The 72089-nt window shown below is 43.1% G+C and overlaps 2 protein-coding genes and 2 long non-coding RNA genes across 8 annotated transcripts in view; 2 read left to right on the plus strand and 2 right to left on the minus strand.

The window, feature by feature from the left end:
* Positions 1 to 6929: 6929 nt before the first annotated feature.
* On the minus strand, positions 6930 to 36289 carry LOC104914178. Of its 5 annotated transcripts, XR_002121386.2 has the most exons (13): positions 35433 to 36289; positions 34008 to 34060; positions 22564 to 22678; positions 18942 to 19077; positions 17403 to 17525; positions 15340 to 15421; positions 12873 to 13011; positions 12459 to 12568; positions 11700 to 11845; positions 9228 to 9916; positions 8364 to 8520; positions 7230 to 7346; positions 6930 to 7039 (listed from the first exon to the last, which is right to left on the minus strand). It is a non-coding gene; the product is annotated as an uncharacterized LOC104914178 (long non-coding RNA). The 5 variants fall into 5 exon arrangements; XR_002121387.2 differs by lacking the exon at positions 18942 to 19077 and having other exon boundaries at positions 35483 to 36287; XR_002121385.2 differs by lacking the exon at positions 18942 to 19077 and having other exon boundaries at positions 35433 to 36287.
* LOC109370884 lies at positions 7003 to 8288 on the plus strand. Its single transcript, XR_002121392.1, has 2 exons — positions 7003 to 7066; positions 7990 to 8288. It is a non-coding gene; the product is annotated as an uncharacterized LOC109370884 (long non-coding RNA).
* On the plus strand, positions 36283 to 41301 carry LOC100543851 (guanylin-like). Its single transcript, XM_003212332.4, has 3 exons — positions 36283 to 36488; positions 39263 to 39452; positions 40190 to 41301. Exons 1-3 carry the CDS (start codon positions 36414 to 36416, stop codon positions 40255 to 40257), a joined length of 333 nt encoding a protein of 110 aa, XP_003212380.1. The 5' UTR covers positions 36283 to 36413; the 3' UTR covers positions 40258 to 41301.
* Positions 41302 to 69765: 28464 nt separating this feature from the next.
* LACTBL1 (lactamase beta like 1) overlaps positions 69766 to 72089 on the minus strand; it is a 13349-nt gene continuing 11025 nt past the window's right edge. The window contains exon 7 of the mRNA XM_010722899.3: positions 69766 to 70744. Coding sequence (XP_010721201.1) covers positions 69766 to 70744 — 979 coding nt within the window. The remainder of the gene's footprint in view (positions 70745 to 72089) is intronic.

The following is a 72089-nucleotide window of genomic DNA, read 5'->3' on the forward strand; positions in this document are numbered from 1 at the left end:
ACGTTTTTCTAATACAAAACCTCTGCAGGAAAATTTCAGATTTTTTTTTTTTTGACAGTGGAAAATCACAAAATCACAACTAAGGTTGGAAAAGACCACTAAGATCATCTAGTCCAATCATCAAAAAACATCAAAAGATTCATTTTAACTGCTATGCCATAGGACATCACCAGGTAATACCTTTCAAAAGCATGTTTTGGGGACATCTGCTTATTTGAATGCACAGAAGTTATATCCTGAAGGCTTGTTTATTAGCCCACTACTCTGACAGGCTTCTTTTGAATGACAAAGGCGTTGTAATAGGTGTGACACAAATAAAGCAGTAAAATAAAACCAAGCACCAGGACAGAGGGGTGTTGGAAAATTCCAGCAGCAAACCAACATTTTTGGCTGTAGTAGACCTTGTAATTGCAGAAAATGCAGGCAGAAAATAGGAGTTATTAACTACTTCTCTAACACTTCCAAGCTTCCATCACATCACCACTCACATAAGCAGTATTATGAGGGTGGTGAGGCACTGGAGCAGGTTGCCCAGAGAAGTTGTGGGTGCCCCATTCCTGGCAGTGCCCAAGGAGGTTGGATGAGATCCTGGGCAGCTTGATCTGATGGGAGGCACCCAGCCCATGGCAGGGGGTTGGAACTGGATGACCTTCAAGGTCTCTGCCAACCAAAGCCTTTCTATGATTCTATGACCATGCAGTATTACAACCATTTTTCTACCTGTGTAAGTTAATGATATTCCATGCCAGCTGTGTACTCTGCATACACACTGGCACTTGCTCAATAACAAACATGCTCATATGCCTGCCTCCGTACCTATAAAGACAGAAATGTGGTCACCAGGGTATAGGCACAATGTCAAAGATGTGCAAGTTCCTTTCACTTATCAAAAGATTTTGTCAAGGCTAATGACCTGCCCTGTTTTCCCCATAAAATGATTTTGCATTTCCAAGCTTACTTAGTCACATCAACCCTCTTGGCTTGTAGGAAATATCAAGTATTGAAGTGTGGCTGCTGCTGGTAGAGGCTCCTGCTGTAAGTGCCAAGTTAGGAGTGCTAGGAGCGGCTTGGGCTTTCAAAGCTTCAGACAGCTTCATTAGCCAAACAAAGGCCACACGTCTAGAGCAGTACAAAGAGCCAAGGGTGTGATGTAGAAGAGCTCTAGCCTGAGAATGAAGGCAACCGTTCTTCATTATGTTATTCTACATGTGACCCTGTGGGAATGGGCTGTTGTTCAAGGAGATGTGATAATAAGCTCTCCAAGGATGCTGGCTCTGTGATGTCCAAAACATAGATATTTGTGATTCTCCCTCAAAGCCCTCAAGACTTTCCCTTCCAGGCTTTATTCCAGAAGCTCAGATAGACACTTAGAAAGACTGCAACGCACCAGATTTCCTCATACAGTTTCTTACACCACAGTTATTCAATCATTAGATGCTGCTATAAGGCACAACTGATGCCTTTTCATCCTCAGTGGCCCAAAGCCGTGCCCCAGAGGGCTCTTCATCCAAGAGATTTGCTATTATTTATTGAGGATACTCCCTGAAATCCATGGTTTATGCCATACAATTCCACTGCTGAGTGGTTAGAAAAGTTTCTTCTGAACTTAGCCACTGAAATCTCTCCCCACGCAAACAGCCTCCCCAGAGAAGAAAGAGATTTATTTCCTGCCTGTCCCACTTGGAATCTTTTCCCAATGAACTTCAATGCTAATAACTCTAAAACCCAGCAAGTGAGCTATTTCTGTTCCTCTTCCCACCACTACCAGTATAAATATCACCCTGAGTCCTGGGGGCTAAATGCCTTCTTAAAAGAATGCTCCCTTTGAACTAGAGAATTGAATTATCCAGAAATCACAAGAAATCTGGCAGTGGGTGAGGATTTCACACGCAAATCTCAGGCTGACGTACACAATGTTTTTCTGTGTCTCAGGCTTGTTGTTGGGCGGGTGAACCGAGTTCCCAAGCTTCAGATGAACAGGTGGAGGCTCTTCTGTGCCAACAAAGACTTCTGAGCTGAGCTGAACTGCACTGCAGCAGAGGGAGTGGGTTCCTCTCCTGGACATGGTGCCAGCCTGCTGTTAGGACTAAGCAGTCCTAAAGGAACGTGTGGTCTCTCCTACCACAACAGACAAGTTAGCAGTTGCTCTCTTGTGACCTTCCTGTTAGCATTCTTGACTCCAATCCAAACACCTGTATCTCCATGAAATTGCTTCCAGATTACCATTAACTCATCTCTAGCCTCATTTTCCTTTTTCCTCTTTTTCTCCTCGATTGTGAGGCCTTACCCACTTGGCTGCTTCATTACAGGTGACCTTCAGCACAGGCTTTGTTTGGAAAGTGATTTAGAACCAAATTACCCATCTATTTCTTTCACCTCCTCCCTCTTACTGAATGCAGCAATAGCAGCACCGGAGAGGACGTCTGAAATAGCACATTTTGAACACATTACAGAAAGGGAGATAGAACAGAATGCCATCCTCCACCACAGTTCAAAATGAAGGGGCTAAACTGCTCTTGGAGAAATGACAAAACAACTGCACAATTTATTCTAAGGATACAGGGGAGTCTGATTTAGATCAGGTGGAAATATCTCTTAAGGAACTGGGGATTGTGCTAAGAACAGAGACTGCAGGACAACACGGGGGTAGGGAGCAGAATAGAAGGGGGATGGCAAAATAAACCTTGTTGCTCTGGTTAAATCTCACTGGAGCCAGCAAGCAGAGCAGGTTTCTCTGATTCACACTAAATCAAAGAACAGTTATATGTCTGCTTGGTACAAACTGAAGAAATACAGGTTACCATTCAAATCACAAAGACAAGGGCTGAGTATGAGCTACAACACAAAGCTGTGAGCTATACCATAGGCTCATGGCTAGAGGGGCATTTCTGTACATGTGTGAAAGAGAAAGGAGAAGATGAAGAAATAACTAGAGCTGGAACAGATCACCAGGAACAGTCAGAACAAGCAAGAGAAATCTAAAAAAAAAAAAAGTCAAAAAGAGAGAAAAGATGCTGGTAAAAAGTGTGATTATAGAGCCCTCCACATCCTAAGTGGCACTAAGAGCTAGAGAGAGTTAAAAGCAGAGTAAATGGGGAAGCAGTGGTGGAGTCCCTGATTTTGTGGAGGAAGGATTGTTCAACCATTACAGCATAACATGTAGAGGGTATATAAGAAGCAGACACTTATACAAAAGAATGTCGAAATCAAACACCTCGAAAACTGGACCCACTCAAGAGAATCTGATTCTCTTTCTTTTTTTGGTGATGGCATATCCATCAGCCAATATTTTCTGAGCAGAATCACAGAATCATTGGGGTTGGAAGGGACCTCCAGAGATCATCGAAACCAACCCCCTGCCAAAGCAGGTTCCCTACACCAGGTTGCACAAATAGGTCCAGGCAGGTCTTGAATATCTCCAGAGAAGGAGGCTCCACCACCTCCCTGGGCAGCCTGTTCCGTCACCTCACCTAAAGAAGTTCTTGTGCACATTTGTGCAGAACTTCCTATGCTGCAGTTTCTGGCTGTTTCCCCTCGTCCTGTCTCCATACACTGCTGAAAAGAGTCTGGCCTCACCACTCTGCCCCCCACATCACAGATATTGATAGACCTGGATCAGGTCCCCTCTCAGTCTTCTTTTCTGAAGGCTAAACAGACCCAGTTCACTCAGCCTTTCTTCATAGGGGAGATGCTCCAGGCCCTTCGCCATCTTTGTGGCCCTCCGCTGGACTCTTTCCAAGAGATCCCTGTCTTTTTTGTACTGGGGAGCCCAGAACTGGACACAGTACTCCAGATGAGGCCTTACCAGGGCAGAGTAGAGGGGGAGGATCACCTCCCTCGACCTGCTGGACACGCTCTTTTTAATGCACCCCAGGGCACTTACAGAGGAGCATAGCTGAGATGCTAGTGCCCATGCTGCAGAATTCCTAAATTCTCTTGGACCAGTGAACTTAGGAACAGCTTAGAGCTCTGCAGAATTCTCAGCCTGGGGAATTAAAGCCATCTGTAAGTCAGACGTATGACCTGCTGTACGACAAAGGGAATCTATGTGATTCTTAATCCATGTAGGAAGGGAAGGTATAGACACGCTGAACTACTTTGGAGAATTAAATCAGTAGCAAACTGTTGCGCACAACCATTTAAGCACAGTGACTTACCAGATGATAAGAATTTAATTTACTAACAGAAAACATAAGAGGAAAGTCAAGACTAAGCAAAGCAGTAACAGAGAAGCCCAGTAATGAGATGCTCACGTAGGAGGTGATTGGCTGGTCCACGTGTTAAAAAGCAGCACAAAGTGGCTACAGGAAAACAGCGGGAAGAGATTAAGTGCTGACACTGAAATGCTATTTCCAGCTGACATTTATCTCTGCCTTGGAATTCCCAGTCGGAGGGGAGGTGACAACAAACGGGAGAAATTTACACTGGCCACTTTATGCAAATCTAACCTTTCTGCACCTGCCAGGTGGGAAGCATTTATTTACTCTCTGGCTGTCTGGCTAAATTGGCAGAAGCTCCAAATCTGAACAGAATACAGAGAAGGTCAAAGGAATGTGGCTCATGACTGTAATTTCAGGACCTGCTACAGGCAGTGCAGTTTTAATGTGGCAGCTGACAGATATACACTCTAGGCAAATGAACTGGCAGAAGACAAATGCACGTGCCAGTGTATTCTTTCACATGAGGATTTCAGTGTCCTCTGACGGGTACACTCAGATGCTATCCTGTGTCACACTCCTTTCCTGTGTCTTGCTCATTAAGGACATCAGCAAAAACCTCTCTAGTTCAAGTATGAAGAGTGATTAATTCTGGACCAGGCAGATCTGAGTTCAGTCTCCTTGGTCACAAGGATTTTCCAGGATGCAAAGATCTGAAAATGAGCAGTAACTGTGAGATGTCCCAGTCTAGGGGTGAATTAGTCACAGTCTTAAATAGAAGGATAACATTTAAATGTACACTATCAAAATAACATGTTTATACTGCAGTCTAGCAAGCAAAAACATAAATTCCTGCCATTCCTGAATAAGACTGTCTCTTTTTCTGGCATGCTAAATATTATCTCTTTGCAATATATAGCCATGCTCAGCTTTTTACATTAGAAAGTCTATTTTTGTCCATGTAAATAAAATACAGCCATCTCTTGGGTAGGAAGCAGCACAAGAGCCCTGGTTCCTGGTATAGAAGATCAGGGAAATAACAAAGACCAATTTGTCTGGCTAAAAGCATAGAAGACAACTTCAGATAGGCTGCAGGTACCTTTGCATGACACTGAAACACAGTCATGACACGGGAAATTAAAGCTAAACCCTAAAAGTAAAACTACTGGAAGACAGGAATTGACTTCTGAAAAAACAAAACATCTTGTGCCATCTTGCTCCTCTGGGATCTCCAGGGCTTATAGAAGATGAAATAATGCAAAGTTCACAGTAAATACCACTGAAATCGTTGATTCCTCAGCTGATACACCTGTCTCTGTGCAACGTTAGGACCAAAGCAAATGGCATCACATTTGAGGGTCTCATGCAGGCAAAATGGACACATTTCCAATGCTGTGTCCTGCAGACTTCAGGTTTCTTTCAGCATATCATCGAGCCCAGTTTTGCTTAGCATGCAAGAACTGAAAACAGCCTGAGGTTGTCTGGTTGCAGGGCATGCCAGGGGCGTATTCCTGAACTGGGCATGCCCTCACGTTGCCCCTGCCCTACATCTCCATCTGGCTGCTTTTGTGCAAGAAAAGGGAAAAAAAGAAAAAGATTTATGAAGGGTCAGGAAAGAAAAAAAGCCAAAGAAAGAAAAATCCCTTAGGATAAAAAAGATGAGAAATTCAAGGCAGTTTTAAAGCAGTTAGTGAAGGCAGGAGCCCAAGCTGACCTGAAGTCAGAGCAGTGAGAAAGTAAATGGACTTTTAAGGACTTCAGCTGAGATTTTCAAAGTCTTTTTGACAACTTGGATGTTCGTTTCCACTCGTTTCATTGGACACCCGCCAACAAAATCCTGTGGGCTGCTCTCATTCCGGAGGTCTGAATTCTGACAAAGTGCACCTAGACTACGTTTTATTTTTTACCCTTTTTTATAGGGATCTGTATAAAGAATCAGGGAAAACAGCAACCATTTCCTTCAACAACAAAGATTCTGAAGGGCCCAGAGATACAGGTTACAGAAGAATCACTGCAGGTTAAAAAAGAGTTACAAACAGACTCCAGAACAGCAGAACGGCTCCTGACATTCACAGCCACGTGGCTCTTTTGCTTCCCCTGCTTTTTACTATAATGGATGCTTGAATAACAGCCACATGGGTTGTTCCCTTTCCTGAAAGAAACAGCAACAGTAGAAACCAGCTTTTTCTGCTTTACAATCCTCATGAGCTCCACATTAAGATGACTTGGGGCTTCAGTTCTGTGAGACTATTGACTGCCCAGCAGGTAAAGAAAGCAATAAGTGGCAACCAGTTGATAGCAGCAGGGAGCTCCAATAAGTTTTGTAATCAATACAAAGTATAGCTGAGACAGCTCCAAACACTAAGGCAAGGAAGCCCAATTTAATGTGCTTATAACCTTTCTCATTTCTTTTTGCTCATTTTTTAATTCCCCATTCCTTTCAGTAGCATTCAAGAACTAATTTCTCCATGGACACAACAAGCTCGTGCTTCATTCACCATTATCTTATGAATGCCTTGTAAATTGATTTACCTGCATGGCAAAGGGGAACTGCTCTGGATCTCCAGGATAGAGCTCAACAGAAAGTAATTTAATTTGGTTGTTGTTGTTATTGGGTCTAAAGTGAGCATAAATGAGTGAAAAAGAAATGAAAAAGATCAGGCACTTCTAGCTTTCTGACAATGGCCAAAGACTGAACGAAGGAAGATGCAAGACCTTTCCAAGTGCTCCTACTGGATCCAGGTTTCATTTTCTGCTCTCCTGAGAGTGCCAAGGACCCTTCAGACATTCCACCAGGGCTGTTGTTGCATGGACACAAACTCAGAGTTCTGAGCTCTGTCACAATGTTTGTGTTTGAGCTCCAAGGAACATGGGAAGAGGATCTGCAAGGAGACAGTTGTGAAGGACAGGTAAGCAACGGTATATCTAGATGTTATAAAGGCTTTGTAGCATTCTTGCACAGACAAAATAGAATGCTGTAAGGATCAACTTACAGACAACTTTTCCCACAGCACAGTACAAAAATTATCATGCAATTACAGAAAGATATGTGTTGTGTGCTCCATCTCCTACCTGAAATCCACTGGGATATCTGCAGGTTCTTTTGCACATCGTTCTCCCCCTTTTCCAGTGAGTCAGTTGCAGAACCTTTCACCTCTGCAGCAACTTCTGCTTCCCAGTGCGATTACTCTGGAAGAAAAATCAGCATCAAATTAATTCTTTGGAGAAAGTGGAAACAGAATTTTTCTGCATCAGGAGTGTTTTCCTTTTTCTTTACTAGCTGGGATGGGAAATGGAAGAGATGCTATTTAATTCTTTCAAAACTTTTCCAATGCTTTGATAAACAAAAAAATAATTTCAACCTGAAAAATGTCAAATATAAAAAGCTAGTAATTATTCTGGATGGCCAGACAGAACAGTCATACTAGAGAGTCAGGAAAATTCCATTATTTGTCAGTTACCAACAATTTCCAGGAAATTTTTCATTAAAGACCATTTTGCAACAAGAAATAAATACATGCTTTAAAAAAAAATGCTAAAAATACTGAGAAAAGGGTCTCAGGTGAATGAGAAAACCTTGATAGAAGGCCAATTTCATGGGAGATACGTAATGGTGCTTCACCGATTCAGCAGCCCCAGATATTCTTCCAAGGTAATAAATGTCCTCCAGAACTATTACATGAATGTTACTTTCTTCAATATATATATTTTTAATATATCAGATGGATTAGAGAAAAACAACAGCCAGCTTCAGGCAGTTCCAACTGAGAATCCAAAACAAGGATGCTAGAAGTCAAGCATTCCATTAGAAACTATCTCTTGTCCACACTAGGAAGCAGCAAGAAGGCAACCTAAATAAAACAGACTCCCTGCTGCTGCAGGACAGGTGTACAGCTGTGCTGAGATGACCACATCTGAAGCTCTTTCAGGATTCACCTCAGCCATTCTACTCTGAGAGCCATGGACTCCTCGGGCTTCACGATCAGAATCATCCATGCTTCATGATCAGCATCAAATAGGACTCCTCCAGCAATCCCCAACCACAGCAGTGCCAGGAAGAGATGCTGCATCAGGAAGGCAATTTCCCTTTCTTTTTAACACATTTTAAATGAATGAATAATTCATCCCAAATGGCTTGAAGCCGAGTCGACTCTCCGTGTTACCACCTGATTATATGTTCCATAAAAAGAGATGACAGCAATTTACCTCTCTCCTCTTGTAGGGTGGGCTCACGGGGGGATAAATATGCTGCCACCAAACCAGAGTGATGAATCGTTCCTCAGAGCAACCGGCGATGCTTTTAGTGATTTGGCATTTAGTGCTTCCCAGTGGGAGTGGTGAAGAGAGGGACACCAGCATCAACCTTCAGGAAAGGAGGGAAAGCTACGGGCAATGTTTTGTTCTCTTTGTTTGTCTCCGTTGGATTAATTCACTGCAGAATACTCAGCAAAAGCACCCGGGCAGAGGAGCATTCCTCCTAAAAGCAGTGCAGCTTGCAAAGCTCAGGTGCTCAGGAAAGCAGCCATTACATCCAATCCTGTTTTATTATTGATTAAACAGTGGAGTTAGGTTGGAGGACAGGAGCTGCATTACACATTCTCTAAAATGATGCTTCTTTTCCCTGGGCCACTCGTATAACAAGCTGCATATCACGCGCCAGCCTTTCAGTTAAAAAATGAGAGCAAGAGAGATTTGCACTGGGCATTAAAGCAGACTTAGAGGCAAGAGGAGAACTGAAGTGGGTGCTATTCTTGCTAGAATCAGCAACTCCATCCCTTTATCCAACCAACTTAGGACAAACTGAGCTTCTCGCAGGAGGGGACCATTAGTTTGGCTGGTATAGGGCTTTTTGGATAATTTGAAGCCACCAAGCACTGATTTTGTTAAGGCAGCCTGAGAACTGAGGGCTTCATTTCTTAACCAACTTAAGCTTGATTACCACCGCAGTCTGTTATGGGACACCGTAACACGATGGAAAGTACAACAGTGACAAAATCCTAGGCTGCAGCAAGCAGGACTTGCACAAACGCAACAGCTATGGGCACAGAAATAAAGGAAAAATCTGCTAACCTTCCAAAAGCCTCAAAGTACACAAGGATCTCCAGCAAAATACCTTTGCTCCCACTGCCAACCTTTAAATCAGGTCTGGGAAGGGGTGGATCCGGCTCCATTGCATGCAGCTGAGCTCCCCTGAGCTGGCCCTGCCTTCCCTCCAGGTGCTCAATCACTGCTTGAAGCCGTGACTTAGCATTTCTGCTACAGATATCCCTTATGTTTATGGGCACACAAAGAGCTACACCAAGCCAAGGCAGCCAAGTTTGGAGACATCAAAGGTCGGGCTGGATGAGGCTCTGAGCACCTGATGGAACTGCAGGTGTCTCTGTTCAGTGAATGGCAGTTGGACTACATGACCTTCAAGGGTCCTTTCCAAACCTACGATCGATCTAAGCTCAACCTCCTTTCCCACAAACACATCCTGGCTATGAGTTTTTTCCCAGTGCTGGGATCCCTTCCACTCAAAGCCACACATGGTTCACACTGTGCAAGAGGCCCTTTGCAGCCAGATGTGCACCCACTGGCACAGAAGCCCACGAGACATTTCCTTGTGCACACGTTGTGCCTGCACATCCACACCTCCACTGCCTTACCTGCACACTTTGTTCTGCTGCCTCCGTCCTCCCCTCTGCTCCCAGACTGCAAGGGGCTGATACAGCATGTAAATGTGCTACAAAGACACATCCTCTCTGCCTCCCTGCTGGCTATGGGGAACATAAAACACAGTGGAGATTGCTGCTATTTTATTATTTATGAAGCTTTGGTTATTTCGTGTATAAATAATCCATGACTGCAAAGTGTTGCTGGCGCTGTAATTGAATATTCATGAGGTATTTTTGTTGAGAATTTTCACCATCATTTCAAACCCGGGCGCAAAAATAAAAATCATCATGATAAAAATTTCATCTGTCACTTCGCAGTTCTAATCTCCGAGAAACAAAACCTCTCTCTTCCACCCCACAGATTTTCTGAGGTGGAGGGAACAAAACAGTGGGGTTAATCTGGAAGGCAGGTTCATGCTGCACTGGAAAGAAGCAGGTGCATCCTGCATACAGCTCTGCCTGCTGTCTCTTAGCATTGTCAGGATGCTTCATCTGTTGATGCTTTGCTGTCTGCAAGGAGCAAATGCAGATTTCCCCCTCTCCTTCCTAGAAACATCTCTCTTTTCAGGTTTAATCCCAGTCAGAACCTTGACTGAGGAGCACCCAAATAGGATCACCCAGCAAACAGCATAATGGAAGCATGCTGCTGCCACCCTGTGGAAAATGGAAGCCCCCAACTGCTGGGGGTCACTCCAGAGATTCACAAAGCTACAGCTGGTATGGTGGTTACACAGATAGGTGAGGCAGTCATGTCCTGATGAGACAAATGGTGAACAAACTGGGGAATTTCCTTGAAGCAACTGCAGGATTTGCAAGGAAGGTATCTGCATGCTTTGCAGGTATGATTGATGTGTTTGTGCTGTGCCCATGGTGGACAGGGGTCACATGCATTGAGAGGATGGAAAAGAAACATAGAATCATTAAAGTTGGAAAAGACCTCCAAAATCACCAACTCATCCTCACCATGCCCACTGACCACATCCCTCAGGGCCACATCTTCATGATTCTTGAAATCTCTCCTAATATCCAACCTGATCCTCCCCTGATGCAGCCTGAGGCCATCATCTCTTGTCCTGTCGCTGTTACGTGGGAGAAGAGGTTCACCCCCACCTCGCCACAATCTCCTTTCTGGGAGCGGTCAGGACTGATGAGGTCTCCCTTGAACCTCCCCTTCTTCAGACTGACCCACCCCAGCTCCAGCTCCCTCAGCTGCTCCCCATAGGACTGTGTTCCAGACCCCTCACAGCTTTCTTGCCCTTCTCTTGCCACACTCCAGGGCTTCGGTGTCTTTCTTGTAGTGAGGGGCTGAGTACCACCACTGCACAGGTTCTCAAGGACAATTTTGGCAAATTGTTGGACACCTGCAAAGAACAAGCCTCTCTTGCATCCCAGAATAGTATAACGTGAAGTTTTACCTGCTTGCCTTGCTGAGATTCCCCTTCTCCCAAGGCTCTGTATTCACTGTGCCTTTCAACTCCTTCATTTCTACCGCATAAATGGTTAGAGGGGACTAATAAAAAATACAGCCCTATCGAAACTCTTCCCCCCCTTCATATGTATGTCTTCTGGCCCTCCTGGTGAGGAAACTGCAGTCACCTCCATGGTACAAGACCAATGCCCAATTCTCATTTCTGCCCTACAAGTTCTTCAGGTCATAGCTCCTTCCTTTTCCAATTCTGTGAAGCACTGCGTATGCAGGGAAAGGAAACAGCAATGGGAGAAACAAAATGTTCCCAGCCTCCTCAACCCCAAAGCGGAGCATATGAGGACCTGGCAGTCAGATCTGAGATCTGAGATTCTGCCACCATCCACATGCATGTGGTATTGCAAGGCTGTGTCCCATCAGCACATCACATATGGGGACAGAACTCTCAGAGCACTTTACCTTCCAGAGTGATTTATGGGCTCTGTCAATCCAGCAGACTGAACCATGGAGACAGCTGGAGCGTGCAGCAGCACAGAGCAGCAATCCATCACCACCATGTGGGACTCACCCAGGAATCCATCAAGGGCTTCATCGTGGTGACATCTCTGCAGAGGCAGAAAGAGAAACAAAGGAAAAAGGAAACAGAGTGAGTGAGCTAAGAATGGAAAATCCACACTGGATTTCTTAAAACTTGAGAGTCAATGAAGTAAAACAAGATTACAGACACCAAAACATGTTTTTGGTGTTTTTAGTGACTCAGGTGGAGCTGCTCTAAAGCCACAGATTACAATGCCTCACACAGCTGTGTTGAATGCTCTGGTACTCTGAGACCAGCAAGGATATATGCGTGTATGAAATCACAACAATGTAACACGTACCTATATAAGGCCCTGTATACAGCTTGGCACATGCAAAGGACAGGGGAGCATACAGAATGCAGAGTCCATAAGCATGGTAAAAATGCAGAAAGTAAACTCAACGATGCACAGAGATGCACACTCCCCAGTGCAGTGACATGATCAGTACAAGAGTGTGCACTGTCTTACTTTGATGTACAACTCCACTATAAGAGATAAGTCAAATTATCCAGAAAGGAGCTTCTCTCCATCTCCAAAATCCATAAGAAAACAAGGAAACATGATTTCTCCTAAATCTGTTAGACACCAGAGAGAGAGGTAAAGAAAATATCTGCTCTTGGAGAAAACCAAAGCAATTTACCTTTGAATAGGAAGCAGCAGAACAAAGCACATTATTTCTTTTCACTCCAGAGACAAACACTGATGTTGTTTTGAGTCATGCTGATATAGGTTAAATAAGTGCTCCCAAAGCTGACAAAAAATAGAAGATGTATTAGGACCTCTCAGAACACTAAATCAGCTGGAAAACTGGCAAAAAATAAAAATAAAATAAAATGAACAAAAGGATTCAGGAGTTGGGATTAAAGGTAACAAATGCATTTGGGCATCACGAGGTGGATAAGGCTCAGGCAGGAGCACGTGCAAGAGAGATGGGGGTGTGGGTCAGGGAGAGCCTTGGTGGGAGAAAAGCAGAGGTAGGCATCAAGTAGGGAAGTGGGAAAGACTGCACAGGAGAATGAGGTTAGGAAAGCTTGGACTGGAGAAGAGCAAATACTTGGGATGATGAAGGAGGCATTTCAGATGTTCTGACACAGTTTTTTCCCAATGCTTGTCTCCTCGAGGGTCCTTTATGTGCTCCTAGAAGACCCTCTCTCCCATTTAGACATCCATGGCACAGCATGTATCCAAATTCCCTGAGAAGAAAGGAATGTGTGCAGACAGTATGATTTGCAGTGCCACAGGAGCTGCTTTTACAGCACAAGGCAGGCTGGCTTGTATCTAGCTTACCTCCAGCAGATTCTCTGCTGCTGTCTGACTCACATGGACTACGTGGAGCCATTTGAGTTTATGATCCTTTTATCTTTCTGACCAAGGGATCATAAGCTGCTTCCCCCAAGAAGAATAATGAAGCCTCATACATTACACATCCCCCAAAGGACTTAATTCTCCTTAATCTAAGGGGAGGATTTGTCTTCAGTCTCCAGCCCTTTTATTATCCATTTGTTGCTCCATCTGTAGCACAGATCATAAAGGAATCTTTTACTTTTTGAGTCAACCTTTTCTTGGGCCTCATTTAGGCCTCACATAATGTCCCAGGCTGCTCACAGCTCATAGAAATAGAATAAGACAGAGACACTGCAGCCTGGATGGCCTTGTCCTTCCTCATAGCAGTGCATGGTAAGGACGGGGAGATGTCTGGCTCCTAACCAGAAAAAAGAAATCGTGAGTCAAGAGAAACACAGCATTGACACTTACGCTTCACTCAGACCCACGCTTGCCCTGAATAGTGACGTTCTGACAAATAAAAATGGTTCTGATTTGGTGAATTACGGCTTTCAAGGCCTGGCTGGGTGTGGCTCTGGGCAGCCTGGGCTGCTGGTTGGTGATCCTGCACATAGCAGGGGGGTTGAAATCAGATGATCTTTGTGGTCCTTTTCAACCCAGGCCATTCTATGATTCTATGATTCTATTAACGCCCTGGTGAACCAAGACTCCTCTCTACTATGCAGGGTGCAAAGACATTCACAAGAGTTTGGGCTTGTACCAGAGAGCATATCTAACATTCTCAGCTTGTTTTGGAAGATATGAAATATGTGCAGCTTACTGCTATGGTGGGTGTGGATACTGAGTTCTGTTCCCACATCTTTCACTGATCACAGCCTGGCTTTTAACATATTTCATGGACTCACAGAATGGTTTGAGTTGGAAGGGACCCTAAAGGCCGTCAGGTCCAACCCCTGCACTGAGCAGGGACACCCACAGCTCCATCAGTGCTCAGAGCCCCATTCCCTGACCTTGGATGTCTGCAGGGATGGGGCTAGGTGCCATAACAGTACAACTTCGCACATACTGATGGTTCCAAAGGGTCAAACAAGACAGTGCTTTCCCTGCCTCCATAACATCTGTGCACTAACCAGAGAGGATACCTGTACAGGTAGCACCCACTCCTCCATACAGTCACCCTGACTCCTATACCAGCTGCATGCATATACTTGTATATGAGAATACTGTCGTCCTCTGACGTGCTGGTGCTTTATTTTCTCCCCTTGCTGTTCTCACTGGGCTAGAAACTGGCACTGAACTGAAAGTAATTTCCTTTCATTTTAAATAAATAATAATTTAACAATGCATGCTGCTGAATTCATTCTTGCATCAAAGGGGAGATGATTGCACTTCCCAGTCCGGAAAGACAGAGAAGGGAGGAAGATACGGCTTTATAATTAAATTTGCTTTTCCTCCTTCCTTTGTGCATCTCATTAAAAGAAAGAAGTAAAAAAAAAAAAAAAAGAGAAAGAGAAAGAAAAGCACACAGAGAATACTGTTTCTCAGCCCCAGGAGAAAGGAAAAACTCTCGTTTGTCTGCTACTTCCATGCAACCTCATGGATAACACAGGCAAGGGGATCCTTTCAGGACTACAAACAAAACAAAGGGCACTGCAATGTGCTTGGACACTGGCTGGCTCTGCTGATATGCAGCTGCTGTCCCAGCCTGCTCAGGTCTGGGGATTACTCACCTTCAGAGAGACTCACTGCATCAGGGAACAGCACAAAACTCTTCAATCAATGCAAGCAAGTGCACTGCAACTTTCTTCATAATGACCCTACACTCAGAGTCATCTTTCTCAGTGGAAAAATAAATGATTCAGTATTAAGGAGGCTTTGCCAAGTGGAGTTTATGAGAACAGCAAAAATGCATTCCTTAATAAAAGGGAAGCTATTGAAGCTTATGTACTTAAATATCACCCAGGTCTCCTTCAGAACAACCTCTGATCTCTGCTTGGGTGATCTCTTTGTCACTGCCTGAGTGCTGCACTGGGGCTTACATTCTCAGCACAGCATCCACACTTGCTTTAATCCCATGGATGGATAGCCCTTGAACTTGAAAGCAGCTCACATTCAGCAGGGACTCCGGTCCAGTAACTTGCTGTAAATCTCTCTGCCTCTGCCCCTTCCCCCTTTATATACAGCAGGTTCTTCTCTGCACATTTACCATTTAGCATGGCAGAACAGGAGGAAATTACCTTCAGCCTTCCTTGCCATCTGCATCCCAATTGCTCCAGTGGGATTTAGGCTGCATTCCAAATGGTTCCATTTGCAGCAGATCTGGGGCAGAGGGAGAACAAGCTGACTGTGGCACGTCTCAGTGGATAAGACCACAGAGCAGTTGGCTTCTGGAGCTGTTCTGTTCTGACTCCTCTAGCTGTGGCTGAGTAGGGCAGCTGAGCATTCCCTTTCATATCACCCCACCTGCCAATCTGCAGCACCAAATATCAGCAACAGACAGCCCCCCTGCAGACAAAACTTAAACCCAGGGAAATAACAAAAAACACAAAAGTGACATTACTGTGCATTATAAAATAATGAAACAGTTTTTTCAATTTGTTTCTGCCCCAGATAGTGGCAGCGATCAGCACTTTACTAAAGATGCCTCTTCCACATCCTGGCATATGTTATTACTGTTATTAATAGCAAGCCATAGCCGGGGGCAGCACTCTGTGCAGGTACATTTATTTCCTTCACAGCCCTGTCACCCCTTGCTAGTGCTCCAGCTCCTTGCAGCACACCCCGCTACGAGGTAAGGGAGGCACATGGAACATCAGGCACTGCTCTGCCATGCTCCAGCCTCATTCTGTCACTCAGGATGTACCTGTTGTTGGCTTTATATCACCATAATTGCATTACTTGTGCCTTATACCACTGCAATTTCCTGTTCCTTACTCCTAAATCAAGACTGCCCTTAGAAAGGATAAATGCTTGGACACTACCTCCTTTCCTCTGAGTCAGTAGGAACAGGAGCTTTCAGAATCTGCTGCTCAGCAATCAGGCAAACTTTCTCCCAGTTTCCTTTCCCGTTTCCAAGTGCTAACTTCTGCCCTCTAAGCAGGACTTGACACCTCTTCTATGAAGAAAGGTTGCTGCAGCTGAGCTTGTTCAGCTTGGAGAAGAGCAAGCTCCAGGAACACCTCATTGTGACCTTTCAGTACTTGGAAGCTTACAAACAAGTGGGGAATTGACTTTTACGTGGTCTGATAAGGACAAGGGTGAATGGCTTTAAACTAAAAGACGAGAAATTTAGATTAGATGTTAGGAAGGTATTCTTTACTCAGAGGGCAGTGAGGTTCTGGATCTGCTGCCCAGAGAGGTGTGGGTGCCCTATCACTGGCAGTGCTCAAGGCCATCAGTGGGGCCCTGGGCAGTCTGAGCTGGTGGATTTGCTCCCTTAGGCCTGAAGAGGCTCTGGACAGTCACTAATACACTAACTCCATCAGCAGTGCAATCCAGAATTTCTGAGCACTGAAGAAATCAATACAATCGGGCAGCTTAGCTCCTCTGCCCGTGGGCCACGTTCATCACCAGCATGTGTATGGAACAGTGTAGAGCCATTTAATAACACAGCTCATTAAGCTTCTGACAACAGGGGATGATGGAACTAAGGCCTCAAACACTGAGCCTCTTGAGTTTATTTGTATGCGTAGTTTCAGGCTGGGGATGTTAACACTACCCAGCATGTGAGGAACACATGTTTGGCACAAGATTCAGAGAAAAATTCCCCAGGGAGATCATGTAGAAATCCCCCAGAGGGAGCAGAATGGAACACTCAGAAAAATGCTTGGAAAACAGATTAAATGAAGCAGGTCGAGATCACCTGGAGGTGACAGTTTCCTTGGCTTCCTAACAGCAAGGAAGCAGAGCTCCGTTGCATTAGGATAACTCCAGAACCACCACTTCTGGCTGATATACTCTAGGTCAAACCTTCTCTCTCCTTGCCCCAAGATCTAAGCTACTCTGTTCCCTCAAATAATAACATTCATTGAGAAATAGCTCTAATTCCTACTACATGCCTGGCTACCTAAGCTACTGCATGCTTTTTGGAAAGACACCCAGCCCTGATTCAAAGAGTTCTAGTAACAGATCCTCCACTATAATCCTAGGTAAGCTTCTCCAGTACTTACTTATTGTATTGTTTAAACTGTATTTCCAGTCAAAGTCTAGATATCCTTTTAGCTATTTAGCTTCCAGGCACTGGGTCTCACTGGCCACTGACTACTAGATTAATGAGCATTCCATTATCAGAAATCTTTACCTTGTACTTGAAGGCAGTGATCAAGTCACCTCTTTAGCTTCCTTGGTGTAAACCAGATGCAACTTCTTGGCACTGTCACATTTCACTGACTTGTATAAGGACAAAAATGTACAAGCTGTGATTCTGCAATGACAGAAAACAGCATTGTCAGAAGTGTAGTCATTATTCAGAGCTGTTCACTGAGTTTATCTGCACTGGACATAAAATTCTGATAAAAAGTCACTGGCTGCAGCTATTCCATTGCAGTTGGTCAACTAAGTCAGATAGGTCAGTTCCAATTGAAGGGCACAGAGGTGTGTAAATGTTCGTACTGACTCTTCTAAGTGTTGAGCATGGAAGTTCAGATTACTTTCAAAAACTCTGTATCAGCAAAATGCACCTGCTTCAGTATTTGGAGAAAATATCAGGAACTTTTTCCCTGTTTTTCCTCGACTTTCTCATGCTTGTGACAAAAGCGGAACTACAATTTTGGCAGAAGATGCACACAGACTCAGTGCCCATGTCAGGCTCAAAAGAGCTGAGCACCAGGATCATAAAATGGATCTCTGGAGACCACTGAGTCCAACCTCCCTGCTAAGGCAGGTTCCCCAGAACAGGTTGCACAGGAAAGAGTCCAGGTGGGTTTTCAGTGTCTCCAGACAAGACTCCACCACCTCTCTGGACAGCCTGTCTCAGGGCTCTGTAACTTTGACAGTAAAGAAGTTCTTTTGTATATTTGTACAGAACTTTTCTACTCCAGTTTGTGCCCACTGTCCTTTATCCTGTTGCTGCACACCACTGAAAAGAGCCTGGCCCCATCCATCTGACTCCTGCATTTTAGATATTTATACACATTGCTCAGATCCCCTCTCAGCCTTCTCCTCCCCACATTGAACAGCCCCAGGGCTCCCAGCCTTTCCTCACACAGGAGAAGCTCCAGGCCCCGATCTCTCTGTAGCCCTCCTGGGCTTTCCCCAGCAGTTCCCTGCCTGCCTTGAACTGGGCAGCCCAGCACTGGGCCCAGTGCTCTGGATGTGGCCTCCTCATGGCAGAGCAGAGGGATGGAGAACCTCCCTCGTTCTGCAGGCCACGCTCTCTGCAATGCACCCCGGGGTCCCATTGGCCTCTTGGGCACCAGGGCACACTGCTGGCTCGTGGTCACCCTGTTGGCCACCAGGACACCCAAGTCCTTCTCCACTTGTGCTCCAATGTTTTACAGTCATGCTCCGAAAGCTTTAAACTCTTATTTGATTCATATTCCTCCTTCCAGCATCATTTGTGCCCTGGTGAAAGACCATCTGGAGACAGACAACACCTCATGCTTCAGAAGAGCTGAGGCAGCCCCCAACCACGTCCTTGATGTTGTTAGCCAGCACTGCAGTGAGGCAGGATTAACAGCAGCAGCAGATCCTCATGACAGGGGATTCCCCTGCCCTGCTGAGGCGATTCCTTACTTCAGTATAGAATGCAGTGGATGAATCACCCAGCTGCTCTTTTGAAAAACAGGCATTATTAGTGAGTTAGGTGAAATCACGCAGTTTAAACATAGTGATGACTTACAAAATGCAGCTTTCTATTCCATTCTCATTCCAGCTCTACAGCTGCTGCCAAAGCTTTTATTATTTACGCTTTCCCCTTGACTTTCTTCAGAAGTGTGGCTGCTTATTTCTCTTCTCCTTCCACCTCATGAGAGCTCCTAAAGCAGCATGACAGGCAAAAGATCTGAATTACATTAAAAAACATAGCAGTGCAACTGAACCAGAAGAATGTCACCCCTCAGGCAGCCGAGTTGCTGCTGCAGCTGATCTAGATGTGTGAACCTATCTGCAGCAATCCCACAGGGCAGAGCTGCTGGGCCATGGCACCAGCCTGAGGGCACCTCTGTGCTCGCTGCCACAATTTGTCCTGGCCTTGCTGTGCCCTGGGGAAGGGCTGGGGTTGACCTGTCCCACCCTGCATCAGTGCAACAGGTCTCAATTGCTTTGCAGTGTAGAGGAAGCTTACAGAGCTGATAGAGGCTGTCACAGAACAAGCAGAGATGAACAAGGTTTTGAGGGTGGGAGGGAGGGACTGGAGTGTTTATGGGGGGAAGGCCACTCTGAGCAGGCACAGGGTGGGCTGTTGACTGGACTTGCTTCTCCAGGCACTGAAGAGATTGAGGACCTCCAAAAAGTGCACTGCCACAAAGGTTAGGGCCCTGCCCTGGCTCAGACCTGAGGCAGAGGGCAGGCATGATCCATTCAGCCTACAGGCATGTGTATCCCTAGTTAGAGCTCAGGAAGATCCAGACCAACACGGCCCCTGATGGCATCCTCCTCTGCGAGCACCTGAACTGCTAAATGCCATGCCAGTGTTTCCCATGAGGTTTCTGCTGTTCTCAGTACTAATGCAGCTTCTTTACTTCATCCTGGTCCTGCTGCAGAGGGACATTCTGCACTGTGTCCTGCCTCCAGAGCTGGCACCTGCCATTGGCGTTTGTCCACCCAAAACTTTTTTTCTGATCCCAGCACAGACTTTGGCCCTTCATCAGTAGGGCCTGCACAGGCAGTATGTGTGCCCACCCTGTCAGTGAAAATGCGAATAAAATGCATCCCAGCTCAGAGGTTGTGCATTCAAGAGTGGGACCCCATCAACAAATGTCTGCTTAATCACCTGAGGGAGGTAGTGGAATTTTGGAGCTTCTAAAAGGGAAGGAGACTGCTTTTTAACACGGGAAGATAGCAACAGGATAAGGGGGAGTGATTTTAAAGTAAAAGAGGGCGAAATTTAGGTCAGCTCCAACCCACAGGCTGGCACAGCCTGCACTGCAGCTGCTCCCTGCCCTGTGCCATCATGGCAGGAGCTCTTCCCCACCAAGTGTTAGAGCTAGATATTGGTGGTATGGCAGGAAAGCCAAAAGCTTGGACACTCATGGGTTAGATACTGTGTGGAAATTCTTTACTCAGAGGCCAGTGAGGTCCTGGCACTGCTGCCCAGAGAGCTATGAGTGCCCCATTCCAGGTTGGATGATATATGATATATATTTAGGTATACTTAATACATGTTATACTTTTTCTCACATCTCAAGACGATAAAACCTAGAAGCACTAATTGACTCTTCACTTGGAACTAGAGAGATTAGCATGTCAAAGACCATGGAAAAAGAAGCACGCGTTTTAGTTGTAGAAGCACACTTGTCCAGGAGAAATCTGCATAAGTTTTTAAGACCTGTATGTCCACACTCTTCATGCTAGAAGAAGAACCATTAGATCTGGAGCAGAATAAAAAGTGCCTTTCAGCTGCAGATCTGTCAAGGACACAGGACAATGGTAGGCAGGAGTTTGAAAGCGCTCAGCTGCAAAATGGGAAGGGGGCTGGTTTTAGGCACTAATTTAATCTGTATCTGTGACAGAACTGGGTCAGACTCCCGGGAAGATGTACACACAGCACTGGCCAGGGAGGAGGGATAGCCCTTGTCTTACCTGCTTACCAGTATTGACACTTCCAGCAGTAAAAGGGCTTTGCTCATGATCTGTAATGTACCAAGTCCCTCCAGGTAACACCCATCAGGTTTAAGTGTGTTTTTTGCATTGTCTCTGGATTGTATTTGTTCCACAAGGAGCAAAGAGATTTTGGCGTTTTAGTCTAGGAAAAGGTTTTGACTGATAAAAGAAAGGTAGTTGTGCATGGAACACTTTTGGGAAGCTAGGGTCTGGGACAGGGGCATGTTTCAGGCTGAATATGCATATATTAGGGCCTACAGACTGCTGGCAGGATACTGTGGTGGCAATGAGATGGTCTGCATAGCAGGAAAGCCCAACTGGCACCTGCATCACCAAGGGGACAGCAGGATGGCCCCTGTGGGACGTACAGTGTTTGAATCACGTGTATCCTCAGATCACTGATGTTTTCCAAAGGAGAGAAGAGGTGGGGGAACACTTTGATCCACACCTCTGCACTGCACGAAGTATGCAGAGTTCCAGCACACTGCAGAAAGGGAAGGGACCAACGTGCCTGGCCTCAACCTGGTTCCACCTCCTTCTCCAAAACCACAGCTCATATATCTGGCTGGCAAGTCTCTCCCCAATTCCTCTCCTCCTTCTAGCTACCTGCTTGCCAGGAATGGCATAATGGGGTCAGAGAATAAATCAGGGACTATATCAGAGTATTCTATCCCTGACTGTGTAAAGAGCAGCTTTTGTGACTTCCTGATGTGATTTACCATACAATGACAACCTTTAATGTCCGCCAGTGTTATAATCTACTTTATCTTAATACAATCTTCCCCTGCTGAACCCTCCAGAGTCTTAACAGCTATTTTCAATGGAATTTTTTTTATTATTATGACTTGATACTGTGATTACTGTCGCACTCCCGCTCTTTGTGGAAGGGGAAATTAATAAGTTTTTTCTTAAGCACTTTGCACCAGAGCTGAATACCAATCAGCTCCCAAGCTGGGTCCCTGCACCTGCTGGATTCAGTTATGAACCTTTGCTCTGACTTTCCCAGACACAGCCATTTCCAGATCAATGGCACGTCAGCACATCAGGCCCTGTTCCACTTTGCATAGGTCCTCATTGTGGGGAGGACAGGTGACAGGCACTGAGTGGGGGACATGTGGCTTTTCCTCCACTGTCCTACGGCTGTCCCATTCATAAAGATTTCCACTCACATGCCCCCTTATCAGGGCATTTGGACTCATCATGCTTTAGAGAGGAAGGTTAAAGCAATGCCACTTACACAGTTTATCCTGCTCCTCTGCCATCCTTGCTCTGTCCCCTCACCTCCCTTTACAGCTCACTACACCTTCCTTTCTCTCCAGGAATTCACTGCACTGGGCTATACCACACCTCACTTCTCCAGTAGTGACTACCCTGCATGCTACCCCCACTGCCTACCCGCACTTGATAAGGGTCAGGCTGCACAATCCTTCCACATTACAGAGCTCTGCCAGTTAAACTCCAACACAGACAGAAGAGCTTCTGTCTCTGTGAACACATAAGCTTCTTCTGTTCAGGATAGAAACCATCTCGTTTAATGTCTGGTCCTGTCTTTTCCTTTCTGCTCCCATCAGAAGAGGAATCAGAACATCCTGTCATTGTTCAGCTTCTATTTTTTTCTGCCTTACCTGGTCTCCACAGGCTAGCAGTGACCAACCCAGAATGCAGCATTTGTATAAACAAGCAGTGGAAGTAAGGCTTACCCACAAAATGCTGCTTCTTCCATGATGACGTTCGGAGAGAACATTTGGATTGTCTCTGAAGTACTTCATGGCTGGTGACGGCTGGCTGTCACAGTTTGGCAACACACTGCAATAACTGAAAGGCAGAGACAGTGACACTGTGAGAATGACATGCTTTGCCATTGTTTCCATACCTCGGGTTAGGCTGTTCCCATTTTGCACTTGTTGCTAGCTACTGTGCAAAACGATCTCGTTCTCCTAGGTAGCATTTCATGCCTTACTCGGACAAATATAATTGAGCACACAAGGCTGAGGATCTGAAGGAGAATACACCTGAGTTGTCATATTTTTCTTTTTTTCTTCTAAACACAGTCCTGAAAGGCAGGAGCGGGTCAATAAACACAACCCTCTGTCCTAGGCTCTTGGGGACAGTGCTGCAGCATTCATCTGTCTCTTTCCAGTTCTTTCAGGACTATCAAGTGCCACCATCTCCCAAGCAGCTACGGCAGCAGGGCAGGTACAGGCTGGGCAAGCAGCCTGAGTCCGGGCTGCAGATCTAGTGCCAGTATTGACCAGGAAAACTGAAAAAAGAGAAAGAAAAAAAAAAAAAGGAAACAAACTGTCTGTAATTAGTCAACCTGATGGATGTCAGCAGGTTTGTTTGCTTCCTGCAAAGATGCCAATAGTCTAATGGAGCAAACATTGCCATTATGTAATAAAACCATACAGGTAATTAAAAAACTCCTGGCAGGACTACAAACAAGAACATTATCTATTAACTGTTTCAGTGGAGCCAGAGGGAATGGATACTGAAAATTCCTCTTCCTTTGGAGGGAAACAGATTCAATGGAGACTTAACTTGGAGACTTGACTAAGAGCTGGGTCAGTAAGGAATCCCATGCACTTCAACATCAGCCTCACTTCTGCTATGAAATACCCCCTTGGCTACTGCAGCATTCCTAAAGATGCCAAATAAAATAAAGAGGAAAGATGGCATGTCCTATTTTGCAAATGAGAAAGGGAAACACAGGAGCAGTGCTCTGTCTCATGGGTCATTCCCAGATATCTGCTCTCCCTCTGTGTACTCCAGCACTGCCCCATTCCTTTACAAGGAGTGAAGGCTACAGCTGGGCTCTGGGATGCATAAACTCTAAGAAAGCAAGCAGAGGATATAATCTGTGGTGGGCTTTGCTGGCTGATTTACCTGACTTGGATTTTTGAGAGAAAGAAGGAGGCAGTGATAGGATAAACTGTCTAAAATCGTGGATTTAGCACAAGGGTCAGTGAGGATTTTGTACCTTGCCTCCTCCATTGCATGCACTAGTAGCAAACAGCTCACTGAAAAGCACTGATAGAAAACAGAGGAAAAAATGGGAAAGTGAATAAGCACTGAGATTTCAACAGAGTTCCTTGTCGCAATGGCCTGTGGGTGGTTTCAAGCTCTCTTTTTATGGCTAGAGCAAGCAGCTGAAGAGGCAGCTGGAGAATTAAACAAGCTCACTGGCAAACTGACAGCTCATTAGGTATGTAAGCTCAGCAGCATGCAGTGCAGGCTGGTGCAGAAGAGGGCACACAGCAGAGACAGTGTTTGTGCAGGGTACCCCAGCAGCAAACAGTGCAGGCTGCCCAGGTCCAGTTCTTAGGACACTCATGGCTGGAGCAACATCCTTGCCTTCTACAAGGACTTTTCTCCTAAAGAACTGACTCTCCAGGTGCCTTGCAGAAAGAATACATCAGGCACCTTTGAGCTCATTACTGACAAGCAGCCTCTACCTCACTAAACCTATGATTCTGCTCTACTGGCAAGGGCAAGAAGCAGAGAGCAATGCATCTTATTTAAATGCACTCAGCAGCTCAGCACACCAGTGGCTGGCAATGCAATAGCTTCATACAACCCCTGCTGAAACCTGGAAAATCTAAGTATGGGCTTCAATGAGAGTGGGGTTTGGCTGGAAAAAAACAGACTTATAAGAACTCCTTGCCAAATGTTGTAAATCACTCCTATTTCCTTTTTTTAGTTTACCTGAGAAATACCACCTTCCCATCAAGGATCACAAGGAAGGAACCATGACCTTACTGTGCATCAGAATTAAAGGGCAGCTGCCCTGGACAGCAGCTTAACAGGAGATTTATGGAAGAAAGGCTGAACACCTATGATAAGGGGACACGGCTCCCATCTACCAGCAGTCAGCTGGAGGCCTTGGGTGACAGATCCCTGCCTCAATTTCCCCCCATTTGCAGAACACTGAATTTATGAAAGCTTCTGCAGCGCTAAGGATAAACAGACAGTGCTGTGGGCATGTGAGTTTACTTCTTTACCAGACCCAGACTCCCAGGCAAAGCACTGACATGAGCAGAGATCACAACAAAATGTGATACTGGATACGTAACAGGAAGAGGCAGAGATACACAAATTAAAGCTGTGTCAATTGGGTGACTCACTAGAATCATAATAGTCTCTAGGGCTTAAGTATGGTTTATTTATAGCTGCTGTGAGCATCGGGTCGCTAGATCTCAGAATGCCAGCTGCGAGAGGAAATGTTTTTTTCTCTTATTATTTTACCACTGTGCAATGTTTCCAGCTCACAGGAAGAGCTAATTAAATCAACAATTAAAGCCGTAAAGACTCCTGAATCACTGACAACAGTGCACTGTATCTGACCTCTTCTGCCTTGCTTACGAAGCTCAGCAATGATCTTGCTGATCTAAGAAACATTAACTGTCTGGTACAGGAAAGTCACAGCCAGGCAGACTTGGGAAGTGGAAAGAGACTGGAGAAGCAGCCAGGCTGCCCTGGAGAGATACGGGATGCACGAGGACTGTGCTACTTTTGCATCAGCTCAGAGCCCATCTTTTTGGAGGCTTTGACACCACAGATAGTTGTAATGATTTTTCAAACTTCACACCGATAAGAATAGCATGGAACTATCCTGAGATAAGCAATTTCTTCCAACACTGCTCCTTCAGGTCTAAGAGACAGGCAGTACCAGTCAGGAGCTGAAAAACAGCACTACTGAGCCTGTCCAGCCTGCAGCCCCAATGAAATAATGCCGTTTGTGTTCTTTACCACCATGAGCTCTCTCTCTCCAACCACTACAGAGCCCTTTACCCCCACACAGGGGGTAATAAATATTTATTGTTTACAAAAGCATCATTAAAGAAAAATTTAAGCCCGTGAAAGAAAAAGTAAAGCAGAATTTCTGCTTTTTTTTTGGTGGCAAAGCTGCCTTGTTAGTGGATAGGAAAATTCCCAAAGCAGCTTGTGTTCAGAAACATGTGGGAAGAAACATCTCACAGTGACTTTCCTCCAACACAAAAGGATCTGTAGCAACAATGCTGACAGGATCCAAAGCTGGAACTCCAGATTTTCAGTTTTGACAATAGAATTATTGCACATTATTCTTTCTAAGTAAATTAAACCCATTAATCATCATAATTAGTAATGCTCTGTGTCAGTGATATGCTAACAGAGCTAGTCATTATACTGTGCTGTTAAGAAACTGAAGGATGATACCACAGCCTCTACATGCTGCTGCTGTCAGTGGCTGGCTGCGAGGAGGATGTTAATACCCACGCCTTAAGGACTCTAACATCAAAGAGATATGAGGGCAGTAAGAGATACTATCTTTCCCTTGCTAGATTTAAAGCCCCCCGGGAGTGCTGAGAAATAGCAAAAAAGAACAACAGGAGAAGTGAACAAATCCATCCTCGGTGTGGTTCGGCTTGAGCTGGTTCAACCACCACAGAAACGATTTTGGCCCAGCAGTTCTCACTCTTGATTTGTACCCTGAAAAGCAAAGGACTGAAGTGTGAAGGCAATTCCAGCCCTTAGCCCCAGGGATGCATGCAGAGTCCATCAGGATGCCAAGCTTTGGCACAATTGCCCTAGTGCTGTTCTCATCAGCATTCCATTACTTTGTATACTACACTAATAACGTGGCTATCAAACCTTATATATCTACCCACCAGTTAATGACCGACAGATTTATTTATCATGATGCAGTTGCTTTATACCAACCTATAACAAGTAATACTCAGATACAAGACCCCCGTTGAGCCTTTACAACCTATACATGAAGTATATTTCAATCTGATTGTTGTCCATCTTTAGGTGTTTGAATTTAGTTATATGCACAGACTGCTGGTGTCAGAGGGCAGCCTGTGCTTTATATGCAGTATAACCATAAAAAAAAAACCTTGATGATCCCTGCCCCAAAGAGCTTACTAACCAAGTGAACCACACCAAACACAACAAATAAACTTCTTCAACAAGTCTGAGTGCCTTCTTTTGCAAAATATATCTGGAGAGAGGAGATTTTTGTACCTAACAGATCTGTTATCTGAAATCAGTTACCAAAACGTTTCACTAATTTCATTTTCTATACCCCTCACCAGTCAGACTAAGTTGCTTAGTTACAACTGTCAGTTTGCATTATTTCTGCTCCATTTGCCTGATTTGACAAACAATGAGTTCCTTGATTGATTCTAATGCTGATGCTGACAGAAACTGAATTTAAAATTTCCCTCCTGTCTGCCTTGTAAGATTGGGTAGTATGAATGTTAAGGAGAGTGGACACAGAGGAATCAATCTCATACAGAGACAACGCACCCACAGACACCTGCGCTTGCTAAGATGCCAGTCCAGCAGTGATTGTCTTTATCAGTCACACCTTCCCAACATGCTCCTGGGACAGGTGCCCAAATCTGGAATATGGCAGGTCCTCACATGTGCATCACTGAATCACAGCTAAAATCTGCAGCCCAAAGAAACAGCTTTGAGCTTCATGCCCAGGGAGGTGGTGGGGTCACTGTCCCTGGAGGTGTTCAAGGACTGTGGAGATGTGGCCAGTGGGCACGGTGGGGGATAGGCTGGGGTTGGATTTGATGATATAAGTGGTCTTTTCCAACCTTAATGATTCTATGAGTGTACCATCCCATTCATTACCATCCCCTTCTTTTCTTTAACATATGCTCTGCTCCATTCTCTTCACATTACATCTCTCCCCCACATATTACTTTGCCACTTCTCCGACATCATCTTCTAAAACTGCTTATTCAATAATGCATTTACTGCTCAAGCTTTTCTTATATAGTGAGCTCCATCTAGTGACATAACCAAAGCCTTATCTGCAGCCAACCTTCACACTGTGTGCTGGATAGAAAGGATGTGAGACTGAATAACACTGGGATGAAAAGCCTTTCTGTCTGTCCAATGTCTTATCTGAAAAGGCCAATAAAGAGATGTTAGGAAGATGTGCCTGTTTGCCTTCATGTCAACACGTAACACTGATGGGTGACACAGGAGAGAAGATGATCCCAGTGTTAACAGGATTTCAGGGAAGCTCTCAGGCTGTTGTGGGCTCCACATCCCATTTCTCTGCAGGGTCAGTGCACCATCTAACTACATGCCTGCATGGACGTAGAGAAAGCCATAATCCTCTCACTCAAACACAAGCTTCTTCCGCACTGAGCTTCTGAGAGGTTCCATCAAGAGTACTGCGAAGTATCTTCACTCTTCTAGTAGATCTGCTGAAAAAGATAGAAGGATACTGAGTGTTTTCTTAGCCTCCAGTGCTCTCGGTGCAGTCTGCTCACAGCACTCTGTACAGTAACTGGAGAACCTGAGACTCCAGGCACGGAGGATAAGGAAGGCTACAGCAGAAATGGGAGTAGAATCCTGCTGAGCTTCACTGTATTTTAGAGACAAAGAAGATGAATGGGTCTGGAGGTACTATTTATGGAGGGAACAGACACTAAAGTGGTATGCTAAACTGGAGGCTAGGAAAGGGAATGAGGATCGTTTGAATGGATCCTCAGATCTTTCCAATTCCAGGCACAGCATCTTCAGACACAAAGGCAATCTCTGGCATACTTTTCTCTCATTCCCTGCTCAGAAAGCATTTGCTGCCATATCATATTTCATTCTGGTTTTTGACCTCTTGCCCCCACGCACTGCTAACGAGCTGGCACTGAGGTTGACACACTTTTGGAATCACGGGCAAAGCTCTGAAAATGGAAGAGGATTAGATTCCCAGCAGGGGAAGAAATACAGCTACTTGGAATAAGACATGACAACTTTCCTGTAAGCCTGCAAAATCTCAAAATTACCTCCTTTCCTCAACATACCTTTTCCACTAAATCTGCAGCCTGCTGTTGCCATTAAGTTATCCTCAGTTGCCTCTTTTTTCTGAACCTTCCAGGTGAACTTTTTGAGGAGAGTGGGCTTTATCTATTGTCTAATCCTCTGCTGGCATGGCAGAGTATAGGTCACGAGACATAAAATGATTTGTGTCACTGGAAGGGTAATTCCTGGGCACAGTGTGGCTGCACAAGGCTTTGGGTCCCAAATCATCAGCACTATTGAGCTCTGAGGAAAGACTGCAGTGAGATCTGACTCAGACCCCATTACAATGAGAACAGTGGAAGAAAAATGGAGATACAAAGAAATGCACATTACATATCCTCCAGCTGCTCTCCCCTGCTCTCTCCCTCATTGGGAGACTGGCAAATTTGGTTTCCTGGAGACATTTTACTGAGAAGTCGGCAGGGAATAAGGAGCACAAATCAAATTATTTATTGCAGGCTGAAATCACAGAGGATCCAAAATAAATTGGAGTGCAATCTCGTTTACCTGCTTTATTCTATTCCTGCTTTGGAGTTACAATTTCACAGTCAAATGCTTTGTTTAATATTTAAAAATTTCTTCCTTCTCATTCCTTCTATTGAGGGAGATCACAATACTGTGAGACAAAATGTTCAATAGATTCTCAGACTGCAGAAAAATAATATAAACCATATCCAGATAGTTCCTTAATTTCAAGTGATAATAATTTACCAAGACATTCTCGGGCAAAAGAAATATTTCTCTATCCATCTCTATAAATACATCTACAGCATCAAGGATTTCATCCCTCATTTTTGTAAAATTCATGAAAGATTTATGAGTTATTCAGCTACTTTGAGTTCCTGGGATATTGCTAATAAACTTTTCCCTTATTCCTTATATCTCATCAGTCCCACAGCCATTTCAGGCTTTTGAAGCACACAGAGATTCTGTTTTGTTGAAGTATGTAAATATCTGCTTCACTAAGATGAACATCAAGTTTTGTTACCTGGTGAAATCCATCATTTTCCACTCACCCATCATAATTTAAAAGCCAGGCCGACAACACACGAATCCCTTGTTAAGACAGTTAGATGAGAAGAACCTCTGGAACCAGATAATGAATCCCTACAAAAGCTCCAGCTAGAATTAAGCAAAGGTAACTTTCTGAAAGTCAATTCAGGACTATTACCATCTCAAAGGATGGGCTGACAGACATCAAGTCCACCAAAGAAAAGTCTTTAAATGCCTTTGATGGAGATCCCATCAAAGTTTAAGTCTTGTTCAGCAAAAGCCATGCTGAGATTTCAATGTTGTTGACTATTCCCCAAGAGATGGTTCTTTTGCCAGACCCATTCCCATGCCTTTCTTTCCCCTTGCCACCACTCATTCTCAGTTCTTGAGCAATTCATATCATTAATTCCAAGGAAATCTCCGAATGCTTGTGGATAAGCCACAAAATGCATCCTTAGGTTCTCTTTTACAGACTCAGAGCTGAGAGGTAGTCCTCGCTTCTGAAAGATGAGCTGGCATAAGAATGATGTAGCTGTCTACATTCAGCCGCAAGACATGCTTGTGATCAGACCACAATGCCTAGGATATTTTCAAAAGAAACCAAACAAATCAAAGAAACTCTTGTCATCGTTTCTCCAGGAAATAAAACGAAGTTAACTCCATCCGTCAACTGCTATTATGTAGGACGTGTTTTCCAGTTCAAGCTTCTGTCTCTTCATGCCATATCTTCAAAGATATTCTCTCCAGGCAACAGCTTGAGGAAGCTGATGCCCAAGTGCTCTTCAAGGTCCAGGAACATGGCTGTTCAGCCTTGTCACACAGACACAGACGCTCTCCCTGTCAGCACAAAACAGAGCTGGAATCAAAGAATCATAGAATCATTAAGGTTGGAAAAGACCTCTTAGATCATCTAACTCAACCATCCACTGACGCACAAAACCCACTACTGAGCACAGAATTTACTGTCAGCCCTGCAAGTTGCAGACAAATGCAGAGCATCAACCAAGCAAACAGCGCATCATTATGGACTGCCTCCCTCGGACCCAAGTGATTCAGTTTGGAACCAGCCAAACGTGTATTTATTCTCTATGAGAGCCGTAAGTGAGGGCATGTAGGCAGTGCACGATCTGCTCATTGATCTTCCTGTCTGATCTACATGTGACAAAGGCATAGCAGGAGTTCAGCAGTGCAGAGGGATCTAAGCAGAACTGCCTGGGAATTAAGGAGCCAGCTTTCCACAAACTTGTCAGAAATCAAGAGAATTAAGAACTCCTGGGGTTTCACTTTCGTTTTACTCAGAGAGCTTTCTGTTCTTAATTACATTTGGCAGCCACAGCAACCACTTCATTTGGCTTTGTCAGTGCTGAATTCAATTACATTCAGAAGGGAAAACAATATGCTGTCCTTAAGAACAAGCCACCTTGGACATGTGTCCAAAGCAGCTATGAACAGGTGCTTCCTTTGAGAGGATTTTCAAGGAATAGTTACAGTTCAGGGATGGTGCAGTGCTGTGAAACTCCTTTGGGCTCTGGGATTTCTCAATGCACATCAGCAAAGAATGATCCTTTATTGCCCCCTCTATCTCTAAACACATCTTCCCTCTGCAATGAAATGAACAGCAAAACAGGGCAAGTAAAGGACAAGCAAACAGTTTACCTCCTGGTCTTACATCTGCTACAACATCAGTTCATTGCTTGGCTTGAACAGGCTGCTTCAATGCACTGCTCCTGAATGCCCCACTGGCTGAGCAGAGATGCACTGCAGGAAACCTGTGAGGCTGCAGGCAAACCATTACCCTCTGCTGGAGAGAATCGAGCGAGACAACCCATGTCTTACAAGTACATTTATACTGGCATTTCACAGAGATTCGCACACACTGTCATAGAAAATGGCCTGGATTGAAAAGGACCTCAAAGATCATCTCGTTCCAACCCCCTGCTGTCACCAACCAGCAGCCCAGGCTGCCCAGAGCCACATCCAGCCTGGCCTTGAATGCCTGCAGGGATGGGGCATCCACAGCCTCCTTGGGCAACCTGTTCCAGTGCCTCACCACCCTGTGACCCACGTTGGAACCCACACTGTTCCACTCTAGAAGTTGTTTTTCTAATCTTATAGCAGATCATGCACAGTAAAGCAGATCATTGCCCACCAGTACAGTGGAGGATTCCTACCATGCAAGCTCCAAAACAACCACGGTCAGACCAGTCTTCTACTGCACCCAGCCCAGCTTTCAAAGTCTACAAATAGAGAGAATAACTTGGGAAACATTGCTAAAGCAGTGTGGAAACTGAAAAATCGATGTCTCTTCTTTGCAAAGCAGACTGTAGCAGAAAGAGGCTCCTTACAACTCTTGCTCACGGTAGTACCTGGCTAATACAAAGAAAGGCAATGAAACTATGAGAAGGGCCCTTGTAGAAAGCCTCAGGATAACACAACATAAAGGAGAATAACCAATGCCTCGTAGAAATTCTCCAAAGTTTCAAGCACAGAGGAAAAAAAAAAAAAAGCATATTTGCAAACTGGGACCTCAAGGCTATAAAACATAGCTCAAGATACAGCAGAGCTCAGCTCTAGGAGCAGCTGAGGTCTGGTACATTTCTGTGACTCTTGTAGCTCTCTGCCCGTCAGAAGTGAGAACTCTTTATCATTCTCTTCCAAAATTTTCCACTGCAACCAAGACCTTGACACATTAAGACAGAAGAAAAAAGCCTGAACAAAATCTCCAGAGAGAAAACACTGAAGAGATTTAGAGCTGCTTTCTACCTAGCATCTCCCGTTACTCCCCTTTCAGCAGCTGGGATTTTAAACACTCAGCATACTTACATGTAGACTGGAGGACAGGAATGTACACGAAGCACAGCAGCAAGGAGATGAGGGCTGACAAGAAAAGCATGAGGGATGCAGGTGTTCTGAGCACAGAGGGTTTATGGATGACTTTTACAGCAGTACACCATCAATTATACTGATGCTGTCTCGGCTGGATTAACTCCTGGCGGACAGGAGGCAGCTGGGGAGATGGATTTGCTTTTCTGTCACTCCTGATCAAGACCAGTGTTCCCCTCTTGTTCAAACATGTTTGCACGGTCTCTGTGCTGCAGAGTTACTGAGAGCTTCAGAGATCTCTGCTGGAGTCTGACAGCCTTCCCTGCTATCCTGGCTTTTTCTTCAGCCCTCCTCATTGGTCAGTGTCATCACTTGTTTGTTGTTTGTGAAGGAGTTTTCGTGCTTGCAGATTTCTGTTCCTGCCTCTACAATAATCCTATAATTGTGATGCCAAGTGGCACCTGAGGACAATTTTATCACATTCTGTATTATATGTAAATACCATTACGTTAGATGGATTTTCTCATTAATTCTCCATCCTGGTGACAAGCCAGGAATTAACACAATTGATTTTCCAGTCTCTGCTCATTATCAATCATCCAAGAACTTAGTCATATCTCATCTGTTCCACCTGGGTCGTAGCATCTATTTGTAGACTTCAACATACATTTAACTAATAAAAACCAACAGGTGTAGCAACCTCTGTGCCCCAAATCTGGACAAGAACAAACTACATGTCTTCCTAATTCCTTTGGTGGTAAAATTCTCACCACAGACTGGTATCCTACAGAGAACAAGCACAGGATAGGTTAAGGAACAGCCTGTTGTACACTGCCTGCCATCAAAATCAATGTACACCTCCATGCTGCTCTTCAAAAACTTATGGAAAACAACAGCTCATAGGTGCATGTTTCCTGAAGGTGCTCCATTCAGAAGCAGTAGAAGTATCCAAGGAACATCCATGATTCAACCCAAACTCTCCCCATTACTGCTTCTTTGCAAAATACCAAAGGCCAAAATGAAAAAGCAGTAAATACACTACAGAGTTCATTTCAGCTCTAGAGCAGGTTCTGTGAGGATGAAAATGGAGAATAACAACAAGCAGTGGCACAGAAGGGAATAATCTCAGTGTGTCACACTGCTTCTCCTGTTCCTGTGGTTCCCATCACCTCTGCCCTGCTGTCAGACCAAACAAGCAGAAGGAAACATTCCCACGACATGCATGAATTGTGCACTGCACCTTTCCTGACTTCCTTCATTACTACCTCCTGGCTCAGGAGTGGAATTCTGGCACAAACAGATTTTTTTTTTGCAGAAAGCTACAGGTAAGGCAGACCTTGAAATAGTAGTCTGGCAAATGCAAGTGCTCTGTTATGAAGCAGAGGTGTTTTCAGCCCACCCTGCCCTTCACTAGGCCTTTGTATAAAGCAGGCATTCTTTTGGATCGTATCTTCCACCTCTCAGATGTTCTCCTGCTTGCTCCCTACCATACTGCTCCTGAGGATTACATACTGTGTAAACTTACCTATTCATCTGTAGCTCCAAGAAACAGGGAACCCAGAGAGCCACACGCTCTGTCTGTAAGCAGAAACAAAAAGATTGCTTTAGACAATAAATAGTTCAGAATGCTCCTTACTGAGAGGATCTGTTCTTCAGGCACATAAAAGCAAAAGGGGATTCATAGATTAAAACCATCGTGCTCTCTCATCCACTGTGGAAAGTAATGCCTGCTCAGGCCATTACAGGTTAGTAGTGATGAATGACTGAGTGATCATTTAACCCTTGCTAGGCATGCGTTTATTTGGATCGCTGCTGTTATCATTATAACAAAGCAGCCATCTTTTATCTACACCTGCAATCCAGCCTTTGGTTTTGTTCCTGGAGATAGTTCCCAGCTCTAAGTTCCATAAATTGATCAAACATGAAATTGTGGAGCAGGAAGAGTAAAGTCTGCTCCCAGGTATTGGGAGAGCACAGCTTAATGCACCATCCCTGGCACTGAGGAGGGGTTCTGTAAATAACCATACCCTTACATCAGCTCTATTTGGCTCACTGGAATCCAGAAAGCATTCAGAACTAGCTCAGGAATGGAATTATCACCAGATAATAATAATCTGTATGGAAGCTAATGAAGGCAAATTCTAATCTTAATTATTAGGTGACTTTTGAAACTTCCAGTGCAGGGAGATGGCACGAGTCTGGAATATTAAGCAGTAAGGAGTCAGAAGGACTCTTTCACTCTGGTGGATGTTTCTGCAGATAACCTAATCCTGTAGGGTTATGATTTCAAATTCACTCTGTGGGGACAGAGGAGCCCAATCCTCCTGATCCTACACAGCCCAGAGCAGCTCCAGCACTGCATGCAAGAGACAAAAAACCGTTTGGAAGTCATCACAGGAGGGAAAACATGAGGATGTTGCAGCAGTAGGGGGATCAGGCTCTGACAAACGTCTCTCTGTGCTGTGTTCCTCACGGGTGCTGACACTGGGTGTGCCGTACTCACACCTGCTGTAGGACAGCACTGCAAGCACAAAGGATGGTAAGGTTGATTCTCCACAAGGAGCTGCCCTGAGGCACACTGAGGAGCTCTGGGAGCACTGTGGGGAGCCTCAGCGCGCACTGGGAGGCCTCTAAGGCAGTACAGAAGGGAGCCCCAGATCGCACACACAGACCAAGCACCACTGCAGCTCTCTGCTGCCGCCCACTGAGTAAAAGGCGGCACTGCAGGCAAAGCTCTGCGCATGCGTGTCAGCGCCTCCTAAGAAGGCATGCGCAGCGCTCCTTCCTCAGAGCAACATGGCTGCGCCCGGTGCGCGTTCCCGCCTAGCGGCGGCAGCGAAATAAAATACACGAGGCCTCACCTCCCTCCCCTTCAGCTCTCGCTGTTTCTCTCCCACCTATCCGTTAATTTTTCCCCTTTGGCACTCCCTACCGAGCCGCGGGAACGCACCGGTTGGGATCTCCCAGCGGCCCCGCCATTGGCGCAGCACTGTGTGATACCTGCGTGCCCCACCGCATTGCTCCTCTTTGAGCCGCTCTGCGCTGCCAGGCTCTATGGTATTAGGTCCTCCATGAGATACCACGCATGCGCGCGGAAACGCGGAAGTAGCGCTGTGTACTGCGTGCAATCCAGCTGGCGGCGAGAGCTGGCCGCTATCGCGCATGCGCATACCTGAACTGTGGGGTTTTGTAGGGATTGACTTTGAGGCTTGCAGGCTGCATATGTCTAAAGGAGCTGAAACGTATTAAGAGATGAATAGGCAGTCAGGGGCCCAAGTGAAATGCCCCTACGCGAAGGCACACATAATAAGTAACAAATGGGAGGAGCTGGTGGCCATTGGAACTTGGTGGGATGAACCACATTGTTGGGATGCTGAAATTGATGGCTGTAAACCATAGGGCTGGGAAGAAGGGGGGGAGTTGGATATCAGGACCTGCTCTTGGTGGGCATAACTGAGCAGAATGAGATGTGTTGATTCTTTGCCATCCTCATCCTACTGCTCTGTTTCTGGGTAAGACTGCAAGCCAAAGAGAAGTGGGTAGAAAGCTGAGTACATTCCCTACATGGAGGCTTGGTTTCAGGTGTTGTATTTGAGCTATTTATTGGTTGTAGGCAAATGTTTTGCATACCTTCGTGGTCAATTTCTGAAAGTGGGAGAGTGTCATAAAGAGGGGTGTGACTGGCATCCTCAGCCAAGGAGCTGATAACTGTACTCCACTGAGGGTTTATTGTATGTCATTAAGGAGTTTAGATTAATGAATTACCAAGGAAATGCTGTGTAAAGGCTTTATAATGCTTCTCGTGCACTGCGGAGATAGACAAGTAGATAGTCTGGGTACTAAGTGAAAATCAGAGACACGAAAGAAAGACTGTAATACCAAAACAGGAGAAAAGATATTCAGGTTGAAGAGGCTGCTCTTCACAGGTGCTATGAGAGGCTTGCTGTCCTTCACAGTCCTTGCACTCCTTTTACTGGTGCACAGCTCCCAGGCAGTCTATGTCCAGGTGAGTTTTCTGCTGGTTATCTTGTTGGTATTGCAAGCTCAGTGATGTACTGATGTGAAGAGGTGTAAGTAAGATAGGAGTCTTGATCTGAATTGATAAAGCTGGATTTTTGCTTTGCTCTGACATCACCTCCCTGTGGTTCAGTTTTTCTCTCTGTAAAATGGTTCAGGTGTTTCTAACATAAAACTTTTCCAGCCCTATCACTGCTCTGAAATTCCTATCAGAGTATTTCTAGAGTTTTGTTTTCTAGAGAACTCCATAGGTTGTGAAGTTGCATGAACTGGGGAGAAAGTACTGTGTGTTGTGCTTGCTTCTGAGCATGAAGTTCTTTATGAAAATGACCTGCAAACTTATGTGATGGAGCCTACAAATGTGTCACATATAAAAATAAAGTGAAAGAAATGACTGTTTTGTTACAAAGGAATATTGATAGGTAGTGGTGATATTAAAGGAACATTAGTGGACTAATGATGGGGATGAGTTGATGGTTGGACTGGATGATCTTAGTGGTATTTTCCAACGCTAATGACTCTATGATTGTGTGATAGATATTAGAGGAAACTAATACCAAATACTCCAAAGTGCACAGAACCTGTGATTGGCATTACATGCACTGTGGGAGTAGGTAGGAAGGTGTCAGCACTTCTGTCTGTACATGAGAGTATATTAGATTTGTCTGCACTGATCTCTAGGAGTAGTTTGGGAGATTTAATTTTGATTACACTGTAAATGATTTCCCTGGTGTTCCAAGAGAGCAAATATTTCTTAAACAATAATTGACTCTTTTCATGTGTGCTTAGTAGGTTTCCAAGGAGTGAAAAGATCCCATCCTTGTGCAGGTTTCAGCTCCTCTTTTCTTCCCAACCATTCATTAACACCAAGAGTCTCCAGACAGAGCAGATAGTTTACTATTTAATGGGGGGAGGGAGAAGGGGGAGAAGCAACAGATTTCCACTTGAGACTACAGAAAATAGCTGAGAACAACTTCTGGGTGGGTAGCAAAGTATTCAGCTCTGATGTTTTAGTTCCTGTTTGTAGTTGGAATCCTTATCTCAATAATCATTAAATTCATATTTGCTCTGCCTTTGATAAGACCTTAAAACTGTGCTGTGTGTGATGAACTCCTTTGACTTGGATTGCTTGATTTCCCTTAGGATCTGACTAATTACTCACTGAACAAAGTTGCATTATAAACTTGTTTTCTGAAATTCTTCCCAAGATTTTTCTTCCCTCTTCTGTAATAAATCACAGGGGTTATTATTTTAACAAAATGTTCTGAGAGCTGCAAGGGAGGTTCATTTGACTTCGTAGAGTGTTCCTAAAGGATGAATATCACTATCTGGACACTCTCTTTGTTTGCAAAGTGTGTAAAAAAACTAAAGAGGGAGCGCAGTAAAATCTGTCAATTCAGTAGAACAGCGTGCATTTTCACCTTGGAGGGAAGATGCTGCTCATGTCGTGTTCTCCTTTGTGTACACCTTTCTTGTCTGAGATGGTGATGGCATTTTTGTTTTTTGGGGTGGTTTGTTTGTTGGTCTGATTTGTCACCAGGACATAAACGTGTCTCGGGGTTCATTCCTACTGTGAAGTGATAATAAGTAGGAGAAATCCAACGTGCAAAAGACCAAATGAAGCTTACTTCAGTTGTTTCTGGTTTCTCTGGAACTGTACTGGTGGAAATCCTGTCTTTTTTGTTTCTGTTTCATGCTTTTAGAGTCCCCAACAAGTAGATGAATTTAGAACTGTGTCTTTGGAGGAATAGTAAATTTTTCACGGGCATCTAATCTGATAAATTATTCTGAGAAATGTCACAAATTGATCAGAAGTAGAAAATAGTTTCACTTTGTTAAATAAATGCATGTACATAGCAGCTTATTTATTATTCTTCTTTAAGCACCACCACCGCCCAAAGACACCCACACAATTCAACATCAAGCTAATGAGACTTTGAGATTAATGGCAATATTTGGTCTCATGCCATAGCAGACTCAAACCACTTTATTTCTATGAGTGTTTAGGTGTTACTTGATCACCCTTCTGACTGTTTAATTCTCTTCAGACTTCTGTGGACATTTTTGCACTTACCTTAAACAATTACAAGACCTGCATTTTAAGTTTATTATCTCAGCAATGTGATTCACTTGAAACTGGGAGGAAATTGACATTAATAGATGCATGGGGTCTAACAATCTCAAGCATGGAGTAAACCTTCCCAGAATAATCTTCTGTTCTCCCAAAGCCCTGGTGTGATCTTTCAGTTAGAAGTGCCACATTTAGCAGTTCTCAGTTGTTTGTGCTCCATTGTGTGGGCAAATTGTAAATTCATGCTTGTCACGTCTTGTGGTGATGGGATCCATCCTCTTCTGTGTTTTGAGCATTGCACTTGACAGCCAAGATTCAAAGTTCTGTGCTGGTATATTACAAGAAAGAGTGAACAAAATAAATTCCCATTCACATCCATTCAACTCATGGTGTAAATCTCTACCACATATTGTCCAGTCATATTTTTCTAGACTGAAGAGCCCTTATCTTCCTACACTAGATGTTAGGAGTCTCCCTCACAGGAGTGAAGAATGTACTAATTCTGCCTCCATTCACTTTGATGCTTAAACAAAACCCTGGCTATGGAGGCTCACTGTTACAGTAAAGTTTTTCCCTATAGTACAGTTTTTGGGGGAAGGGTCACAGTTTAGCAGACTTCAGTCAAAAGGGAATGCATTTGCCTGAGGCTTGACTCTCTGATGTCTGTTTCTTTTCTCTTTCTGTCTATGTAGGATGGCAACTTGACATTCTCCCTTGAATCTGTGAAGAAGCTAAAGGAGCTTATGGATGAGAACAGAGTCATTAACCCTCGCGTGGTGGTTTCAAAGGCTGGGTATTCTCCATGTCAAGATAAAGATCTCCCTGAGGAATTCCAACCTGTGTGTAAAAGAGAAGATGCACCTATGATTTTCGAGAGGCTGTGTATGTAGTTCATGTTGCATAGTTTCCTTTTTATCACACTTTTCAACCTCAAGCATTGAAATAGTAGCAGCCAAAGAAGTGTAATTACTGTTGTGACACTTCTGAGGCAGCTGGAAGTCCATGCTATCCCTTCCGCAAGGATACAACAGCTGTGGGCCCACCAGAAAACTCCTGTAGTGCTTAGTTGTAACCTGTACAGATCCGTCTGTTGTAGACTGGAAAAGCTTCCTCCCATTGGAGGTGTATTTCCAGGTTCCTTAAAAGAAGTGTGAGATGTAGATGAAGTGAATCAACCTCCGGCATTACCTGTTTCCAAGGCACATATAGTGATTCTTGAACAGGCTCCTACAGTCTCTGCTTTTTATTTATTTCTTATGTTGTGTTTACCAATGCCGTGGAAAAATTAGGAAGAAGTAGCACCAATATAACTGAGGTGGTGGTTCTGCAAGCCACTTCAGAGGATCTAAGGCCACATCCTTGTCACCCTCTCATAGTATGTCCTGTTCTCTTGCCTCCACATGTTCCCCATGTTTCCCCACTGAGTTCAGATTTGATTTAATTCCTTAAGCAAAATTTTCTCAAAAACTAATTTTTTTCTTGTATCAGTAATAACTTCAGTGTACACAAAAATTCATGGAACAATAACAGAAAGGAGTCTTTCGCCACATGTTTAAGGCTCTGCTCTCCAATAATTTCCTTTGCCTTGTCACTGAAACAGTCTTTTTTCTCCCTAACAGACTTGATTGCCGGTAAAGCTGATTTGTGTGAAATCTGTGCCAATGCTGCCTGCTCTGGTTGCTTTTGACTAAGGATGAAAGATTCCAAAGACATTGTGCCAAGCTAGGAAGTTTGTGCATTTGTATTGCAAGATCACATATCCTCACAAATCACTATTTAGGCTTCATCTTCACTACAGTCAAACTGAAGCTGTTAGCTCATGTAGACATTCTAAGGGTAATTTTGAAGTAGTGAGATCAGATAATACCAGCAATGCAGGTCTGGTAACAGGAAGACCAAATTTCATCTGAGAAGCTGAAGAACCATGAAGAAAGAGGCTCACACGGAGTGTTGTCTTGCCTTGAGCCATGCCTGAGTTGTGCATCTGTCTATGTGAGCTGTGTCATGGTTGACTGGAGTGAAAATATCCTGGACTCAATGTTTCAATTTCCAGTAATCTATCTGGATTGGAACACGATGGGTCAAACTGAGTAGTCTCCTCTAGCCTTTTAATATCTAAATCTCCCTGTGATCTGGCTTCCACTACACATATACACCTAAGCAGCATAGGGTTGTAATCTTTTCCAACTCAAGCTCTCCTGTTGGTTGGGTAAATGAATGTCTGTGCCTGTAGGTCTGGTCATGGTATGTGTTTGATTGTAACAGAGCTGTAGCATATAACTTGGGGACAAGTCATAAGTGTTTAGCAACACTGTAATAGCTAAGAAATTCTCCATCTGTTACTTGTACGAATATTTAATGCCAATTTACAGAGCAGCTGTAGAAGAGCACAGGAGCTAGTAATCTTTTGCTCATGGTTGTACAGAAGTTCCCTTCTTTTGGCAGATGTTCGTTAAGCTCTGTTTAGGAAAAAGGAAATCCAAGCTGCAATGCTGGAATCACTTTGAAAGAAAAACATTGCCTTGTTTTTGAGTGGTAATTTGTGAAGAAAGGGTCTACCAATGTTTGTATGCTACTGTACATGAAATAAAGGTTAGAGACAATTTTGTTGTTTTGTTAGGTTTTGGTTTTTTGTCTTTCTTTGATGGTCTACCTACTTCCTTATCTGCTATGTAAGTTCTTCCATGTCTGAATGTCCACTAGAGTAAAAGATAACTTGTTAACCTTAAAATAATTTGCTATTCAGTTTGTGGTCGTAATAGTAATATATAACTACTTTGGAATTTTAAAATTATTCCCTTTCAATTGTTAAGTCTCCATTTTTCACATTTTGGGGCCTCAAAAGTCAGTGCTGTGTGTCTATTTCAAGATTGTTGAGTACTCCAGAACAAAAACATCCAAGTCTGAATGCCAAAGAGTCCCACACTAAGCATCTTACTGCTGCCTTGAAATTGGCACCTCTGGGAAACTGCATTTCCTGACTCAAAACAGTTCTTGGGCTTATTTTGAACTTAAAGTTATGTCTTTGGATATAGAAAAGCAACTTTGCATTTTCTTTTAGAATTAACTTGACAAATCATTAAGTCTTAGTACAGCAGCTTAGTATGGCTCAGGCGGAGAGGGCAGATTATGCATTTTTAAATGAAGACTTATTGGCAAAAGGAACAGAACCAAGATCACCCTACTGATAGTCTCCTAGTGTTCACTCTGGATCACAGGGCTGGACTGGGGACCTTAAAAAAGTTCTACCAGTGACTCACAAACCTCACATCCCTTTATAACCCCACGCTGACTTGCTAACCTGATAATCACACAGTAGTTGAGGTTGGAAAGGAGCTCTGGAAGTCATGTGGTTCAAGAGCTGTGCTCATGTTGGACAGTGTAGAATAAGTTGCCCAAGACCACATCCAGACACCTCCTGAAGATCTCCAAGGAGGGAAACTCTACCACTTAATTGAGCAACATGTTCTACTGCTCTATGGCCTGTACAGTGGAGAAGTGTTTCTTGATGCTCCCGTGTTTCAGTTTTTGCCCATTGCCTTTTAGCCTGTCACTGGGCACCAAGTAAAAGAATCTGGCTCCATCTTCTTTTTGTCCTCTCATCAGATATTTAGATGACATTCCTACTGAGCCTTCTCTTCTCCAGGCTGAACAGTCCCAGCTCTCTTAACTTCTCCTCGCAGGAGAAATGCTTCAGTCTTTTGATCCCTTTGGTGGCCCCACATTTCCAGTGTGTCCATATCTCTCGTGTACTGGGGAGCTCAGAATTGGACCCAACACTCCAGACGTGGACTCACCAACAATGAGTAGAGTGGAAGGAACACTTCTCTTGACCTGCAAGTGAAACTTAGCCTAATTCAGCCAATTCTTAGCTTAGTGAGGATTACAAAAGTGAGTGTCTCGAGAAAATTAGATCAGACTTTGACTTTTAGTTATCAGACTACTGAAACCTCTTCAAGGCCAACGACACACAATGCTACATTGCAAACTGGAGAGCTGGTGCATCAGCATTCAAGTTACTTAGATGGCTCACAGAGATTCATAAAAGTCTTCATTTGTTTGGCTGGTTCCTATGTATCCAGTGTCACCGTGTCATGTATATTCCTATCATTTCCTTCTCAGAGGGTCATTCATGCAGCTATTTACTTTGGCTGTATTAAAGAGTTCAGAAGAGAACTGTGTGACACGTAGCAGGCTCTGATTATTACAGTGAGTCAGAAACACCTCTGAGGTCTTGTAAATTCTTCCTTTTCTTCTGATAAATGGTCCTCTGTTTTCCTAACAGGCAAGATAAACTGAGCTTTATAATGCCTCATTTTCTTTGGCGGTCAGGACTGCCACCTGCTATCATTTATGGACTACACTGTCCTTTCATTTCCTGCCTCCTATTTACAATGTGATAAAAATTACAAATAATCATCATGTCCCATTGATTGAGTTTTCTTCGTAATGAGTAATAAACAGATGTTCTTTATCTGAAGTTAAAAATAATGATTTACATTGTCATGACACAGTCAATTTTCTGTCAGATTACTTCTGTCTTTCATTTGGCTGTGAGAAGTGGAGTACTTTTGTTTCCAATTAGTGCTTTTCAAACGGAACCTCACAGGTTAAGATGTGATTCACCATATGCTTCCTCTGGTTTTGCAAATACTTATTGTGTGTTCATTATTTCAAGTACTCATTCAGGCTTGGGGTTATGGAACCATGTTTAATGCTGAAAGGAGTTACAGTCCAAATACTTTTGGACCCTATTGCTGAAAATGGGAACCTAATGAATCAGGAGGGCTGTGACATAGGTCATCTGCTGAGCCATATGCTTACCAAACAGCCTCTGAGGGCAGTTTTTGTTGTTTAACCCAGCAGGCAGCTAAGCACTACTCAGTCATTAGTTCACTCCCCTCTTCGACTGGGAAAGGAATGGTAAAGTTTGTAGGCTGAGATAAAGCCAATTTACTATGATAGAAAATGAAGGGAAAATAATTATAATGATAAATATATATATATATATATATACACACATATATATTTAAAAACAAGTGGTGCACAATGCAATTACTCATCACCTGCTCACCTGTGTTCCTTGTCCATCTCTTCCCAGTTTTGCAGTTCTGCATGATCTCTTATGGTATGGAAAATCATAGAATCATAGAATGCCCTGGGTTGAAAAGGACCACAATGATCATCGAATTTCAACCCCCTGCTATTCTGTCCCCTCCCAGCTTCTTGTGTCCCCACCAGCCTTCTCACTGGCAGGACAATACAAGAAGCTGAAATGTCCTTGATTATGTTGTTCTGCGACAACTAAGACATTGGTGTGTTATCAACATTGCTTTTCTCCTAAATCCAACAACATCATACCATCCACTACAAAGAAAGCTAACTTTATCCCAGCTTAAGCCGGAAAGTTAAGTTAGAAGGGGAGAACAGGGGTATTATGCAGTTTGAATGTCCTTCCCAAGAAAACATTTTTGGCTCCATTATGTGAGATCCTGAAATTGGGAACCCAAATAAGGAGTCAAACCAAAGCTTCATAACCACAATCAGCAATGTGCAAGGATATAATGCAAGAGTTTTGCATGGTGGACAGTGTATTCTGCATATGGCAACAAATCTGTAATGAAGTACCTAAGGGACAGTAAAAACATAGAATATGAAATTGCCCATTGCTGCTGACCTGGGCAGCATGGGAGATGCCCCAGAACTGCATTTGGGCTTGGTGATCCTAGAGATCTTTTTCAACCTTGATGACTCTGTGATTCTGTGAACTTCCCAAGTCATAATCTCCAAGCACTGGGGATGGACAGATGTGATCTTGGAGGGATCCATTCTTAACAATTGTAGTTAAGTTTGTGATTGTAATGATTTAAATTATTTAATGATTTGCTTCTGTCTAGCCTAGAGTGACAGGTGAGCGAATTAAACACATGCAGTCATGTAGAAGCTATCTCAATCTAAAATCCCTTCACAGTGAGAACTGAGAACTGTCTTCATCTCCTTTTTTTTCCAGATGAATGAGTGACTTATTGAAATGTTCCTTATTAGAATACTCAAATTACAGCAATAAAATATCATCTCCTCAGGGAAGGGAATATGACACATGAAAGAAACCCTTTTCTGGCATTAAATTGTGCCAAGGGAGGTTCAGATTGGATATTAGAGACAATTTCTTCTCAGAAGGAATGGTGATGCTTTGGGGCATGCTGCCCAGAGAGATGGTGGAGTCACCATCCCTGGAGGTGCTCAAGAGCTGTGGAGATGTGGCACTGAGGGACGTGGTCATGGTGGTGGTGGGTTGGGACTGGGCTTGTAAATCCCAGCCTTAATGATTCTGTGATTCTGAAATCTAGTAAAGTCAGCTGAATTGAAGCATTTTGAAATTCAATAAGCAATTATGCTTTTATTACCTAAGCATAATAAGAGTGTGATATTGTATGTTAACTTTTGTACAGGCTTTTTATTCAAGGCCAGAAGGTCACAGGAGACTAAGGAGTGGATTTCAAAGTCTGCAGCTGATAAATACAGCTTGGATTTGTTCCTGCAGATTTCTTCCCCACGCATGCATACTGCTAAGATAATAGGAGTGTGAGCCCTTCTCCATCTTCCTCTCTTTGTTCAGTAACAGCTATCATTCTGGACAAATTGTGGAGATCAGCCTATTCCTTACAGGACCATTTAATCACCCCTTGCAGCTGAGGAATCAAGTTGTCGGAATGTATCTCCTCAGTGCAGTCCAGTGTGACTACATCTGACATCTCCAGGCTCTTCTGTTTGAAAGAATGGATCGTCTGCAGGCATTTTCTATTAATGTTTAATCACTAATGATAGTGTAGATGTCAGCCTGATGTTGATATCTTTCTCCCCTTGTCTTCAATCAACTCTTGGCCCGGGGCTTTTGTTAAAGAAAAGCATCATATTTATACATTGCTGTAATAAGTATGCACAACATACTGCAGACTGGACTTAGAGAAGAACATAACATGAATATTGATGCAATACTATTTTAATAATTGTCACTGAGCACAGACATTCTTTGTCCTTTTTCCTTTTTGGGCACATTCTCTTATTTAATATGCATTCCATTGTGTTGTTGATGACAAATAGATATCATACTGTTGAAATACACCACCAGCAGGCATTCTGGACAGGGTAGGACTGCAACAATCTCCAGATTTTGCTAGCTGTCACCACTGAATTTCCATGCAAGCCAAATCAAAGTGAATACCACAAAGCTTTGGGTTTTGTTTGCATCAGAATTTTCCTGTGCCTCAGACAGGAAATAGGCAACATGATAATACATTTTTTGTGACACCTTTTTTTGTACTATTTGGGATAATCTATAAGTATTTGTGGTAAGCATAACAGACAGTGTCCACATCAAGCAATGGAAATATACATCTTTTTCATTAGAACACATTCCACCCAATTGTGTTTGAGCTGTTTGAACAGCCCAATGGGTGATGCAGATTTCACAGTTTAAAAAAAAAGTAAATAGGAACTTTCTGCTCTTCTGCTGGTTCCTGAAAATTTCCTATTGCTTATTATATTAATGAGAGCTTGAGACAAATTCAAGGTATTGACAATTGAAAGGAGCTTAAGGATCAAAACCCATAGATAGAACATGGGATGAATATTTCAAGGGTTTTAGTGACTGTGGTGACTTCATTTCTCACCAGAATCCAGACACCAAAGCCCTCTGTTTTTCATTTGAAGACAGCCTGGACACACCTTTCTTGGTTCTTGGATCGGAGATTCTTCCATAAATGTAAGATTTGGGAACCTTCTTTTAGTTCTTGTATAGCTCCTAGCAAAAGGGAAGAGTGAGAGGCAGCAGGGTCCATCCTCATCTGCTGGGTTGTCAAGATCTCCAAAGTGGTCATCCAGAACTTCTGAGATCTGCTGGACAGGGATGGCTTTTCTATAGCAATGAGGTCTTCTAAACTTCATGTAGAGATCACAGAGAGATTGTACTTCACACAGAGATTTGGCCTTAGATACGTTTGAAGATTCTGCCGTCAAATTGTTTTAAATTACCAAAAAGAGAGTTGGTGAAGGTCACATGTAGTCAAAGTACAGCCTAGCTACCAAAAGGAATGGCCTGGAGAACAAGAGGCAATTTGGAATCAGAAAAAGGGATTAATACACAATACATGTCCTAGTACACTAGCCTCTGATTTTCTCATTCATGACAGAGATGTGATTAGAAAGAATGGGATGGGGATAGGATAGGGATAGGGATAGGGATAGGGATAGGGATAGGGATAGGGATAGGGATAGGGATGTATAGGGATAGGGATAGGGATAGGGATAGGGATGTATAGGGATAGGGATAGGGACAGGGACAGGGATGGGATGGGATGGGATGGGATGGAAGAGGAGAGGAGAGGGGAGGAGAGGGGAGGGGAGGAGAGGACAGGACAGGACAGGAGAGGACAGGAGAGGACAGGAGAGGAGAGGAGACAGGTAGAATAGTATAGTTCAGTTGGAAGGGACCTACAAAATCATGTAGTCCAACTGCTTGAGTACTTTAAGGCCAACCAAAATAGTGTATTTGATTCTGCTTGTAAAGCAGTTGTATTCATTGGTATTCAGTCCACAAACTTACATGAGTGCTAACACGTGTGACACGTTATGTGCTAGCTAAGCAAGAACTAAATACCTGGGGTCATGACTTGAACAGATGACTGAACCTGGTGGTTCCAAGGACTGGTCAGGGGGGAGCTGGCAATCTACAGCCATGTAAAATGTTGCCAGGTTGTTGTCTTGGTTCTTCTTTTGATGCAGTGCAAATTAAAATGTAGTGTTCTCTAAATTTCACACTGGAACAGGTTGCCCAAGGAGGCTGTGGATGCCTCATCCCTGCAGGCATTCAAGGCCAGGCTGGATGTGGCTCTGGGCAGCCTGGGCTGCTGGTTGGTGACCCTGCACACAGCAGGGGGTTGGAACCAGATGATCATTGTGGTCCTTTTCAACCCAGGCCATTCTATGATTCTGTAATTCTATGAAATTTATGCAGTGGTACAATTACGTTATTTCTGAGTCCTCCACTCCTTCAGTAGTAACTTCTATCACACTGATTTTTTTTCCCAGCCTTTGAGCACTGAGATGACATTCAGTAAACGACATAATTCCAGTGTTGTCTTAAAGCACAGGTTGCTTCAGAGACTTGCTGGATGATTGCTCTTCCCTATGTTCATCACTTTATACTCACTGGCTCTGACGTCCTTTGTCATTTTATTACTCTGTAATTCAGCATTATGATGTCCACCTGTGACCCTGCAATAGTCAGGAATCTTTATTACCCTGGGATTTTCCCGTTTCTTACTGTTATGGTATGTAAAGACTTTAGTGTTGGTTTTCCCAAAACATGACCTAGTTTTCTAATACCTTCCTCATCTCTTATCTTGACTCTCCCAATTTTCTGCATCATTCTCCAGACACTCCATTCTGTTTTCCTCCATTCCTAAAATTCATTGGTTGTTCATTTTGTTGTCCCCTGTATCCTTCCCTTCTGATTCAGCATTGTGCTCGTCTCAGCTTTCTTTACTCATTTCCTTTAATTTCTGCCCCTAGACTCTCTTAGTGCTAATGTGATTTGCTTTCTCACTTCTCCTCCTAATCTTGCACAAACTCAAAATTCTGAGAATAGGTTGTTCTTCTGATTTCCTCCCTTCCCTTCCCTTCCCTTCCCTTCCCTTCCCTTCCCTTCCCTTCCCAGCTTAGACTTTCTACATATTTTCCATTGTTTTTGTCTTTCCTCTAGTTCTAACTGCCAGTGTTCTTATCTGAACATCTTAGATCCTATTCAAAATATAACCCCATCATTTGATTCCCAGTTCCCAAACACTTTAGCCTCCAGTCTGATTCCTGTATCCATTCTCTCGTGACATTTTCTGTCTGTCTGTTCCCTTTTTCATCACCTTCCCCCCATGGACGCTATCTTGTCCATGTTTGCACTTGTTCTTCCTACATTTCAGAAAGTCTTTGATTTTCTCCCCTGAAGTCTTTATTTTTATCAAATCCAGGCAAAATTTGAGGGAAATGAAAGAGAAAATGTTATCTTTCTGGTAAAAGCATTTCCTTAATTCCAAATTACTCAAAAATTTGAAGGCAAAGAATTTCTTAAATCTTTTTGTTTAATATGGGTGAATTTGTGACATGTGTCGTTCTATATTTTTTTTTCCTGTTTCAAAATGAAATTTTTGCTGAGTAAAGGACATTTCAATGTCAAGTACTTATGCTTGGCAAGATGTGAAACAATTTCAAGCAATTTTGGTCATATTGGCGTAGGGATAATCTAGGCTGTGTTCTCACTCCTAGCAATCATGTGAATGAAAGGACCCAAAATGAGTGTTCAGCAAAAACTGAACACACAAAGGTGTGGCTGTCCTTTGGGTAATATTTTAACAAAGGTGAAATAGAGCACCAGTGATGACGTGGTTTAGTTTATGGGCAATAAAAAGTCTATAAAACCAATTACATACATAGAAAAAGAGAATTTACATTAAATATTTTGTATGCCATGAATTTGCAGGAAAAAAAATACCACTACAGTCTGAGATCTTGATAGAAATAGTCCTAGCTCTTTTCTGTAGCTTATCTAGTTTTTTCATGTGATTTTATTCTTCAGAAATCTGAGAAACACATTCAGCACGCTTGTCTTCTTGCTGGGATATTTTATTTCCAGACACTGGAATCAGATTTGATGATCCAAACAATTTTTTGTTTGTTCATTTGTTTTCTATCTTTATAGAGATATACCCATCTATATTGAGATATAATTTGATCAGCTCAGCATCTTTTCATCTTCCCTGTTCCTGTGGATGAGGAGATGGACCGATTCCAGGCACTCCTTTTGGCATTCATCTCCTTTAAATAATGTCCAGACTGCAGCTTGGTGTATCTTCGTGTGTAGGCATCCATGTTTGACTTTGTTTCAGTTCCTTTAGCCCAGGCAACTGATTTCTGTAGATGTCTAGTGATGGATGTCCAACCCCAACCCAGGTAGTGCATGGGTTGATCTCAAGGTCAACTCATTCATTCTCAATCTAGACTTATCCACTGACATCTGGGCCCGGCCATTCAGGCAGTTTTCATCCAGTCCATACACCAACAGTTCCTATAGGAGGATCTTCTGGAGAAGAAAATACACCTTACTGAAATCCAAGAAGACAATGAACTCTGCTTCCTCTTCATCCAACAAGCTGGGTAGTTCATTACAGAAGCTCATCAAGTTGGTCAAACTTGTTAGGTTAATCCAGGCTGTCTACTCTTGATGATTTCCTTGTCCTTCTTGTGCCTGGAAAAGAGACCATGCTTTTTCATTTAGTTCTGATGGGATTTATGTAGGGATGCTTACCACCTGGGGAAGTTTGGAAGGAGCCAATGGAGTGCTGCAGCCCAACACTTTGGTCAGCCATGGACACAGGTGCTACCTCTCCCTTAACAAAGAGAAGTATTCAGGCACATACCTGCAGATCAAGTAAAACATTTGACACTGCAGAAGGGAATAGATATCAAGGAAAGAGACTCAATAGAGCTTGGTAGTTTAATAAAATGCCATCTTTTTGGCCTGACTTCCTGAAGACACGTTCTTACTGTCTCTCATTGTCCATTTATACACATCAGTCATTTTTAAACTTAGGGTCCCATTTGTAATTCCAGAAAAAGTTGACCCCATTGAAGACTTAGAGGGATGAAATTTCTGCACATTTAGGTAGACAAGGAGCTTTGTAGAGGAGATGATGTCAGTGTTAAACAGTGGCAGCTAACTGATTTCCTCATTCATTGCACCTGCATGAAAGTTGGTATGCAGTGTAACTGTAAATGATTATCTCCAGCAGAATACATGGCTGATATTCACTGAGGTAGCTGCACACCCAGTTTCCTCTAGTTTTAATTAGCCCTCCAGCCCTGAATAGGGTTTATCCCATGTTTTATCTGTTATTTAGTCATGATAGAGCTGGTTTTGCTCAAGAAACAATGTATGTATTGTCTTGCCTTGTCAAGGATTCAGCTTTGAGTTGTATCCTTCGTGGACTTGTCTGTCAATCTGTTTGTAACCACAAAAACTGAATGGGAATACTGAATGTGACTTTTTATATAGAAGCTTATAAATCTGACCTTGACTTTCAAATAACATTTTGTTGAAACTCTGTGTATGCCACACCTTCCAGGCTGCATTCCTTGCTTTTTACAGTCTTTGCATATGACAGGATGTTGGTTTTACTTCATCCAAGAATGCTTATTTGGAAGACTGCAAATGTACTCCCAAGTCACTGTGAAGGTGAAATGATTGGCAGACCAACCCAAACTCTGCAGAAAGCCATTCATTTATTTTTTCACACATTTGACTCAATGTGGTAGCATTTTGCAGCAAACATAGGAAAAAATGGAACGACAGTGTAAGAAAGTTGGTTTTATAAAAATGTGAGATGAACACATGATGACTTCAACAGATGATGCTTCATTGTATGCATCCCCTCCACAACTGGTGACTTGGTAAAGAGAATGAGCTAATGACTACCTTGAGAGAGAGAAAGTAACTACTGGGTAAAATTTCCCCTTCTTTTTCTAATTAAGGTATGGGACATGTTATGGGATGCAAAGGAAGAGAATATTGGGATCTCATTAAACATACTGTAGGATGTTTGGTGGTTTGGAGAGGAATAAACGCGGGGAAAAAAGATGGATAAGAGGATAAGAGGGGATGATCTTACATAAACAGCAGTTAAATCAGTTAGGGACCAGGGTTTCATTAAGGAAGCATCTGGCATGTGATATTTGTGAGTACAGGATGTCAGAAGATAGCTGGATTTGAAGAGAAACTGGCCAGATTAGTGCTTAAACACAAGTGAAGCCAGTCTCTGTTTGTTAAGCATCAGCATTCTTGGAATTAAATAAAATCCAAGAGATACAAGCATGAATTTATGGCATGAATAATGTTTTCTCAGTGTAAAGTAGAGGTAATTACAGATCCTGTTTCCTGAGGCTGGCTGATCTCTCGAAGCTCAAAACTGGCAAGCAGCCACCCAGAGCCGCACAGCAACACATTCTCATTTATGTGAAGCTTTATGGGGTGAGGTGGGCAAAGGCTGCTTGCTGCACCCAGTCAGGCAATATCATAGGATCACAGAATGGTTGGAGTTGGGAGAGACCTTTAAAGGCCATCTAAAGCTTCCTAAAGCTTAAGGGAGGGATGTTTACAGGAGGTTAAACATCAGCATGGAACCAGATAACCAGACTCTTAAATCCACTGGTATGACTTTGGAGATCTCTTCAGAAATATGCAGTTCTATCAGTGTATCTTATAACTTGATCTACTGCATTAGGAATGAAAGGGGAGAAATAGAGAAATGCAAGGGTTACCAGGATGCATGCTGTCTTCAAGAAGGATATGCCTGTATGAAACCAGAATAGTTCACCCAACTATTGATCTGCACAGATTTACAGTGAGCTACAGATCTACATCTGTCTTCCAAAGCAGAAGCAACTCTTTCTGAACCATTTGAGACAAGTATGTGTCTGACTTATTCTTAAATCCCTACAAGAAAGGGAAGTTCACAACTTCCACAGAAAACCCAAAGGTTCACTATGTCTGCTATGTAAAAGCTTTTCTCATTTATTCATCATTAATGATGATGGTGGGTTGATGGCTGGACTGGATAATCTTGGAGAACTTTTCAATCTTAATGATTCCATGAGTGGGCATGGTTTGTGTGGGTCGACTGTTGGACTTGATGATCTTAGAGGTCTTTTCCAGCCTTCATGATTCTATGATTCTATCCCTTTGCTGGAGTTCACACCCACTATTTCCAGTTCTGTTCAGCACAGAAACAGAGATCAGGCCAGCTTCTTTTTATTAACATCCTACAAATGCAAGAGCTGCTTTCATCCTCACCCTCATTGTGTCTGCATTTCTCCAAGGACATTTGATTCTTGCTGGAGTCATTCTAGCTGGATCACGTCTCCTAATGAATGTAAAGGTTAATCCATGTGCTCTGCAGGCCATTATTCTTCATATCCCCAGCTGTGACTGCCATTTGTACCACGCAGTGACCTTTTTGACTCATGTCCATCTGGTGTCCCAGTTGAACATGTTGGTCCTTGTTGTCCACGTGCTGTGAACACGAGCAATTAGAGCCGATCTGAAGGCTCAGATCCACAGTTCACTAAATATGATAGTAAAGTGTGTTAAAAGTTATAGGACTGCCAGGCAAGTACATATGCAGGGTAAGGAGTGAGAATATCCTTCAGATGGAGCTACTTTTATGTTGATTTTTTTTAATTATTATTTATTTCAGGAGGGATGAGAAGATGAAGGAAAAAGCAATGGCTATAATAAGGTCAGCAGTAAAATTTACAGACTTGTATTATTACATTTTTTTCCAGCCTACCTTTCTCATGTTTAGCCACAAGAGGGAAATCTTATCCTCTCCTTTGTGGGAAATCTGCTCAAAATTCCATGTTAAAGAGACTCTAAGTAGCTATTTGCTACTGGAGAGCAGAAGGGGAATCATTCCTCCTTGACTGAAGTTATATCAAAAGACAGAGACTAAAGTTGGAAAGTAAATAAAAGCTGCAAATGTGCATGTTACACTTTTGCATGCATTAAAATTGTGCCATTATAACAAGGTCTGTCCTGTCTTTAGCAGTGAGCTCATGTCAGGTCTTATAACTAAAGGGAGTTTAGTTAATGTAATAAATATAACAAGAAAAAAACACTTGAGAGAGCTAATGAGTGTGGGAAGGCTGACAATCACAGGCCTAGAAGTTGGTCTAATTTTTCTATTTCTGTACCTCAAAAGTTGATGTTTTGGCACAAAATCCTGAGACCAGATACCTTTGCGTGTGACAGATTCAAACCACTCAATATTAGCACTTGCCACTTCTCCACTAATGCAGTATCGCAGACACTGATACATGAGATCAAGAACCACAAAATTGTGCAGGCTAAAGAAGACCACAAATAGTCCCTTCTCTACTCCAATCTCCTGGCCAAAGCAGGTCCAGACCTTCTCCAGTTGAGTATGAGTTGAAAGGTAGAAATCCTTTTGGGTCCTTGTTCCAGTATTTGACTATTTTCATGGCAAAAAAACACGTTTCTTTAATTGAGTTGAAATTTCGATCTTCCAGTTTGTGCCCATTGCCTCTTAACCTACTCCTGGTTGAGTGGAGTCTGGCTCTGTCTTCTCCCCATCAGGCCAGTTGGTATTTTCAGATAGCAGTGACAGTCTTCTCTTTGCCAGGCTGAACAAATCCAGTTCCCTTAACCTCTCCCATTCCGTGCTCCAATTCCCATTGGTCTTGGTAGTCCTCAGCTGGACTTGCTCCAGTGTATTAATACCTTCCCTATAGTGAGAAGTCTTCAGCTGGACATAACATTCAGGTACCCTTTCACAAGAGTCAAATGGAGAGGATCTTCACCCTCCCAGAAACACCACTGCTCTAACTCCAGTTTATTGACTGCTCTCCCTGACCAATTTGGTGTAATCTACAAATTCACTGTGAGTGCATTCTGTCCCATTATCCAGATTATTACAGCAGACATTGCATGGTGTTGCCCTCACTATTGGACCCAGAGTCTTTGGTGACTGGCCATCAGTTGGATTTTGTTCCACTTATCTTCTTAATTGGACAGGCAAGTGAATTTTCCACCTGCTTTATAGATCTTCTGTGCAGTCCACGTATCATCACTTTAGGTCTGAAGACATTAAGGGTCACCACACCAGAGGCCTTGCTAAACTTAGAGCACGAAATGTCCACAGCTCTTCCCTTGTCCATAGAACCAGTCATTGTAGAAGGCAATTGCATTGACCTGCCTTTAATAAATCACTGCTAGTTGTTCCCTTCTTTTCCTCTGTGTGGTTAGAAACAGATTCCATGGGGATTTGCTCAGTAAACTTTCCAGAGGGTGAGTAAAGCTGACTGGCTTGTAGCTTTCTGAACTTTGCAAGGTTCCAAAGAACATGCCTTGCTATTGCATCCCCTTGATAAGAGTTAAAAGGAGAAGGACATCACCACCACTACCTTCAGCTCAGCACAATGGGTGTAGGGTCAGCCCCCACTGATTGCAGATGGACAGCCGTTGTCCTCAGGTTGCTTGATGGATGGTGGAAAAAGGGCAGTTAACAGAGTGAGGTTCTTAATGCTTTATGGATGAAGGCTGATGGGAGAGAGCAAGTCAATGTTTGCATTAAGCCAAGAAGAATGGTTACGATGAAGGTAGAGGAGCCATGCCTGGAGATGTCTCTCCAAACAAGCGAGGCTGCTTGGAATCTGTCAAATAATAATAATAAAAAAGAGATGGCTGCAGATAAGAGCTGGGATTCAGCTGTTGGTGCTGGTCTCTAAGGATGGTCCTTCTGCCCTTTCTTGGGGAGAAAGGCTGAGCAGCAGCCTGGCAGTGTTCCCTTCTATGGTCCGTCCTTATGGGTTTCACCTGTCCTTTCATTGTTTTTACCCTTACACTAACCACGTTAAGCAATAAAACTCTGTTTGTTGTTCAAGACAATCTCCTTATCTGTGTCCAGGTTAAAGATTTTCCTAGCACATGACAGAATAATAACAGGCAACCTCTGAAATGTTAAATTATCACGTTCTAAATAATATTAGCACAAACAGTCATGCAAATAACCTTGTTTTGACCGTGACCTTGGTCAAAACATCCTCTCCAGCCACAGGCAGTGCCTGAAGCTTTGGATCATTTTTTTCTCCTTGTCCTCATATTTAGACTTGATTTTCTGGTTCTCTTCAATGTAACAATAGCATAAATGGTTTTTTACATACAACTCTACTTGTGTCTTTTCATTCCCCTCCTCCTGCTGTCTCAGATTCATTCAGGGAGCCTCTGGCATTCAATAATATTTAGCAATAGAGTCTACAAAAGATGTTTTGTGATTAATGGTATTGGAAAAATATTTTACACCCTGTCTATTCACATACCATCAAAACAAGACTTTCGTTGAGATAATGTCTCTTGTTAAGACCAATGGGTGAAGAGAGAAATTAAAAAAAAAAAGAAGAGAGAGAGAAATACTTGGAGTATTCAACATCATCTTCAAGTCTTGGGCAGAAACTGCAAATTTCTAGCTAAGTGCTGGCTGAGAATAGCTGTGATAAGTTTCATTTCACTTTTGAAACCTGTTCATAACAGAAGGATGGCTGGTGGAAATGTGAGCTGTGTCATCTACTATGGGGTAACAGATAGTGCTAGAGAACACACAGACATCTATAAATAAAGGCCAAGAAAGTTGAAACAGCCTAGAGAAGAGAAGGCTCAGGGGAGAACTTAGTACCTTCCAGTATTTAAAGGAGCCTACAGGAAAGATAGGAAAGTTTGTCAGAGTGTTGCTATAGGGTAATGATCTATGATTTTATGATTGTGTGGTTCTGTGATTCTGTGGTTCCATCGTTCTCTGGTGCTATGATGCTGTGATTCTGTGAAATAGCTGCATGGTGACTGGGTGGCTGATTGCCCATGCACTGATCCAATGAATAGATCACAATTCGAATCCACGTGCCTCCAGCTCTGAGATAACGATGTGTAGTGGGACCATGCCACAGGCCTTACATAAGTCCAGGTAGATGACAACAGTTGCTCTTCCTTTGTCTACTGATGCTGTCACGAGATGTTTTATTGTACAAAATCTGAGGAAAGAGAGAATTAGATAAAAGATATTTTAGTGTTCTGTTACCATACATAATGGGCAGTGGGTTTTATGTGGTATTCCATGAATCTTCAACATTTTTAGTAAGGATTGACTGGAGTGGTTAAAAGTAGCTGTGAAAAAAAAAAAAAAAAAAGTGGTTCAAAGTAACCATTAAACTGCCCAGTCCCTGCTTGAAAGTTGGATTCACCTAAATTCATCAGGCTTGTGAAATCTAGGGATAATGAACCTGGCGTGGTAGTCGTGCAGATCACTGAAACAAGCTATATGCACTAATAACTTGTGATAATGCATGTTGATATCCAGATGATACAAGTCATGCCCACACAGATCACAGTAACGCCAGACTGGTGTACAAATACAGCTGGTTGGTGTATCAGCTGGTCAAATAAATAAAGCAAATACAATCTACAGCTGTTAATAATTAACAGTGATCTCCTGTGCTTGGGAACAAGCATTTCATTCCTCTCTGTATCTCTATATCCCTACTATCTCAGGAACAGCTGAGCTTCTGTTTGCTTCTGAGTCTGTTTAGGGTTTGTGATATGAGTTTTCTTTGCCATGGTTACAACTGAACTAAGAGACTCACTGCTTGAGGTACTGGGAAGAGATCTGTTTTAGATACCAGAGCATGGGTTACATCACGAGCACAGATGCCCAACTGAGCAACACATTTACCAAAGTGCACGTCAATGTTGACCAAGTAAGAACTAAAGGAATTGGCCAACAATAGCACTCAAAGTCACTTTAAACATTTTCCAAGCCTTACTAGCGTGTTAACACAAGCAAGGATATGCCAGGCTGAGAGCTAGGAGGTGAAAATTCCCCTACACAGTCATATTTTGGTCCAGATTGATTAAATTGGCTTGTAAGCAGTTCAGTATTAATCATCGTGCCTGGTGCTGGGAATGCTGACATTGGGGTTAAAGAAGAAAATACACCGCTTCCAATATTTCCATCAGAATTCACTTACTCATATTGATGGGTTGGTGCCATAATTGGACCAGACTATATGCACATTATGTTTGGTTGAAAACTCTGTAAAACTAGCTGAGCCATTAGTAGCATAACTTTCTTTTATCCTTGAGCCCAAGAACTACTAATGGAAACGTGATTTCAGGTCTTAGAACTCTTTGTATAAAGGCAATCATGGAATCACAGAATCATTAAGGTTGGAGAAGACCTCTAAAGTCATCCAGCCCAACCCCAACCCATCCCACCATGCCCACTGTGTCCATCACTGCCACATCTCCATGGTTCTTGAACACCTTCAGGGACAGTGACTTTACCACCCCCTGGGCAGCTGTGCCAGTGCCTCACCACTCTTTCAGAGAAGTTCTTCCTAATATCCAACCTGAACCTCCCCTGCCACAACTTGAGGCCATTTCCTTTCTTCCCATGTAGCAGATTGCTTACTTCTTTGCTGTTGGTTTTGTTGTTGTTTATTTGTTTTCTTTACAACAGGGCAGAAGTGAACATTCAAATCCCATCTGTAACTTTCTGAGTTAACTAAAACATTCTCCTGTAAAAGGTGCTTTGTGTCTCTTGCCCAGGAGATGGCAGAAGAGCCCTAATGAAAGGAGCAACCCTACTGTCATTTCGCTGGGTAACAGCTGATCAAGCAGAGAGAAAAAATTAAGGATTTGATGATGTATGATACAGATTTACAGATTTACAACTTCATTGCTCTCCATCACTCCTGAAAGGAGGTTGATGCAAAGTGAGGGTTGGTCTCTGCTCCCAGGTAACAGCAATAGGGCGAGGGGTGATGGTCTTAAGTTGTACCAGGGAGGTGCAGGTTGGATATTAGGGACAATTCCTCCTTAGAAAGAGCTGTGATGCACCCAGGGAGGAGGTGAGGTCACCATCCTGTGTGTTCAGTGTGGAGATGTGGCAGCAGGGACGTGGGCAGTGGACACAGTGGGATGGGTTGGGGTTGGACTGGATGGTCTTGGAGCTCTTTACCAACCTTTATGATTCAGTGATTGTAAAGTAAGCTAAACTAATATTTCAGATCTTTGAATGAGAAGGAGCACACACTCATACCCACACACAGGAAAACTCAACAAAAATGAGGAAACTGACCACTAGTGGCAAGTTTTAAAAAGATACAGACTTTGTAAGGCAACAAAAACCTGAACTCTGCCCTCTAATGACAGCAGAATGGAGGAAGAGTAAAACCAGCCACCTGTATGTTTTATAAAAAGAATTTATCAGAAATTATAACAGCAGTTATTCTGTCGTGTCTTTGTGCAAAAGAGTTCAGGTTTAACTGGGTTACTTTATCATGCTGCTTGGGAAGTGCTGTGTTTGTTTGGCTTTTGTCTGTGTGAGGTGTTTGCCTGTACTGCTGCACACCTTACCGTCCCTGTACTCTAAACTTGATCAATTCAAGACTCTTCCAGAACATCAGAGGCAAAAGCCACGTACAGAATGATGCAAAAAATCCTTTCCTTCCAGGCATATAAATTGCTTTCCTTTCATTCCAACAAAGGCCTTCTATCTCCTTTTTCATAGATAAGTATTACCACTATTGCAAATAAAGAGCATGTGTGAAAAAAAAGTCTCACGTACCGGATTGAGAATCCAAACTATTTCAGTGTTTCCAAAACTGCTGTGGAAGCTGAATTAGTACGAACTGAGGGCATTAATCTGTCTATGACCCTGAATTCCTGCCTGAAGGACTTTTATTGTCACATATTAGCTCCGCCCAGGAATTTCTTAAAGCATTTAGGAATTCACCATTACTTGCCTCTGATGCTGCGTAAGCTGTTCAGTTGCCTCCACAACCCCTCCTGCATTTGGTATTTACAAGCTGCAATTTGCATGATGCAGGTACTGCCAAAGCTGGCCTTTGCTTGGAAGTATTTCTGATGGAAACTGGTGGGAACAAGCTCTGAAATGCATGTAGATTGCTCTGAAAGTAATGCCTCCTATTTATCTCCATGGAAACTGCAACTGATAGAAAGAGCACAATAACACTATTTGGTAGAGTAAATTCTCAGCTACAAAATGCTATTTTTCAACACAGTCACCACCATGAGCTATGAAATGTATCACCCATCCCTCACTGTGCTTACATACACTGTTTGGTCTCCACAAATGTTCAGCAAGCATCAATGAATGTCAGTGGGTGCCATTTTTCCTGCATGGAGGGATTCAATGGCACACTTTTGATTTGTGTATAATCCCACGTCAGACACCACTCTGTCAGACTGTCCCTCTGCTTCCACCTGTCACACAGCAACAAAATGTAATGGGATATTGGTGGAAATGTTCAACCTCTGATGTCATAGCCCCAGCATCTGCTCCTGACATTGTGGGTCATCATCATAAAAGAGGAGGCATTATTTTCAGAGCAGCCATTGGATTTTCTGATGAGGAAGATGCTTTCTATATTTTATTTGAACTGAAAATTTTTGTCTTATTTTAGTTGAAAAACTTTACCATCTCCTCTCAGAGATGCCTGGAGTAAAAGATGTTCTGAGTATCCACATAATTCATCCTGCAGCAGAGGAGAGGTCTCCCTTCATGGGGAGATAAAAGTTTGCATGCACATTAGCACTTGGAAGTGTCAGATGATGATGTTATGCAAGGGAAATATGAGAAGAAGGGTCAGAAAAAAGGTTGAACAGCGTTAAACAATTAGTAGGCTGGAATGGCATTTGCCTTCCCTCTTTCTTCTCCAGAAATTGGTCTCTGCTGGAAATGAGGTTAATGGCCTTCTCCCCACAGCAGGGAGCTCAGACACAACCTGCCTTCCCCATGTTCTGGGATCACAGTAATACAGCAAATTGCAATTGTAAACAGTCTTGTTTATCTCTCTATGCTGGAAGTGGACTTTTACAGCTGTGATACAGAATTCTTAATTATGAAGTCACTAGTTTTTAAAGGAATGATGAATGCACGTGAAATACTCCCTCGGATCTTCGCCCTACTACATCTGAGATGGTTATTCTGAAAAACCCATAGAGTGACCATGTGTTAGCACATCCACCAGTCCTACAGTGGTGTTCCCTCTGTGGGATAAAAGCTGTAAGTTATCAAATGCCTGGAAAGGGTACATGGTTCTCCTACTGCCTCGGTAACTATGAGTATTCCACAGTCCTGTGAGAAGCCAGGAGTTGGACCCGATGATCCTTAGGGGTCCCCTCCAAATCAAGATACTGTGACCCTATGATTCCATCCTTCCATGATTCTATGATTCTGTGATTCTTTGACTTTATGACTCTTTGATTCTACAGAAGTTGCTTTCAGAAATTTCATACTTCATTGTCTGAGCACTTTGGGACTCAAAATATGAATATACCTTCAAGATGTACGACGAGACCCATGGAATGGTCTTGATTATCCATTGGTTATTGACTGTTCATTTATTATTGAAATAATTCATAATTCCATTATTTTCATTAGACAACTCTCAGGTAAAATAAAGAGAGAGACAAAGTAAAAAGATAACCGATCGTGTTTGCTACCCAGCTCTTTCTGGAGTATGCAAAAAGGAAAAGCAAAATAAGGAATTCATTCACAACTTCCCATCTGTAGACAGATGTTGAACAGTTTCCAGGAAAGCACAAATACAAAACACAAAACCATTTGAGCTATTATGAAGAAAATTATCCCAGCTAAACCCAGAGCAGATCCAATTCTCTTTCTTCTGTGGTTTTACACCGTTGCCCCAGGCTCTCTGCTTATGGTACAGTTTTGCATGGATAGGAGACTCATCCATTATGTGAAGCTATGCAAAAAGTGATTTATTCTGAAGCAGTCAATCAATGCTCACTTCCACATATATGTATATGGTGGTAGACCTATCATCTCTTCCAGTCTGTGAGATTATCCAGGCTGGGAGTTGGCAATCCAAGTACCTACACAGAGTCACACCTGTTACAAATCAGTGACGTTCTTTGCACTTTTCTTCTAAACTTACAAGCTGAAATTTCTCCTCTGCCTCTACCAGTTAAATAAAAAGCATTTCATTCTCCCCACAGATCCCTGGGGTGACCTCCTGAAGGAGGATGGACTTGAACAAAAAGAAAAGCCCAGGAAAATTAGAAATTTAATTGTTTCCATTCTTTGTACTTCAGTTGACTTGGAAAATCAAAGATCAACCCAGGGAGCTGTGATAAGCCTTGAAAATTGTTCTGGGTGGCAGAATTATTACTTACATTCTTATTTCAATCTCTGCGGTAGCGCTGTTGAAATAGTGAAGCTATAAAACCAGCTACAAAGTAGAAGGAGGTGAAAGAATGTGCATTTTTTTGTGAGAAGGGATGGCTTGAGGTGGAGATCAGAAAGGAAACCATCGTGAACCCGTGCTTCAAGATCACAGTGCTTCTTGCAGGGCCCTGAGCCCATCTGAAGAAGTCTCTTAAATAGCTGACATCTGGAATTTGCTCACTGGTAGACTTGTAAAGAATGAGTTACCTTCCTCTTAGGTGTTCTTACTGGCTGGCATTTTATTTGTATGCCAGACTGCAGTGTTTGACAGTTGATATTCTGGGTGTAGACTGAATTTTCCAGCAAAAGACTTCATTAAGCCTTATTAAAGCAGAGCTTGGGCTGAAAGAGCAGGGAGCGATTGGAGAGGGTTCAAACCAACCATGAGATGTTGTTACATGTGCAATAAATAATCAAAAAAGTAATTCAAAGTGAATACAATACATCCAAACAATTCACCCAACACCACAGAAGATAAGATGTTACAACACTTCAGATTGCCTCAAGCCTTGCCAAAAGTGGTGGGAAGCATTTTTGCAACTCTACTGCCAACTTATGCTACCTTTAAAAACAACCCCATGTTCTGCAGTGTTTTATGCCTGAGAAAATAGTTCAGCTCTGAAAACAAACAGAACACCTTATCTAGCTGTGTAGTTTTCAGACTTCCCACTTTGAAGTGGGAAGACAGGTTGAATGTCTATGTCTATGACTATTCGAATGACTATGAAAGACACATTTGAATATATATATATATGAGATATTCCTTCAAATATAACCTCAACTGAACAACTTGGTTTTATTGTACTTGTTCTGAGACAATTATCTCATCATACAATAATTACAGCATCCTTGTAAGACTGATTCGAGAAAAGTACACTCAAGGAAGTGTTATGAATGATTCGCTTTCAAACAAAGGTGTTGTATCAAGTGTGATTTGGAAGGAGTCTGTGTATTGAATAATATATATTGTATAATATTGAATAGAGCCAACACTATTCAATATTTCCATTTGCTACCTTGCACTGGAATGATTTTGCTTACGTTTGCAGCTGAAACCAAATTATGAGCATATGCCCAAGCAATGTTGGGTCTCCACGTCCTCCCCAGAAGTGTAATGTAGTATTACATCCAGGCCTGGGGAGCTTTGCACAAGGAAGATGTGAACCTGTTAGAGCGGGTCCAGGGAGGCAATGAGGATGCTCAGAGGACTGGAACATCTCTCCTATGGAGAAAGGTTGAGGGAGCTGGGCTTGCTCAGTCTGGAGAAGAGAAGGCTCCAAGGAACCTCACTGCATCCTTTCAGTTCTTAACAGAACTTACAAGAAAGATGGAGAGAGACTTTTTAGAAATGTCTGTAGTGATAGAACAAGAGGTAATGGTTTCAAACTGTAAGAATGTAGATTGAGAATAGATATTAGAAAGAAATTCTTTACTCAGAGGGTGGTGAAGCACTGGAAGAGGTTACTCAAAGAATTTGTTGGTTGGTTGGTCCTCATCCCAGGTTGGATGGTCCTTCCAACTCAAACTGTTCTTTGATCTTGTGATTAGTCATATGGATGCCAGAGAATGGTGAGATGTACCTTTCCTTGGCATTTCCCATTCTCTACGCTGGCAGTTCTGGATGTTCTCTCACAGACTCACATGGCAGGATTGCCACCTGTTGTGTGGCTTTGGTCATTTACACAATGTAGTTCAAAAATCCCCTCCATCCTTCTTGTAGACAAAACTGGAGGTCCTCCAGGACTTCATAGACATGGGCTGGTGGAGTGTGAATAAGATGGTTGGGCCTGGGACACAGAGCCTATGAAGAAAAATGAGGTGAGATGGGCTTTGTCAGCCACACAAAGAGGAGAGTGATAGGGATCAAATAGTCAGTACAGCCTGCAGGCAGTTACAGATGGGAATGGATGACACTGGTTTCCAGTGGTGCCAGAAAACACAAAAGGCAAAAAAGCCACGAATTGTGTTTCGAGGCAGTCAGGATGGTCACTGGGACAAGCTGTTATCTGAAGAGGAGTAGCACTGGTACAGGATAGCAGAGAGCACAATCCCCTTCTTACAGGGATTCAAGATTTCACTGCATATAATCCTGACCTAGTGTGATTATATTCTTTGAAGTCATTAGATTTCCAGGGCTATGTTACAGAGTCACAAAAACACAGAATCACTGAAGTTGGAAGTTGAGTTCAAACATTTAGGACTGGGACAGCTGGAAGCAAGTTGTCCAGGACCATTGTACAAGAATGATCTTAATTTTGGTCTCATTTTTCAGTGCAGTCTGTAGAAGAGTGAATTGTCTGATCTAGAACACACATGTGAACCACACAGAAATTGTACATAAATGTGGAGTACAAAGGGCTGAGTAATATATAACCTCTTCTGTTTTGTATGGTGGTAGACAACAGTTTAGAAACGAGGAAGATTCTTAGAAACTTTCAGGCTTGTTCTAAAGATCAAAGATGGGATGGGATTCTGTGGCTGAATTCAAATTTACAGCTGCACAAAACCAAAAGAACTCAATACATGTCATGGGACTTTATTGCTTTGAATATTGAAGTACCAAATAGCTTAGAGCCTCATTCATGGCAATGGAAAGCACCTTATAACTCTGGGGACCACTTTTTGATTGCACCCACAGAATAATCGTGATCACACAGTGGATTTCCATCTTTATCTTTGCTGTACACCATGGAATTTCTTTAGTGCATATCACCCCTTATTGGAGTAGCACAGTGTTTGCAAGCCTGCAGCTTTTACTGGAATTGTCTGTGCACAATCCCAGTCGTGCTGTGCTGCAGGGATTAGTGGGGACAGCACTCCAGATCCAGCTCTCTGCGTAATGATTTGCGTCTCCTATCACCCTGCTTGGAAGCTCTGGTAATTCCCAGAGAAATCTGGATTCACACATAGTCTGAAGCAAATATAATCCTCAAAAAGAGAGGTTCATGATATCATTCCCCTCCCCTTCCACAATTCCCAACCCTGTAAGTTGAAATTCATTGACAATGTACATCACAATCCCCGTGATACTCAGCCTGTAGAGTGGAATAGCAGCCTCTCAGTAGGCTGGCATTTCACACATTTATTTTATGTTTTACCCAAAAAGTGAAGCTGTGAGTCACAGTATAGTGATGATTCATTCCATAACCATGCTTCATATAAGTCTTTCTCAGTGGAGGTTTGGCTACAATTTTAGTTTCATCTTTGTGGAGCTACACAAGGCACACAGTCGCACAGCATTGGAAGACTCTATCTAGGACTATTAACCTTAATGTGGGAGGTTAGCAGTAATGTGAGGAACAAGTATCATGCAGGTGCATGACTCTACTGTACAACAGAAGGTCAGAAAAGTTATTTTTCTTTAGGAGAATGCCTATAGACCACTGGGGAGCTCATCACTTTAAGCATCAGTGCTTTTAGAGTTGAGCCAGGGTGGGTCACTGCACGTGTTGAAGAATGCATTTATAATCATAGAATCATTAAGGTTGGAAAAGACCTGAAGGAAAGTAGTGCTTAGGGATGTGGTTTAGTGGGCAATATTGGTGGTACCTGGATAGTTGGACTGGATGAACTGAGAGGTCTTTTCCAACCTTACCGATTCTATGAATCTATGACCTCCAAATCATCCAGTCCAACCTCAACCCACCTCCTCCACGTCCCTCAGTACCACATCTCTATGTTTCTTGAACCTCCAGGGATGGTGACTCCACCACCTCCCTGAGCAGCCTGTGCCAGTGCATCACCACTCCTTCTAAGAAGAAATTGTTCCTAATATCCAACCTGGACCTCTCCTGGTGCAATGTGAAGCCACTACCTCTTGTCCTGATGTTACCTGGGAGGGGAGGCTGAGCCCACCTTGCCAGAAACTCCTTTCTGGAGCTGTGGAGAGTGATGAGGTCTCCTGAGCCTCTTCTGCACCAGACTGAACCACCCCGGTTCCCTCAACTTCTCCCCAAATACTGTGCTCCAGACCCTTCATAGCTTCACAATGTCCTTCTCTGGACACTAGTATATTAGATATATCAGCATCTCTGATATCTCCAAATCTTCTCCGTCAGGTGTTCTCAAGATTAATTGAGTATAACGCCAGAAACCTCTGCATCCAAAATCAAAAACCTCTCTGCCAGACAGAAATCATACTTCACTGACTTCATTTTGCAAGCAGGAGGAAATGGGACAAGTTATGTCAAAAAGCTTGTGTGTAAAACACAATGATGATTTAGGGCAGAACCACAAAGCAGGTTACTGTAAGAGAAGGCCAGTTGGAATCTACTGTTCAAATCTGGAAGATCCTGGTGTTGGACACCAACAGTTCCTCAGTAATCCTTTGGGACACACACCTTTGCTACATGGCAGAGGAGCCCTTCTTCGTGGCCTCTAGCCAGAAGATAGTTGATAACTGAGTACTCTTTGCATACTTTTCCTCCTTCACTGACCTTGAGTTTTATGGCTGGAGTTTATGGAGTTGATGCACGCTAACGTTCTGACAAAGATTTCCTAGCATTATCTTTCCCTCTAAGCATATGTCAGATCTCCTTGACAGAGATAAAGTCTTCAAGACATACATTTACATCTATTTATGTGAATTTCCAGGTTTACATCCACACGCAAAGTATTTTTTTAAATTATGCTTACAACATTATCTCACACTGTAAGAAAAACTTGGATTTGTTTTCAGCTTCCGAAATATCTGCTGTTGATTCATTAGGGAAAGCTCCTTAATAATTCAAAGAAGATACAGCCTAAAGGAGAAAAATAAAAAAGGAAAGAAAATGATATCTTTAAGCATTGTTGGTTTCATTCCCTCAGTTCATTGCCTATTTTCCAAGATCAGTAAAAAGTCAGCACAAAAGGAACATGAGTTTCTGTTGCATTATACAAATAGAAAACAAATTACTGTAAAACTTTCCCCTGCACATGAAAATTGGAATTGAGTCTTACAAGACATATAAGCAAGAGAGTCCTCACAATGAAGCTAGATCCTGTGATTTGTTCGGGGTTGCAAGGGGAAAACAAACATCCTTCTCTCTTCTCCTCTTCCTCATTTCTCTCCCATAGGTTCTTGAACCTGACCATGAAATACTATAGGAATATGGGAGTAGGAAGGGAGTTCCACAAGCAAGATGTCCCAAAATGGGATGATTCATGCACAGAATTGCTGTATTTACTGTCATCCATATTGCCAGAAATCCAAACTGTAGAAATTACTTTGTCAGCAATTCAGAATTAGTCATAAATCTGTTATATTATGCAGGAATCTTGTATTTTTACTGCTTTTTTTTTTTTTTCTTTAATTAGGAAATTAATGTCTTCTTTTTATCAACATTTATCCTATATCCGAGTGGATAGAAAAACAAATAGTCATGAACCAGCAAAAGAGCCTTAGATACAAAAAACAAATAGTTTATTGTTGAACTTGGTATAAAATTCATCTAATAAAAATTACTATTGCAGTTCCCCTCCTGCAAATGCCTGAATGGCATTTCAAGAACATGACACGAATCATAAAGAGAAAAGGATGTGGAAAAAGGTACTGAGAAAGCATAAACCTGTCTATCAGGGAAGAAGCTGCAGTTTTTTGTTCCAGTCTGCACTGATGACCTTGAATCCCAGTGTAAAGACATGAACATAGAATCTCATCATAGAATCACAGAATGGCTTAGGATGGAGGATGGCTCCAACCTCTACCATGGGCTGGTTGCTCCCCAGCTCAGGCTGCCCAGGGCCCCATCAGCCTGGCCTTAAGCACCTCCAGGCATGGGGCACGCACATGGTGGATATTTCTCAGTGTTTCCTTCAATTCTGAGAATTGGATGGATCTAAAGTCTCTAATTCTTAGTCCCCACCTTGAAAAGAACATCCAAGAGTGGGGAAACAGTCGTGAAGAGCTTCCAAGGGCAGGGTGGAAAGCGGCATTTGACTTCAGCTCACTGTTAGATAGACAGTTTGTGAGCTGTTGTGGTTTGAGCCAGCAGGCAGCCAAGTATCACACAGACGTTCCCTCAATCCCCCACAGTGGAACAGGGGAGAGAACTGGAAAAAAAAAAAGAAGATAAAACTCACGGGTTTAGACAAAGGCTGTTTAATAGGAAAGAAAAAGAAGGGAAAATAATTATAACGATGATGTTAAAAGAATATACAAAACAAGTGATGCACAGTACAGTTATGTCTCTGAGGCTGTTTCAGAAGCGAGTCTCATTGTCGGACTCCATTCCTTCTGGGGTGCCATCTCACCATAAGTCTTGCTTGCCCAGGCCCAGGATGGTGCTTTGGGAAGTGTTGTGGGACGTGGGATATGCTTCCAGCAATCCAGTGGTTGCTTCCACCACTGTAAGCACATGGCACTTGCCTTGGTGCGTTGGTGGGAGCGTGATATAATCACTCAGAGGCATTTAATGATGGCTGATGTGTAAGTTCCAAAGCAAGAAGGACAGTCTCTGTTACATCAGGCATGCCAAGACATAGTTTAGGCATCTCTACAGGAAATACAACAGCAGTGCATCATGTCTGCAACCTTATCTCTGGGCATAAGCACTCATAACTGGCCTACAGAGAGAATTTGCATTGAGTGTATTGTTTCTCTAGCCCAGATTAAATACTTAAACATATGAGGGTGTTAAACATATGAGGAAACCCATACAGCACCAACCATGACTGATTATAAGGCAAGGCTTATGTAATTCCATATGTTTGCCAAGGAACTGAAATGGTCTGAAAAAAGGCAGGGAACCATATTTGCCAATTAGGTTTCTAGGCTTTTAGTGATGGTATCTCTACATAAAATTAGAGCCGAGGAACTACACACAGAATAAAATCAGGGGGAGACAACAAGAGGGACAAGATGCAGGGAGATTTACTCTCCAATCTTCTCAAAGAAACATCCACTTTCAAGACTGAGCAAACAGGAGAAGGAGGTCACTCTGCAAGAGGACCCAGCCTCATACCAGTGATGGTATGGAAGAATAAACACTTTGAAAAGTCTTTGATTGTGCTAGTATGCCTAACTTTTGCACTTCCTGCAGAATTCCCATGCTGTACAGCCATTACCACACTTTGCAGTTAGGCTACTTAAATTAAGGTAGTCTTGCTCTGTCTCACTGCTTGTTTGTTTTTTTTTCAGACTCCAATTACAACACTCTCCTGAACCTGAAGGTGTATTACAGGACCCAAGACTTCTCAATCAGTGGTAGTTGCCCTGCCTTGCTTGCATGGTGTCCGACTCCATCGCCATCACAGTGATATGATATTGGCTACTACTGATATGATAACTGGCTATTAACATACACCACCCATCCTGATTACCTTGGCACGGAGTGGTCACAAGAAGGGAGAAGAGAATGAATTTGTTGCTTTGCAGAATTCTTAGAGGTGCATCTATCCTAAACGTGCATCTATCCTACTCCCCAGGGAAATGCATTTTCAGTTCCCATCTTCACTCATACATGAACAGAATAGGTATTTACCTGCACAGATACTGTGCCCCAAATACTCATACATATTTCCACGTTCCTGTACTTAAAAACCACGCTCACACACCTAAATGTCACACTCAAATATCACACTCACACTATGCACTATGAGACAGAAACAGGCTTGATTCCACCTGCAATGTAGCAATATGTGTTCATATGACCCTGCTCACAGTAGCATGCTTCATCTTTTACAATTAAGTGCTACAAAATCCATAGTGTGACCACAGCTTTTGCAGAAATCCATGGAGCCAAGACAAAACCATCTTGTTTTAAGCTCTTTACACAGTTTACTTGATGTGAACCTGGAAAGAAATGGAATCTCACTTCTCAGGTATCACAAGCAGAGCCTGGTATCATGTTGGTGCCATTTTTGAGCAAATCCATTGAAAAAATCTTGGTCACGGGAGGTGGGATCACCAACAGCCCTGAAAGAGACACAGGAATATCCCAGCCCTTTGATGGTTCCAGTCAGTCACCACAATGGCCATTATATAGGCATTTTAATTGTGAAGACATAAAACTGTTTGTTTTTTTTTTTGGTTTTTTTTTTTATGGCATACAAACATCATTCATCCACCTTATTTCTACCCGTTTTTTTTCTTTTTTTTTTTCTGTAGGCATCCCCATTGCCAGCCAATCTGCCATGCAGGAACAGGGATGGCAAGCCATTGTAGTCATTTCAGAAGTGAGACATGATATATTTGTTGGAAATAATAGTCATTTGCCAGTGTATTTCCCAATTAATGGCATCCAAAAAGCCACACAGAAGGAGAGTCTGGAAAGATGCAGATTTGGAGCCACCCCTCAGAATAGTCAGAAAAGAAGAGGGGACATTTAGCTATAGAATACAGGTTTACGAAGTACACGCACCACGTTGTATGTGTTCAGCCCTGGTGCATCAAAGCCAGGAGACAAACCCTTGCGATCAAATGGATAAAAATTAAAGAGCTGCCCATTCTGGGTCTCCAGTGAGATGGAGGCAGAGCCCAGATGCAGAACACACGGGAACTCCTTGTCAAAAACAACTTGGAAGACACGATCTTCCAGATGATGGAGCTTGATTGTCCGATATTTCTCAGGGATCAGCTCTTCAGCATGAGGCCCAAACTGCTGCATGACCAGCACCCCACCGCGTCCAACTTTGATCTCATAGAAAGTCAGGTTGGAATAGGTATAATAGCCAACAAAAGGGACTGGGCTTGGGGGAGGAGTCAGTGTTTTCTCTGCCTCTCTGAACGCAGTCTCCATGGCAGTGATGAGATACTCGTATGTCTGGGTCACGAGATCTCCACCCTGAGGCCTGGGCCCAGCCATCAGTACAATGAAGCTCAGGCGGAGCTTGGGGATCAGTGAGAAAGTAGCTGAATAGCCATCAAGGTCTCCATCCTTCCTAATGACATCATATCCCAATTGCTCGTTAATCTCCCAGGGCGTGCCAGTCTTGTTGGCAAAGTATTCAGTGGAGCATTTAAACAGAGGTGTCAGCATTGTCTTCACTGTGTCAGGCTCTAGGAGACGACGGTGATAGGTGCCTAAAAAGACCATCGCCAGCTTGGCAAGGTCAGCAGCTGTAGAGTACATCTGTCCGGAAGGTCTGTACCAGCCGAGGTCGTAGAGAGGGGCTGGCTGCTGGCTGCTGTAGAAACCCACCGCCATCTGGGAGCGGATGGGTGGTGTGATGTCAAACCCAGTGTCCTCCATGCCCAAGCGGTCCAGGATGTTCTCCGAGATCCATCGCTGGTACTGTCCATCAGCTGCATGGTCAGCTAGCACGTGTGCCATCAGAGAGAAGGCCAAATTGCTGTAGTGGCATCTGGAAAGAAAGAAAGAAAGACAGAAGCATAGAATCATTTGAGTTGGAAGGGACCCTAGAAAGTCATGTAGTTCCTGCATCAGCCTTACTTTAGTTACACAGTGTGGATATGATTTTGCAAGTAACAGTGGCTGGGTCTCTCTCCTCTGGGGAAAGATACTACTTTTATCAGATCACATGCTAAAGGGAGAGCAGTGATGAGGCTGTGATAAAGAGTTAATGTCTTGATTTCTTATTAATTCAGGAGACAAGTTTCTTTTGTGCACATCAGCTGAGCTGTTTAACTGCTACATACAGAAAGAAGGCCAAAGACAGAAAACTTTAGGTGGAAACTTGTATTTGCATATTCTGACTTATTGTTCGTCACTTTTCACCAAAAGAATGTGTTCATTCTTTTCAAGAGCAGAGTCAAGAGGTACAGGTGCTTACTTTAAAGGTCTCAAAATCCCAGACGAGTCTCTGGAGATTTAACATGGTGCAATAACTTCAGGACCTAAGCTATCTTAAGACGGTAAAAGCACTTAAAAAGCACTTATAAGTCTCAAAAGCAGAATCCAGTAATGTTGAGTGATTAAAGACATCAAAGTGTAAGTCTTTAATATCCATAACGGGCATTGAGTCTTTGCACTTGAATTAAGTTTAATGACATAAAGATATGAACGGGTAATTTTCTTTCAAACACTTTTTCAAAAATCATGTTTTTAACGTATTTGATATGTTAAATATCTCCTCTTGCTGAGGCCTACTGAGGTCATAAATTTGGTACCACTTTAGCCAATTCCAGCAAATTTCTCATGACATATAATTTGCCACAGGAATAAATCCATGTTGGACTAAAAATTTATGTATAAAATTGACTGACGTTCACCTTTCCAAGAAAAATATATTATAGTAGAATCATAGAATATGCTGAAATTAAAGGGACCCACAAGGATCACTGACTCCAACTGCTGGCTCCACGCAGGGCCACCCAAAATCCAAACTCCGTGTCTGACAGTGGTGTCCAAACCCTCACATTTGAAGAAGATCCCTCCTCCCTTGAAGCAGTCAGCAGTTCTTTCTAATTTAGAATCATCCACAAACTTTCTTAGTTTGCATTTGAGTTTTGCATCCAGATCATTTATAAAAACATTAAAGAGAACTGGCTCCAAAATGGAGCCCAAGGGAACCCCCCTGTTGTGACTGACTGCCAGCCTGATGTAACCTCATTTGCTACAACCCTTTGAACCCGACCCATAAGCCAATTTTCTAAGATTACATGCTTCATCATGAGTCTTCAGAAGCTCTAAGCAAATTATTTGAGAATATAATTTAAAAAAAATTGAACATTTTTGAAGAACATTTC

Source organism: Meleagris gallopavo, chromosome 23 (genome assembly GCF_000146605.3).
Source record: "Meleagris gallopavo isolate NT-WF06-2002-E0010 breed Aviagen turkey brand Nicholas breeding stock chromosome 23, Turkey_5.1, whole genome shotgun sequence".
NCBI lineage: Eukaryota > Metazoa > Chordata > Aves > Galliformes > Phasianidae > Meleagris > Meleagris gallopavo.

What these genes read in the sequence shown, in the direction of transcription:
- LOC100543851 (XM_003212332.4), top strand. Translation starts at nt 36,414, where the DNA reads ATGAGAGGCTTGCTGTCCTTCACAGTCCTTGCACTCCTTTTACTGGTG. An exon ending in CCCAGGCAGTCTATGTCCAG is followed by an intron (nt 36,489 to 39,262) that starts GTGAGTTTTCTG and finishes CTGTCTATGTAG; the next exon opens with GATGGCAACTTGACATTCTC. An exon ending in TATGATTTTCGAGAGGCTGT is followed by an intron (nt 39,453 to 40,189) that starts GTATGTAGTTCA and finishes TCTCCCTAACAG; the next exon opens with ACTTGATTGCCGGTAAAGCT.